Source organism: Asterias rubens, chromosome 19, assembly GCF_902459465.1.
Source record: "Asterias rubens chromosome 19, eAstRub1.3, whole genome shotgun sequence".
NCBI classification, from domain to species: domain Eukaryota; kingdom Metazoa; phylum Echinodermata; class Asteroidea; order Forcipulatida; family Asteriidae; genus Asterias; species Asterias rubens.
Genome location: NC_047080.1, coordinates 3,395,564 through 3,467,652, shown reverse-complemented (window position 1 = coordinate 3,467,652; position 72,089 = coordinate 3,395,564). Strand labels below are relative to the sequence as shown.

At 38.4% G+C, this 72,089-nt stretch overlaps 2 protein-coding genes and 1 long non-coding RNA gene across 5 annotated transcripts; 1 reads left to right on the top strand and 2 right to left on the bottom strand.

Annotated features, from left to right (window-relative positions):
• Positions 1-11,605: 11,605 nt before the first annotated feature.
• On the bottom strand, positions 11,606-65,823 carry LOC117302997 (target of rapamycin complex 2 subunit MAPKAP1-like). 3 transcript variants are annotated; one of them, XM_033787022.1, is made up of 11 exons: positions 65,739-65,823; positions 60,504-61,109; positions 41,008-41,178; positions 35,758-35,912; positions 35,268-35,440; positions 34,799-34,987; positions 27,008-27,117; positions 22,747-22,854; positions 17,804-17,941; positions 17,235-17,378; positions 11,606-13,564 (listed from the first exon to the last, which is right to left on the bottom strand). In XM_033787022.1, exons 2-11 carry the CDS (start codon positions 60,691-60,693, stop codon positions 13,365-13,367), a joined length of 1,578 nt encoding a protein of 525 aa, XP_033642913.1. In that variant the 5' UTR covers positions 60,694-61,109; positions 65,739-65,823; the 3' UTR covers positions 11,606-13,364. The 3 variants fall into 3 exon arrangements, with proteins under 3 accessions (XP_033642913.1, XP_033642911.1, XP_033642912.1); XM_033787020.1 differs by lacking the exon at positions 65,739-65,823 and adding an exon at positions 62,718-62,789; XM_033787021.1 differs by lacking the exon at positions 65,739-65,823 and adding an exon at positions 62,467-62,550.
• LOC117302998 lies at positions 49,000-52,428 on the bottom strand. The gene is made up of 4 exons (XR_004520477.1): positions 52,196-52,428; positions 51,738-51,847; positions 51,328-51,396; positions 49,000-50,172 (listed from the first exon to the last, which is right to left on the bottom strand). It is a non-coding gene; the product is annotated as an uncharacterized LOC117302998 (long non-coding RNA).
• A 259-nt stretch (positions 65,824-66,082) lies between the features above and the next one.
• On the top strand, positions 66,083-67,917 carry LOC117303310 (pre-B-cell leukemia transcription factor 2-like). The gene is made up of 3 exons (XM_033787477.1): positions 66,083-66,405; positions 66,848-66,921; positions 67,862-67,917. Exons 1-3 carry the CDS (start codon positions 66,107-66,109, stop codon positions 67,915-67,917), a joined length of 429 nt encoding a protein of 142 aa, XP_033643368.1. The 5' UTR covers positions 66,083-66,106.
• The last annotated feature ends 4,172 nt before the right edge of the window (positions 67,918-72,089 follow it).

The following is a 72,089-nucleotide window of genomic DNA, read 5'->3' as shown; positions in this document are numbered from 1 at the left end:
TTAACCGGGAAGTAAATGCTTGGCCCTTGACAATGAAGATCTTACATGATGATGTCTTTTTCCAAAAGCGTAGAACAAAGATTTTTGATTTAGAGATTTAAGGCTGCTAAACAGCCCTGTTCTATATCTAACTGGTTTGTTAAATGATATGCTTAAAAATTGATCTCACAATCTCGTTTGTTTTGAATTTTTGAGCTTTTTTTGTGTTCTGTTTTTAAGATTCTGTCCCATAATTCAAATGTAGTCCCACATACCTTGCCGGTAAATATTGTATGTTGAAGTGCCACGAGCGTCATTGAGTGATGGCTATGCTAGCAATACAAGAAGCCGCTATTATTAATACTATTAATATTAATATTATTCAATGTATTGGTGCTAACCTCTGTACTATATATATCCAACATTAAGAAATCACCCCAAAATAAATAAGTTGTAAGATCAGCTTTTTCAAATCTTGCAGATAAGTTAGTAAGAAGTGATTCATTTACCTCTAGAGATCTCGTCATTCTGTGGTGACCAAAAAGCCACAGCTAAACACAGCCACTATTAATACAATTTGCTCAGCTAATGTTACATGTGGGGTCACAGATTGTTGTTTATTATTGTAGTGCATGTTTTAAAATCATTATGCTGACTTAAGGCCAAATTCTAAAGAAAGATACAATTAAAGCTATGTGTGAAAGTTTCAGCTCAATAAAGTTTTTAATTTGCTGAGAAAAAAAAAAAAAATCAAAACTCTCTCAGTATTTTCACAAGAAGTAGAATCCATCCCCATTAATAGCAAGGTTCAGCAGATATAGGCCTACCGACCAAATCTCTGGCCACAGCATTCACAATCCCACACCAACCCATTTCTCAGATTGAAATATTTTTGTGTGAAAAATTATCCATAACTATATTACTTTTAAGTCAAAAAGTGCAAGTCAAAAAGTGAAACATGATTTTGTTGACATTAAAAAAAGAATTTTTTTTATGCAAGTCGCCTGACACACAAGGCTTGAAGGCCACTGTGGGCTACAATTATTTTTTCCAGAGGCCGTTGCCACCTACTCCTAGGGCTGAAACATGGTTACCCCTTTTACAGTCCATACGGATGTGTCTTTGAGACGGACAGTGAGAATGTGTGTCACCAGGATGGCCATTTTGAGTATAGATAATGAGGCATTCACTATTCTTGTTATCTGTATCATTCATGTGATCCAGATGTTCTTTTTTTTTATAATCAATCATTATAAGTATACGTTATGAAGACATCATAACAAAAATTAATTATTAAAATGTGTCAACTTAAAGTAAGACGCACCAATGTTGCAACAGTAGTTTACACATGTTAGCATAGAACCGGCTATTTAGACAATGGTGAAGAAAATGGTCGACCACAGTAGTCAACCGATGGTCCACCAGGCTGCGTTTTGGGCAGAATAGTCAACCTTTAGTTAACCATGGCACACTCGAGCTTGCTCCAAGAGGAGATAAATGCCATTGGCTCAGTGCTCTAAGTAAAGGTCCTATATTTGTTTAAAAAATAGACTTAAATAAAACAAAAACAAAACAACAATCTTCTTCTATTTTGAGTGGTCTCCTCGGTCAATGATGACATATAAATGTTTTCTGAACAAATCTATGTTTATCTTTGCCAAGGAAGATGTTTGTGTGGAAGATAGATCATCAATAAACTTCATGAGATTCACACAAGACCGCAATGGGTGATTGGTAATTGACTCAAATAAGTTTCATTCTGAAATTAAGTTAAAACTTTTCCTGAAGACCATTGTTTGTTGTTTAGCGTAAACACATCGATCCATTGAAATTAATCCCATTAAGTCAGCATATAGCCACACCCACTGCTAAGTAGGTTAACCTCTCCCTTGATCCGTAGGTGCTAAGTCCACCTACGTCATACCCAACCATGATTGAAAACATAGAGGTTGGTTTGGGAGTGGGGGGGGGGGGGGGTATGAGGGAAGGGGGCAAAGAACGAGCACTAAAATGTCAAGGGAAATGCCCCAAGATGGATTACAAGCTCATCGGCTCACTAATCACTTCCTCCATCAATTACAATTAATTAAAGTCTCCCAGTCCTCCAGCTCATCCCATCTTCTTTTTAAGGTTCTTGTGAATCAGACAGACTAGTCCATCATCAGGTAGTTGTCACTCAGTACCCTCCCCCCCTCCTGTCCCTCCCCTCTGTTTCTGGCTCTCTCCCGATACGGATTAAGGAGTCTCAAGGCACGTTCCCATCCTCTAGGCCAGTCAGGGGCGGATATTATTGTCTCATTCATTTTAGAAAATCTCCCGTGAGTTTAAAACAGCAAGACCATTCAAGCAGTGGAGTGGTGCGGCTTGTGTAGCGGGCTGACTTTTTGGGGTATTCTTCACAGTGTGAGCAACGCTGTTCGAAACTTACCTTCCCAAGTATACCAAGTTTAGTTTTCAAAAAACTCTTCAAAATTTCATAACTTATTAGTGGATGTGTTTGGTGCCAGTCATTAGCTTTGCCCCTGTCACATAATTGCTTATTGAAGCTACCGCATTCGAGTGGCCTGTGTGTTGCAGGCTAACTTTGTGTAGACTTTACAGTGTGAGCAAACTTGGCTTCATAAATATACCAAGCCAACATATTTCAGTGAACAATTATATTTTCAGAAAGTTTGAACATTTTTTTCCTGTCACTTTCTCATACAAGCAACAGTTTTTAATTTGAAACACAATGAGTGATGACAGAACAGGGCTTTTTGCTAATCTTTTTGATCACTAAGAAGGGCATTCAAAACGATTGTTTTTACACAAAAATCTGTTTTATCCCTTGTTAATTAAATTTCCTTATTGATTGAGTACATTTTAAATGAATATCATCAAAGATTACTTGTTGCCATTTTTCATTCAAGTAGTTTGATGGGCGGATTTTTTGCACTAGCCAACTTTTAACTAGCCTTCCTGGTTTTGTTAGAGGAATCAAAAAACATTTTAAAGAAATCAGCTGGCAGGTCCACATGTAATAATTTTTTTTATTTTTGTTTATGCGTTATTGTTTTTTCCGGCTTGTCTTTTATATCTGAGTTGCCTGGCTTGGCTGGTGGGTAATACGTATTCCTCCTATGGAGGGTGTGTCTTGTTAATGCTCGTTTTTGTCTCGAACCAAAAGGTCAGCCACTTTGAAAGTGACTTTTTGTTGCTATTGGCTTTCCCTGCCAGGGTTCTTGTCTTTTGTTTCGTCTGTAGTGTTTTGTGTTCCACCCCCACCGGAGGTGTTTCTTACACAATCCTTATATCTGCCAGCGGCCGGGCCTGGTTTCTCAGTAATTTGCTTGTGTTTTTGCGTATTTTTTGCTGTTCTCTTTTTATAACCATTGTAATATCGCTTTTTCTTGTAAATCTTTGATGTGCAATTTTTTAATGCATGTTTGTGTTTTTTCATGTTTGCTGGCAAATAAAATGAAATGAAATGAAATGAAATGAAGATTTTTAACATGTGGCCTTGGTGTTACATCTGCACTTTTCCTAGCATCCAAGAGAGATTTTGAGTTCTGTGATTAGTCCTTTGTCTTGTCAAAGTTAGAGAATTGGAAAGACTGTTTTACAACAAAAAGTACCGCCTGTTATACTTAGCTCATAGAGATTGTATTAATACTATGGGGGGGGGGGTGACCCTTTGTTTTTATTTACACTGGGTTTATTGTTGACACATAGGTCATAATGTCATGGATTCCACAATGCTTTCCAGTTGGGATGTGATGGAAATATAACATGAATCAGTAGTGAAGTCATGACTAATGCCTAGTGCCCTCTATCTGCCCTGAAAATTATATTTGATGGTTCAGTTAAAAAAATAAAATAATTAGATTTGAATGCACTGGACTTGATTGGTTATCGCCAAAAACAAGTAATCTCACTTGGTTTATCCCCAAAAAACCTGTGAAAATTTTGGCTCAATTAAAGTTGCAAGAGATTAATGAAGGAAAAAAAAACACCCTTGTTGCATTACTTTGTGTGCCTTCCGATGCATAATAAAAGGCTTTGCCAGCTGAAGTTTGACTCCTTCTAAAAACTGAATGGGAGAATAGGGATTCTTTCACCAAATGCCATATCCTCCAAATGGGATATTAGGAAATTGAAATAAAAAGAGGAAAAAACAACATGATCTAATTAAGTTATTTGCTGTTCATGCCTAAGCTTTCAAAATAAACATTTGCCTAATTGATCAGTGTGATATATGAGTCTAATTAATTAACCAATATGTGTAATTTTAAATTTGTAAGTAAACATAGTGTCAGACAGACACTTTAATGTTGACCCTGTTATTTGACCTTTTTTTCTTCTTCTGTTTCGTCACGTTTTGTACTAGCATACCTTGGAGCTTAAAGACAGGAAGTTATAATCAGTATTGAATATTTGGGTATTGGTTGGCCTTGGCAGCGGTTCTGGTCCTCCCTTTCTACGTCATTATCTTTTCTATATGTCAAATTTAAGGGGAATTTTAAAAATTTGTTTACCAAGATGGATTTTGTTTTGCGTTGTAAGGCTCACACTAATGACTTTAAATAGATGCATGGCCGATCAACATTCAATTAACTTGTTATAACTTACAAACGTCTATAGCGCACGAATCTACCAACAAGGTACTCAAGGTGCTGAGTAAATACATTTTACAGAAAGTAATGAATTCTGAGACCCAATTAAATAGCACCTTTTTTTTTGCTACGGCGCATTCAGCAGCCACAGCCAGGAACACCGGGGCGAACCCCTTCTCTTTTCAATAAGTGCACTTGGTCCCTTTTTGCGTTACACAGCAAATGTGGAAGTAATTTTGGGGCAAAGTTGTACTATCCCTTTAAGATATAAGTAGTTTGTTGACACCCAGATTAGTCATCCGATATAAACAATGGCCATAAGGTCAGAAAATGTCACTACCATCAGCTGATACTTGCAAAAATAGTACACAAAATTGTGGTTTGGGATACATTGATAAAATGTTGTGCTTTTCACAAACTTTTTCTTCTAAGTGAAAAGAGTTCTTTTTCCCCAAGTGTTGACGTGTATTTGTAAACTGTTTGTAAATACATTATTTGAGATGGGTCCTCATTGCAAAGACACAATCATGGGCCCACATAGATGTGTAACAAGTTTCAGAAGTTAGTTTGTGCACAGTGACATGGAGCAACATGGGAGCATTTTTTTTAGAAGTTAGTTCATGAATATTGATATGTGGAAATGCATATCCTGACTACAATCCATTTTAATATGTCGTGTTGTCTGTAGCTTGACATGTCAAACGGAAAAACTTCTTAGTTTGTTCATTACTTTAATTATCCTTCAGGCAACTTTAAAGAGATGTTTGGGTGAAAATTTGATCAGAATTTTTATCATAACCAAAGTGTTTTTATATGGGATATGAGGCATTGCGTGTTAATATAGCAAAGATTATTTGGTTTGCGGTAACACCATGTTAATTCTACTTGCCAGGTAGAGTTTGTCTTGTTGTATTATACTACCACGGAGTAGATTTTTTTATTTTTCTGGAGACTTCTCAGTTCTGAAAAGAACTGTCCTGCTTTTTAACTACACGGGCGGAAGGTAGAAAATCGGCTTTGACTACAACTTAGCTTATAGGAACGTTAAAACTTGGAGACCTTAGGTTCAAAATACACTCTAGTCAACTTTTCTTTGTTCACAATCTTGTATTCAAAATAAACCCCCATTTTCAGGCCACACCTCTTCACACACTTAAGGCAGACTTTGTTTCTAAGCCCTCTCTAAAGATATTTTCTAGGTGCTCCACTTTGTATACTACCCCCATCAGGAGAGAATAGACCTATGTATCCCGAGCCGTACCATTTTTCATTATTCAGGGTACGATCTTGATAAATGTGAAGAACACAAAAAGCATCCATCAAAATTATGTAAGTCTAGAAAGCTTCCTCTAAGAGAAATAAAAAAAGGATATCAATTTTATTAAAAGCTACAAAATATTTTGAGCCATGAACTTAAAAAAAAGAAGTACTTCCTAAGCTATGAGCCGCTCCTAACTTTGAAGCATTTTATTTTGCCAATGGTGGACATTGCCTTGATAAAGGGAATACTTAAGAGTATATTTCTACACAGTGGTTCTTTATTTTACCATAGCATGTCTCCATTTCCAACCTGAGACACTTAAGCTGAATTAGAAACAGGGATGTTCCCTTGAGTTGAACTACAGTTATTACTCATTGGTTGAATGGGATGAGTAAAAGCCTACAACCCCAGCTGTAGAAAGTTCATATGCATCACATCCCCACTTCTCCTGAAGATGATCAGAGCATATTGATCAAAACGTTGAGTCGTTAACCACCGGTCTTTTCAGAACCAACACTACTCAAAATAGATATACAAACAGTGTTAACCAAAACCTCTGTTGGTATGGTTCCACCATGCAAAGCTTCACTCGCTACATAACACTCCAATCAAGCCTAAAGGGAAGGTACACTATTGGTAACTGTCAAAGACCAGTATTCTCACTTGGTGTATCTCAACATAAGCATAAAATAACAAGCCTGTGAAAATTTGAGCTCAATTGGTCGTCGAAGTTGTGAGAAAATGATGAGAAAAAACACCCTTGTTGGACGGTTTAATTGTGTGCTTTCAGATAGGAATAAAAAACTTTTGGCTAGAAGTCTTTTATTATTTTAGTGAGAAATTACCTCTTTCTCAAAATCTATGCTACTTCAGAGGGAGTCGTTTCTCACAATGTGTTATACTATCCATATGTATCCAATGCTCATTTTTACCAAGTCAGTTTTTAAGTTAATATTTGTTTTTAGTAATTACCAAAAGTGTACCTTCCCTTTGAGGTGAGACCATAACCTAGTCCACATTGAAATGTCTTATTCCTTATCCATGCAGAGAAAGCTTGGCAACACTGATTGCCCCTTCTCCACTAGACTTGATTCAAGTCTCGTGCGAGAGGTCCTTTAGCATTTCGCGCTAACTAGCAAACAATCTGTACAGCAGTGCGTCCTCGCCCTCACTGACAAAACATAGCTATTGTGGTCCCAGGTTTGGGGGGGGGATGTCGGTTGCGCAAACAAGTTTTCCGACATTAGGCGATGGGACTGAAAATAGTCAAGTCAGACTTGAGTCAAGTCTATACTTTTCTCCTCCAATCAAGTACAGTTGACCCCTCTCAGTATCCACGTACAATGATGATGACTCCTGCAATGACTGGGGATGTCTCACATTCCCACAACCGATTCCCTCGTGGCGTTGTCTAATTTTGAATTTCCTTCTTAAATGTTTGCTCTTCATTCTTCCCAGCTGTGTGCACTTTCCATGTACCTTCATCATCGAGTCCCACTTTTCTTTCTCTCTGACCCCACAAAATGTTTGGATAAAACTTGGATGAAGTTAGTTGAAAACATAAATTAGGGCAAGTATTGTTTGAAGCTTTGCATGGTGTGGATAAATAGGAAGATACTATAAATAAATAGTAAACTTGCGAGTACAACCATGTGTAAATCTCTTTTGTGGGAGTGTTGGCTCTGAAAAGAGCTGGTGTGGTCTTGACGTTTCGAACAGTATATTCTGCTCGACTTCAGGAGAAGACGAGACCACACCACCTCTTCTCAGAGCCGACGCTCCCTCAAACTTAAAAACACAGTACAAATGTTGAGTGTAATCGGCCATTTCCTCTTTTTTTTTTCAATTAGAAAGTTACATGTCTGAATAGTATGATTGACTAAATAGCGACTTATGCCCCGTACGGTGTGTAATGAGCTAGTTGTCGTGAAAAGTGTGAGGGAAATTTGTATGGCATTGAGTCAGTTGACCGAGTTTTGGCAATGCCCATCTGTCTGACAGTTCTACTTAGTGAATTTGTTGTATTTGTAAAAGGAAATCAATCTTGATATTGATTCAATTGAAATACATTACTTCTGTCAGTTGAGTCTGAATTCAAGGGCATTCAGTGACATGTTCAAATTATCATCCTTAATTTGCCGTGGAAAATTGATACGTTTTTTTCTTGACTGACAACAAACTTTGCTGCAAGCACTTCCTAAGATGTCATGCTTAATCTTACTAGGGTCTAGGCCTTGGCAGGAGATTCAGTCAAAAACCCAAGTTGTGTCCCCCTGAAGTTTCTAGGTGATTTTGATCGCTTCTCACGGACAAGCTCTAAACATGCAGTTTGTGTCAAATCTGGTTCGGAATCAAAAACTTGGAAATGAACTTCAACGATCGTGACACCACAAGTACTGTTGAAGTTGAGCAGGAAATCAGATCAAGTAGAAACACATGGAGGAATTATAAATTGGAACAGTGCGTCTAATGCCAGCAATTATAAAAGATAGTGTCATCTTCATTAGGGGAAAATTAAGTGGGGAAGAAAAAGCTTTAGCAAGGCAGATTGCGTGAGGTCCTTAGAGTCCCACGGGACATGGATGTGATATTTGTGGCAGAGACTTTCAATCATTGCTGTCCAATACAATGAAGAAAGTTTGACTCAGACATGTTTGAGCAGCAACAGAAGTCTGTAAAAATTAGAACACTACAGTTTTGTAAACAGTGACCAATCAAAAAAACACTCTCAAAAACACATGGAGGGACAGAGAAAAAAAGGAGAAATGTTGAGAACAAAAATGGTTGGGGGTTGTGGGTGACCTTATAGGGCGTTGTCTCATCACATACCCATGTGGAAATCAGCTACAAAAAAACTTGTTTGTAAGTAATTTCTAACATTACAATGCAAAACTAACGCAAGTATGTTCCAAATTTGATGTGGACCATGCCAGATTCATTGATAAATGTCCCCACTTAAATAACAACACGGGAAAACTATAATTTGTTGTCTCCGAAGTTGTAGATCCTGGTGGAACTGCAGAGATAAGATAACAAGGCAACCGATGAAATATGCCAAGAGAGATTAAAAAATATCTCCATTTAAAGGGGCGAGTAGGAATTGATAAACAACCCCCGTTATACATCAAATAAAGCTGTTTTCATTTGTGAATTCCTCTGAGAGGATTTGAACCATATAAAAGAAGAACATGAATGTTGCCTCCCATTTTTTTGATGGGAGACTAATTAAATCTTAAGACGTTTACTCTCTTAGGGGTTTCAGAAGGCAAGTCCCTAAAGGGGTTCAAGATTCTTGAGAGACGACCCATCTTTCGCATCGAGCCAAAAAATCCAGCAAAACAGGTTTTATCTTAATTTGTCGCAAGAATAATCCGCCATGTAATCATTACAATAATTCTAAATGGTACATCTTGTTTAGTGTCTCCTAGTGTAAAGAAACTTAAAAATAGCATGCAGTGCATCTGCGTGTAATTCCTATGTCCGCTCTTCTGACTGAAGTGAAGGGGGTGATATCCCGCCCCCTTCCTGTTTACTACAGACCCCTCAACCAAACACACTAGCAGCCTTCTGTAATTGTACTCTTGATCAGAATGCAAGTTTTTTTTTTGACCTAGTTTTTAATCTGAAGGTTCGAATCCAGGACTACTCATTCTGAAGGCTGGTGTCTCCTGGGGTCGATTTCACAAAGAGTTAGGACTAGTCCTAACTAAGGACTAGTCCTAGGAGATATTAAAAACGTATGGGTAGTCCTAAGTTAGGACGAGTAACTCTTCCCAAGTCGAGATAAGACTAGTCTTAACTCATTGTGAAATCCATATCTGGTGATGTGCATCAGGGCCCAATTTCATGGCTCTGCTTACCGTAAGCACAGAATTGGCACTTACGGAAGCAGGGAATGCTGTGCTTACAGCAAGCCTATTTCACAGGTTAGCGGCAAGGTTTTGCTTCTGCGCGTGCGTACTCCACGTTAATAGGCATTCTACGCAGAAATTTGGCGCTTGCACGTAAGCGGGGAATCGTGGTCGTAAGCGCAGAATTCGGCAGGTAAGCAGAGCCATGAAATTGGGCCCAGTAGTGTTCCCTACAGTTGTAAAGAGTGTTGACCACAGATTATAGAGCACTGAAGGGGAACTTTATGAATTTTGTTTGTTCAGTGTCTAAAATAAAAGTTAAGAACTTCCTTGACTGAAGAAAAATAGCTTTGCAACACTTAAACAAATTATTGTTACCATAAATTGGGCACAAACCAGGCGCTGTATCTAGTTAGTTTCTGTGTAGGATCAGTCTTTTGACCGTTTATGACAAGCTATTGCTTTACAAAATCCCTCTGGAGTTACAGGCGCTCTTAGTAATGACTCGTCCAATTACCAGTTAGTAATTATACAAACTGACCAGCACAACAGAACTACAGATGAGTAATTCACTATAGGAGTAATTCACGGAGCCCAATTTTATAGAGCTGCTTAATCAGAAAATGTTGCTGAACATCTGCTAAGCAGAAATGAGTAGGATACCAGTCGCAAATTGAACATGAAAATTTGGGCTAAAAATGTGTACAATGCCTATAAACCTTGTGTACTGATCAAATTTTGCCTGAAAATGTGTACAAGGCAGACAGTTACTCTACAATTTATTGATACAAAGAACAGGCACCAACACATTGCAAATATCCATTTTTTTTTTTTTAATATCTTGTCATTTTTAATGAACAGGATACCTGTTACCTGTACTTGTTAATATATTCATAAAACTCTTTGATTTGCTTTGTTCCTCTTTAATTGTAATTGAGTAAGTTTGTGTACATTTCAGTTGGAGATCAATCATATCTTGACTTTAAGTTCATGATTCCATAACAATTAAATAAAAGTTATTAAGTAATATTAGTTTGGTAAGGAGCAGAGTTAAAGGCAGTGGACACTATCGGTAATTACTCAAAATAATTATTATCATAAAACCTTTCTTGATTACTAGTAATGGGGAGAGGTTGATAGTTTAAAACATTGTGAGAAACAGCTCCCTCTGAAGTGACAAAGTTTTCGAGAAAGAAGTAATTTTCCATAAATTTGATTTCGCGACCTCAAGTTTAGAATTTGAGGTCTTGAAATCAAGCATCTGAAAGCACACAACTTCGTGTGACCATGCTGCGGACAAGGGTGTTTTTTCTTTCATTAATATCTCGCAACTTTGACGACCTAGTGAGCTCAAATTTTCACAGGTTTGTTATTTTGTGCATATGTTGAGATACACCAAGAGAGAAGACTGGTCTTTGACAATTACCAATAGTGTCCACTGTCTTTAATCTGTTCTTTTTTAATAATGAGTGGTACATATATCTGCCCTGAGTAAATTACAATTCCATGAAAGGACACTCTCCAAACACTGAAGTGTTTTAAACTATATAAAAAACATTGACAAAAATTTGGTCTCCAGATTTAGCAATGGCAAATCAGTTTAGAATAATAAATTCTGATGATTGGCATTTATTGCGTCTCTCTCCCTCTGAAATAACACTCTCTCTATGAAACTAAACATGCAATATTACTTTGATCTTAATTTGGTTTTGCTTTAAGTATAGGTACCATGTATTAAGACAACAAACAAGCAGACATACTGTTTACTACATACATCTGTACACATGTACACTACAAAGTAATTAATTGGGCTTTTTCTCAAACCTGCCGTCGATTTCACAAAAAGCTAAGATTAATCTTATCTCGAGTTAGGATGAGTAACTCGGCCTAACTTAGGATTAATCCTAAGGTCTGCATGCTACAGTGCAGGGCTGGGACTCTTCCTATGTCTTAAGATTTATCCTAAGTTAGGAAGAGTTTTGTGAAATTGACGGCAGGGCTTAGACTCCCGCTAAGGCTCCATCATCAACTTTGGAAAAGTATGGGGTTTCCAACAACAAACAGAGCCTGGAGACAGAGCCTAAACTAAGAGTTAAATAAAAAACTTTGAATGAGGCTAGTGTCCACATAGATATTGTGCCTTTGATCCCAGGGCACCATACCACAGTAATCTTGACTTTGCCATTTTGTACGGGTAATGACTAATAATTAGGCCATGTCCGAATTGGAGACTGTGGTTATCTTTCTCTCACTCTTTATAGTCAACAGAGATCGGAATCAAGTTGAGATTTGGCCATACTTGTCTAACCCCCATTAGGTTGAGTTATGTATTAGGGCAGACTATGGTTCAAGACAATCTAAGGTGGTGATCAAGGCGCAGAAATGATAAAAAAAATGACCATATTTAATGAAAATCAAGTCTACCAACAGATGTTAAAATAACATCAAAATGTCTTATTTCAGTTGTACAGAAGAACTACTTCCAGACATTAAACAATTTTTCTTCTTTATACACCCCACTTTTTAAGTAAGCAAAGCCGACCATAAATATCTCATTTCATTAAACAATAACAAAGTATATACATTTTGGTTTTACTCATATACACCAATGTGTCTTAGCACTGTATACTTAGTACTTTATCGATGTACATGGGTAGAACCAAAATTAACATTTTGTATCCCGATGCAAATTTTCATCTATTAGGTAACACAAAGTACACAAATACGGTCCTAGTTTTGGTCCAGTTTATGCTCTCCATATAAGTCAACAGAAGTTTCTCCTTTGTTTGAATTCACAAGTTGCTTGATATACTCAGACTCGCTACATGTGTAGCCAACACCAACACTAAATGATGTTTATGAATGGCAAATATTGCTGAGTCATGTACCATACAACTATCTGTTACAGAAGCTCTCTTGCCCAAGGGCAAATAACATTATAATTTGTCAATCACAAGTTGGTATTTGATAATGGAAGTTGATTATTCATACATTAGGCTCACCCTAACCCCCTTGTGTCTAAAGTCCCTATCCTCCAAAATCCCCACACTCTATGGTAACTCAATCAGCCATTTCCAAGTAAGATTTGAATAACGTCTGGTACAATGACTTGCTTAGGCACAATGTACCGCTTACATTTGAATTCCTCAGACTGAAGAGACAGTTGCTATATCAAATTGTTCGGTGCAAGCTTTTGTAAAGCAACCTCCAGATGAGCAAACCCTGGCACCATTGTGTCATACACATCCATTCAGAATTGTGTATGGGTGTTCATCGACTTGTCTCCTACCTACCTACATAAGATCATTTGCCACAATTCCACTTTGAAATTCTCAAGTTAAATGGTGAAATGTTGCGGGTGTAGTTCATCATGTACCATAAAGCTGCTTATATTTAGTGCAGAATGAATTAAGATGAGTTGTGTGAAAACAAAGCCCAATTTCATAGAGCTGCTTAAGCACAAAAAGTAGCTAAGCACCAAATATTTGCTTACCAGAATAAGGTTACCACCCAAAATACCATGTGGTATGTACAATGACTGGTATCCTGCTCATTCATGCTAAGCAAGAAATTAATTGTTCAGCAACTTTTTCCTGCAGCTGTATGAAATTTGGCCCAGGTCAAGTTACTGTGATAAATTTTGCTTTCTAACGACGTTCCTCAGGAATTCTGACCAACACTTCACCTATCGTGATGCCGTTTGGTGCTGTGCCTTCTGTCTTTCCATATTGTGTAATCGTTGCGTACAGCGCTGGCTCGAAGCTCCAGGATCTGGTTGATTTTGGAGACGATCTGCTTGGCAGATGAATGGTTCGTCTCGAAGTCTCGATGCTTGAATTCATGACTAATGCTCTTGTAGGTTAAACGGAAAACTGTCTTACCTTCAGAAGGAAATAAATGAAAAAATGATAGGTTTAGAGGGTCTTTCCACTATCTTGTTGATAAAAAGTCAAACGGTTTCATTCTGAAAATGAAAATTTTCGCATGTTTTTTTAATTTCTTGATGGTTGAAACAAATGTATCTCTAAAACTCAAGGAGTACAATCCCATGACAGACGTTCATGAACTGCCAACGCTTTACGTAACGCATCTAGGATTTAATCTTGCATCCCGACCTACATGATCAGAGGTGTGGAACAATATTCTACGTGATAAAAAGTCTCAAGTTTCTTTTAGTTTTAACATCCAACACAGCTTTCAGGCACGCCTGTCATGTAAAAGAAAAACAGTTTGGCTTCAAATAGTGTCATCAATCTCATCAAGAGACAACTTGTCAAACTTTAATTGTGTTTATAACCACTGTTCTAGATTGTATCAAGACAGAGAGAGGAAACAAAAACACCCCGATAACTCCCCCTTCTCCAACCCTCCCAACTCCGCCCCCTGAGGGGAAAGATGATCGCTCAATAAACTGATGTTTTGATAATAAAAGTAATATTTTTCATGTGTTTTTGTAGGTCAGCCAAAACTCATCATTTTCCCCCCCAATTCGGCTGGAAATCATAACATTGCTTGCTGGCAACTGCCTAATTCCTCCGGCCAAATATTTGCTTTGCACTTCAGGTGTACCGGCAGGGCGTAAATGGCAGGCTTCGGAATGCGATACGCCGAAGCGACAGTCGCAGTGTTTGCTATAGGAGTGGCTGTCTACAAAGTATGAGGTGCTGTGTGTCAAAAAGTGAGGATGGCCTCGTAACGGGGCAATGGGAGGGAGGAAATGAAGAAGGTGCCCAGTTAATATTGGACAGAGGAGTTGATGAGTTGTGGGTAAAAGGGGGACGGGATGCCATCAAAACACCTACCAGGAAAAACATGTTTCTCATCACAATTCAACATCGGATTTTCTAAGAAAAGCTACTTCCCAAAGGCAAAACAAATTAACCAGTTTAAGGCATGTGTTATTTATTTCTCTACAGTAAACCTTACACTATGATAAATTAACTAAAACTAATTTAAACAAATTAAATTTAAAAAATATGCATCAATGCACCCAGATGTAGTACCAGTGTTAAAACAAACATGTTAAAAGTGTCTCAAAAACTATCAAGTTACACTTCCTTGAAACCAGACAACCAAAACAATAACTACCAAATTATAAATATTTGTTTCACGTAACACCAAGTGTGTATCTGCTTGCTGGGTAGATTATGTTCAACAAAAATATATAAAGAGTCCTTTTTATCAATAACTTTGAATGTTACTAAAAAATATCTACTGCACTGTGAACATAAAACACAGAGTTGAGACCAACGGTTCTTTTCGGAACCACCCCAGCCTCTTTTTAGAGATTATCATTACATGGTGTTACCGCGTTCCTTTACTACATCGTAGTTCCACATAGCAAAGTTTCATATCCTACTTAATTTTGCTGTTGGGGAATGAATGACATTTTTGCTATAAAAAGACAAAAGAAGAACAGGGAAGTATTTGACTAAGGTTGAACTGTCTCACAGCTCAACCCAGGACACGCTGACTGCCGCTAACGGGAAGTGAGCATTGTTTACACCTGTCATGCTCTGGATCTACTCATTCCCTATACTGTAAATCATTACCGTGCTGATCAAGAACCCGGTATGCCGCTTGATTAGTTTTGAGCGTTTACCAATGACCGGGAGGAGAGTGAAGAAGATGACGCAACTAGTGGGCAACGGCCGAGGGAGTCTTGAAATCAAAAAGTGAACCACAAACGAACGAGGGAAAAGTCTGCAGTACATAAATCAATCAAAGACTCATTCAGTATCAACTTGCTGTTTACTTTTGATCTACAATTTTTTTTTTAGCTCAGTATATGGGACAATGTACTTTCTCTTATTTCCTTTTTTTTTCAATCGTTCAAAACATGTTTTCAAATTCGTTACCTATTTATGTCTTGTTCCTAAATATTTTATGGGAATTGCATGCCCCAAAGCAATGGTGTATTTTTTTTCATTGTGCAGCCCCTAACCCAAATATTAGTAACTTGTATTTATAAGAAAAAAAGTGCTTAAGCGTATTTTACAGGTTAGCAGGAAAATTAGAGGGCACATTCACCACGGATTTGCATTGTAACCTCATCCATTATCAACACAGTAAGCACCAGAAGGTTAGCAAGCCTTTTTGTGTGCTTACGGTTAGCAGCGCTTTGAAAGCACAAAATCAAACGTTAAGCAGCTCCACGAAATTGGGCCCAGAACTCAAATAAGGTAGTAAACCCATTTTCCCAACATCTTTCATTAAAGGCACTGTCTGCATCCATCATTTAAGATGATGTCAAATCAGTATTTACTGGGACCGTTCAGCTTAGTCAGTCAAATATTCCACCCGTGTTTACACTTGTCACTCTAACTCACACCAAGTGCAACTTAATTTGTTTTGATATCTGAATATTTTCTCCGGTGAAGCGTCCTTTAGATTGAGAATCAGAACTTCAATTGGGAGGCTAGACTGCCCTTTCAAGACCCCCCTCAATAACAGACGACACCGTCCTTGTAATTCGAGCTTAAAACAATGTTTACGTTCATTCTGAATCACTGGTGGTTCAATTCTCAGTAAAAAAGAGGGTGCTTCCTTTTTTTTGTATCGTCGACTTCCCCCTACCCATGTAATTTCTGAAATTAAAAAAACTTTCATTTGTGAAGAGGACTGGGACTCGCATGTTTACTTTTGAAGCGTTCAGTTTCACAATCGCAAGCTTATGCACTCTTGAGCAAGACAGAAGAGGTTGCCATTTGATTGCCTTTCATAATAACAGTCCATTTACATTACTGAACCCCACTGTAAACGCCAAGGAATTGTTTACAAACATCGGCCATAGAGCAACTTTGAATAACCAGCTAAATTTCGTATTAATTTTGGTTTTATCCGTAGACACCGATGTGTGTAAGCACTGTATACTCTACGTAAAAACAAGAACCCACAACCTTTGAAATTCTAGAGCAGTGTCTTACCAACTAGACAGCTAAATTTCATATTTCACAAACATTGCCTTTAAACTGGTAATTTATTTAATATTTTTCCCCCCAAATCTAATATTGACCGTCTTAAGCAGTTTGTCCTCCGCAGTTCATAACAGGAAGTCTATTGTATTAAATACTAGACATAACAGATACTTAGACAAATTAATTTTGTCATTTTATTATTTTAGTAGCCAATTATTTTTCAATTTCAATTAGAACTGACCCAATTTTTCCTAGATATCATTGTCACTAGCAAACAAAGTAAGAATTCTAAAACTAAGATTGTATTATCTTGCAACTATCATTTCGAGATAATTTCTTGAACTATGATTAGTTTTCATATTTATTGACAAAATATTGTTATAAACGGACAGTAATTTACAGTAGGCCGCTAGCTTAGGGCCATTTAAATTGCCTGGTTACTCGTCCTAACTCGAGATAGGATTAATCAAAGCGTTTCATGAAAATTGGCTGCAGGACCACGGAAAAACAAACAAAAAAGACCGGTAAACCTGACAGTTACTCCTCCTTCGGACAACCGTACAAATCAAGTTAATTTCCAGCCTTTTAAAAACCAAAAACCACACATCAAACATTTTCCAGTGCAATAACTCACCCGATGGTTTTTCATCCGTGAGGGCACACGCTGCCAACCGATCTGTATCTATGGAAACAGCTTTCTGTTTACTGCTCCAGAACTTGGCTGCGGTCGTTTTGGGCTGGGAGACAGGATCTATCTCAATCTTGTCACCAGACACCCCTGTGATCAAAAGTATAATGAAACATGTTTGAGAAGAGAAAATAGAATTAGCTGTTGTTGCGAACAACTTACTGACCAAAAGGACCGGTGGTATAAATGTACACAAATAGTTCATGTCCTGATGTTTCAACCAAAGCAGATTCTTTCTCAAAAGCAAAATAAAAAGTTTTCTTTTTTTAAAAGTTACACTTTAAGTTGTAAATAATCTGGTTATTCAAAATTATTTAGATAGTACATCATTAAGTCATCTTATTATCAAATCCATTGTTTATTTGAAACAATTAAATATAACTTTTGTGGTAGGTTGATAAGCTGAAGATGGATAATCAATGTTATAGATTGTGTCTGTCACCATAGCACAAGCTCAGAGAGGACTAGTAACAAGTCTATGGACCTCTCCAACCCCAAACTCCCTTTCCACTCACCTAACTGAATCTCAGTAGTTGGTCTCAATCTATGCAGCATGTTGATTCTATAGGATTTATACTGAGTGCTGAGTACCAGTGGTGGTTCAGCCGTGGATACATGCCTTGTTCTCTCTGGTTTGGGATATTCTCGTTTGCCTGCAGGTACAAAAAAAAGAGTAAATTAATGAATTTTTTTATTATTTATTTAAAAGTTACATTTGCATCGGGGACAAAGAATATTAATTTTGCTTTTTATCCATGTTCACCGATTTGTGTAAGCACTGTGTACTCAGTACTTTCCCCGAGTTCTGTGAAAAAAACCTCACAGGCATATGTATTACTCAGGTAGGATACGAACCCAGGACCTTTGCAATTCTATAGCAGTGTCATACCAACTAGACCACTGAGATTGCCTGGTAGCTAGAGTAAAATAAAACAAACATTCCAAGTGCACAGGATAATTTGGGGTCACGACCCTACCTTCAAAATGTGGAAACCTTAGTTCTTTCAGACATTACAGTAAACCTTGAATGATTTCCCTTTTACTGAATTACTCAGACATGCAACTTTCTAATTACAAAAAAGAGGAAATGACCGATCAAACTTAACTTTTTGTACAGTATTTTAAAGTTTTCTATGCCACTGTTTAAAAATATAGAAAGATGGAATCAGTCAATCGGTTGTAAAGTCGCATGTCTGATTACTTCAACTGCCACATCACAAAATCTTGGTAGCGCCATTTTGGAAGTCGATGTCCGTGTGTGTTCTAGGTGAGGAGCCGTCAACACGCTTTGCCACATAATTTGTACGCACAATTTAACTCAAAAAATAGTGAGCGTGGCAGACAAGCCACATGTGATGCTGGTGCAAGGGGGTAATACCATAGCCAGGTTTTTCTGTCCCTCTTTGTTGTACTGTATCTTGTTTTGAACACCCAGATCATGTTTTTTATTTTTTACTTTGTATTCATCCTTCTGTACTCCCATCAATATATAATAATAAAAAATTATTCACCATTTATTTATGAAATTAGAATTATCCTATGCATACTGCCTACCAACCAAATGGACCAATGGAAGAAATAAAAAAATAGCTAATGACCCAACATTTCTCAAGTTAGGACGACCTAACTTCGGATGGGTTCAATGCATCCTAGCATCTATGATTGCGGAACCCAACTCATCTTAAGTCCTAAGATTAATCAGAAGTTAAAAAGATTTTGTGAAATCGTCAGCAGTGCCTTTAAAATACAAGGTGTCTGACAGGAATGATGGGGGAGGTGTTATGACTGTATGTAAGAGAAATGATTGACATCTAAGGGAGGAAGAGGCTAACTCCTTGAGGAAACCTTGGTTATGTAAAGATGGCGTTGGCAATAGCTGTAGGAAAGTAACGCATCGATCATTCTAAGAAGTCGCTTCGTCATGAGAAAACTTTGCGGACAACTTAAGTTTCTGGACAGCTGTTTCCTGTGAAAACAAACTAATCGTGTATGTGTGTAGTTTCGGATGTGTTTCTAATCGAGATAGGTTTGCAGTAACACCATTTTCTGTAGAAGTTTCGATCAGTATGCACTGGTTGTCTTCAGGAGAATACTGGAGATGCAGTATTTCCACCATGCCAAGTTTTTATTCTGATAAACATTTCTGTGATTTTTAAATAATCTTTCAGGTAATTAAACCAAGGAATCCACAAAAAGCAACTATATTGAATCATAGTGATAGTAACTATCACTGTGATTCAAAGGCCTGACGATACATTTGTTGTAAATGTAAGACAATGACTAAATAATCATTTTTTAGTTTTCGATTGGGGGGGGGGGGGACACAATATAAGGAAACCCACACAATCAGGTTGGGGTTGAAAACCAGATCCACATGTACTAAATGTACTAAATCTGAGATGGGATTCAAACCACCATCCATTGAGGCTAAAGGCAGGCAAGAAACTGATACCATAATCAAATTGTTGCACCTTTTTCTTTCCAAACAAATTGAAACAAATGTTTAGTTTAAGCATAGAGAAAGTTGCAGAACGGTTCCCGATTCATTACTACACCTATCGGCTCCACACCTGATTTATTTCAGCACTGCCAAAATGGTCCCTGTTTAGCTTTAACATTTACAGATATCTCATAAAAGAATCCATGAATAATGAAGCACATATGTGTGCTGAAACATTTCAGCAATCTTATTTGCAGAGAGAGTCAGTCAGAGAGAGAGAGTCCCCTGAAATTTTTCTTTCTCATGGTCCGCGGGTTTTCGTGGGTTAATCCCAGTGCATGCGTGTTGGGATCACACCAGAGACAATCATAAATCATTCCACCTGGACCCAAATCTGCCAGGGAATTTTCATACTTAATGACGAGGGTAATCCAAAACCCAGCGAGTCCAGTGTGGTAATTCGTCACGGAACCACGATGCGAAACATTTCCTCTATCCCTCGGGGGAAACTTTTTATTATGGGGGGGCCAATCTGCTGGGAATATAGCAAGACAAAATTGGAAAGGTGGAAATTAAGTAGCGTGGAATCGTGGTTCGTGAGAAAGGTGAATGAACAAGTCTGATTGCCAAAATACCACAAATTTCTGAAGCTCAAATCTTATTACGAAATGCTCTCTACATTGTAAAGAGGAACAAAGTCATATTCAAGAGTGTATTCGTTTCAGTCCCCTGGCCCCTATAGAGCTTATTGTTATGTAAATGAACTCTTCTGCAAACAACCCTTTCGAATCTTGGACTTGAAGAGTAGGCCTAATGGAGATTAGGCCCGAGTAATTGTCACTCCAAAATGAAAACAGTCTTTCCTTCTACACTCTGTCTAAATACAGTCCGATTGTGACAAACTCCAGATAATCTGCTATCCTTTCCCGTTTGGGGATTGGCAACTCTCCCGAGTGCGATGAAAAACACCTCGGACTCGTCTGCCAATCAGCATCCATCACTGAGGGGATGAGCCAATCAATGTTAACCCTTTAGAAATCAGGCATCATCCTCGCACCGCAGCAGACAAGCAGACAGCTAACCTGGTTCAAATCAGACCAACATGATGGATCACACAAGTACACCAACCCACTAAATACCTCCACGCTAAATCATCAAACTCTCTTCTTTTTGTGTCAAGCTCACACAGACACACACTCACTCTCTTTGTCTTTCGACTTTGTTCAACCCCTTTACCCGTCTCTATCATCTGCTCTTCTGCCCAACGAAACAACATCACAGGGCCATATATCACTGCGACTAGTACTGCCTGGGCAACAGCCTCTCTGAGACGTAAAACGAGACGTACAGTAAAGTACACATGGAACTTTTGTCAGTTCCCTTAATTTATTAGCACCTTGTTTCATCAAGAGTAATAAATGATAGATAGATGAAGTGGGCACAGCTAGATTATTCCTGATCATTTTGATTAACAGTCACGCCAAAAATGTCAGAGAAGTAGGCTAGGTAAATTAAAAAGGAGCCTTTTGAGTGTCTTATTTTTTTAATGTGAAGACACATATTGTTGATATAATTCTTTATTGAAGTCAATTTTTTTATCTTACTTTTTCTTCTCCTTTTTTGATTAAGTTTAATGCTATTCATGTTGACATTTAGTTCTTGAATCAAAGCTGATATATTTTCTATTGAAATTATTTCTTAAATATAAAGTCCAACCATTAATTTTAATTCATCTCTCATTCACTACTCCAAAACATTTGTAAAAAACAAGTGTAAAAAAGAAAACTGTAAAATGTTGACAAATAAACCAAAACGTCCATCCTCAATCAACCCTCCAGAAAGGTGGAGAAAAAAACTCTCTCGACGACCGTTAAAAAAAGCCAGTATCCTATGCCACACTCTCTTCGCCCTCAATCCCTTGTCTCTGGGATTACGGACATGGAGAGGTTTGTCCAGGAGCTCGCTTGACATAATCCCATTCCGCTAAAGGGTACTTCACTACCACTTGGCATTTCAAAAAACCTTGACTGGGTCGACGACAACTCTGCGCTGAGTGACAGTTTTCTCTCTCTCTGCTGAGCTAGCCATTACTTCTACTTGATGACCCACTGTTTGGCGAGGGCTTCTTCAGGGAAGACCTCAAAGAATATTGAACGGGAACTTCTAGACTCCTAGATTATAGCTAGGGAAATACTCTCTGAATGTGTTTAGTACTTAAGGTGATCAAACGTCTCTTAAAAAATCTTCACTATTAGACACTTCATAAATAATGTAATCCATTTAAAAATGATTGTAATTTAGTGCTGATGTTTAAACAAAATTCAAGGCGCACGGTGCGATGTGAACGTAAAAATAATCCAGAAATACTAATACTTTGATTCAAATTTACCCAGTCAGTTACCCTTGTGGTATACTTCTTGATCCATGAATTGAAAGTTGCAGAAATACTTTTATGAAGGTTAAAAAAAAATATACAAAAAATGTAAAGGTATAATAATATTCTTTATCTCTGATGCAAATTTAACATCTCTAATATCGTTTCGGTACCTGCTGCCAAAACAAAGGATTCGAACTGCCTCTAGTTACCGGGCAACCTCGGTAGTCTAGTTGGTAAGACACTGCTCTAGAATTGCAAGGGTCGTGGGTTCGAATCCCACCCGCGTAACATGCCTGTGATATTTTTTCACAGGACTCGGGAATGTACTGAGTAGGCTATACAGTGCTAACACACATTGGTGTAAGGGTACAAACAAATAATAATAATATTCTTTATCCCCGATGCAAATTTAACATCTTTAAATTAAGGTAATCAGAAAAAGTGGTCCATGCATAAACAATCTACATCAGACACAAAATGTGTAGTGTAGTTCTTCATCAAAATCCACAACTAAAAAACAACATTCCATTAAAATTTGCCCTCTAATAATAATAATTTAAAATGGTTTTGCACCATAGAGCGTTTGCCTCAAGTTTGTATACATTGTGTGAAACTCTAGACAAATAAATATGGGTACTCACTGTGTTCCCGCACCATGACGAGGTCAAACGAGGTCATGTCACATAGCCTGGTGTCCAGATCCAGTGCTACACCTGGTTGGTTATCTCTCTCTAATATGTAGTCAGGTCCTGAACAAAAATGAAATGACAAGGAAAGAAGGGTCATTGGTTTGACAATAGTTCAGGGATGTTGAAAAAAAACCTGAACTATGATGTATGAATAAGGAACTAGCTGGTCTGGGTACTATCATATTTACTACTGTCTTTGTGTATGAATAAGGAACTTGGTGTATGAATAAGGAACTAAGAGAGGTTTGTGGTAACACCATGTGAACATCCCTTTTGAGTAGTGTTGGTTTTGAAAATAACTGGTGGTTAACGACTCAATTGTTTTCCCTGACTGATCGAAACGTTGAGTCGTTAACCAACGATTCTTTGCAGAACCAACACTACTCAAAAGAGATAATCACATGGTGTTACCGCAAACCTCTCTTACATGTAGTTATACTTCCACCATGCAAAGTTTCAAATCCTAGGAACCAGCTGGGCCCAATTTCATAGAGCTGCTAAGCACCAAAATTTGCTTAGCATGAAATGTCTGCCTCGATAAAAACAGGATTACCAACCAAATTTCCACATGATTTTCAGGATGAGCAAACATCAGCTGAATACCAGTAACACGTAATATGCAACAAAAGGAAATTTTGCTGGTAATCACGTTTTTATCAAAGAACAAATTTCATGCTAAGCACATTTTTGTGCTTAGCAGCGCTATGAAATTGGGCCCTGGTCTAGGTACTGTCATGTTTATGGTTTATGAATAAGGAACTAGCTGGTCTGGTCAGTGTAATGATTTGACTGAGATGGATGTATACTGTGTGGAAAGTCTCACATTCATCTTATTCTTCGGATACATACTTCAAACCACAGGTCCCTTGTGCACGAATGTATTAGTAAAAGAAACCAATACACATTGTGGAAAACAGAAAGAGTAATAATAAGTTTCTGCAAACTGGATATTATTCCACTCGTTAAATAGCAACTCATGTTTCTTATTTAAATAAAAATATTTAAAAAACATTTTGAAGAAAAAACAAAATTCATAAGACATTTGTTTGAGATTAAATTGTTTTCCTGGGGCGAACTCTTTGATGTTCCTCTTCAATTTGAAACAGTAAACCACATACTAAAAAATAATTCCTCCACTTATGAAAACACTGTGGCCGTGACTTTTGGGCAAGTCCTCAGAAAAAGGAATCTCCACTGTTAAGTTAAAATTCAACTCGCACCTTACACACTCCAAAATTTCATTACAATTATGTTTTTCTCATTTATAATAATTACCAATTAATCTTGGTAATGAGAAATTCGTGGCTTTTCTCTCCCTATAAACAAATACACGACATGATGTCAAAAAAAAGAATGATTAAATTGATGTTATTATTACATTTTCAGCAACTACTTGAGATTTAATTTCTGACTGATTAAGTTGCAGGCACGACACTTGGGTTGACTTTAAGCCATAGGGTACAAAGATCACTGCTAATTCTTCCCTTGTCCCTTTGTACTGCACCATCTCCGAATATCAAATAATATCAAGCATGAAGAAAAAGAACCACTAAAGTGCAATCGTACTATTCAAGAAAAACACTGATGACATTTGAACAACCACCAAAGCCAACATATTGTGTACATAAATATTACATTGAAACTAATGGTTTTGTTGTGATGTAATAATTGAGTTTCTTGTTGCAGCTTGGATGTAACATGATAAAGTTTTAATGTTATTATCCTGTGTTAATCAACGAAAATAAAGTCCAGTCAACCCTTCCCTTTGGCAGTTGCACTGGGCCTTATTTCTTTGAATCATAAAGCAGAAGACAAAGCTTCTTCTAAATGTTAAGCAATGCAAATTAAACTTAAAAGGGTCTGTGCACGGACGGTAGTGACTCTGAAAATTATTGCCAATAAAAACTTACTTGGTAAGAAGTAAATCAGCTTTGGATAATATAATACATTTTGAGAAACTTTTCACTTCGAAGTACTTTGGTTATGGAAAAAGATATCACTTGTTATCCCCAAACTTTGAATTTGAGAAGTGTTTAAATGCAGTAACATTTCTCATGTTGTGTATTCCAATTGCAGATTATTCTTCCTGTGTGGACATAAACCGCTCCAGATTTTCTGCAACATCTCAAAAACGCTACCACCTTTTTCACAGGTTGAAGGTATGTTTGAATCCTCTTTTGTATATAGAGACATCAACTTATTAATTTGTTGTTTCAACTTAAACTGACTGCATTATCAACCACCCAAAACAACACTATAGTTGGTGGCAAGGAAACAATATCATCTGCTTTGTCTGCCATTTTAAAAACCACTCACCAACACCTCAGAAGTACAATCGCCTATATAGTTGCTAACATTTGCTAAACTGTTTGGCGAACGTGCGGTAATATTGGGCAACATTTGCGCACGTGGAACACACCCTGATAGCTCAAGAAATACTTGACACTATCGACCATAAAAAAAAACCAATCTTGAGATCTGCATATTGGTGTGTGTAATACAAATATTGTCTGTAGTTGTTTCTGCGTTGATGATGATTTGGCATCTATCATGAGAGTATATAGGAGACCGTGTAGAGAGACTTGGGTAGTCTCGTTCTATCAGACTCAAGATGGATGTAGTCTAGAGTTAGTGATGATGATGATGATGATGATGATGATGTAAAGTCATAGTCATACACATTCCCTACACTTTACATCAGCCGAACCCCCCCCCCCCTCCCCAATACTGACATATCATAAACAAACACAAACTAGAAGCAGTGTGTCGCCTGGACTAATCCCGATTGAAACAGGCTTGCATTTCTCTGCAGACAGGGTGCACTTTACCATGGCCTACGCTAGTATTTACACGTAGTTACCAAACTATACAGTTTGAATATTATCGGTATTTTATATACACACCGGCCCCCTGTTGGGAGTTTTCATTGATTTCCAGTGTAATAATTCACCAGATTCGGTCAACCAGGGATGACATAAGTAGACTTAACAAACAACTTTGTCAAATTGAACACACACACACACACATACAAGAAATCCAAGTCATGTTTCACCACTAACCTTACCACTAGACCACTATCACCACAGTATATCAAGAAAACAGAGAGAGGGAGAAGAGAGTGGGGGGGAAAGAAAAGCTTTGGGTTGTGACACATTGATTGATCACGACTAGTCATTTAGATGCCATAACGGTGTTTGCGTCGCACTAATTGCACACACTATTGATTGCGGACGGCTCCACGCTTACCGTTTGCCTTTCTCTTCAGCGCTCATGTTAGGATGATTGCCTTGCGAGTTTATGATGTCAGAAAATTTTCAGACTTTTGGACAGGATGCGGCGACGACAAGAGTGGGTAAAGTTGAAACGCGATAATTGGAATCACAACTCATTGCTCTTTCGGTGGGGTTCAACATTTGGCATTTTGTTGAAAATGTCACTTAGTGCATTTTGTAGTTCAGAGGAAAAAGAATACCCATTGAAACCAATCTGCCATTGCAAGCCCAAAGTTTTATGGGTGCTAAAAATATCAAAAGGATAAAAAATAACTAGGGAAAGTGTCAAAACAAGTGGTTTAGTTCTGTCAACATTGAAATAATTGACTCAAACAATGGTGTGTAATAGAGTATATCGGGTGTTTAGTGAGTTTGAGCACTCAGTGTCTAGGCCTTATTTCTCAGAACTGCATACACTGCATACAAGTGTTTTCATAAAAGTTTTCCTGAAGAAAGACTGTTGTCCTCTTTTGTTAAAGGTCCGCGGTTGAACTCACACCCACCCTGACTTACGTATCCGGTATGATTGTGGGGTCCTGCTATTATTTTTCCAGTATTCCCTTTTCTAAAGAAATTCTCTGTAGGGTATCACTAAAACACAGAAAACCTTGTGGGTAGCATTGTTCTATTATTAAAAGTACCCCGTAAGATTAGCTGTGTAAGGGCACACCTCCCGATTCTAATAGACCACTGACACATCATAGTTTAACCAAAATGCATCCTCATTTTTCAATATCATCTTCATATGATGACCTCTTTCTCCCATGCACCTCACTGATACACATCTCACTCTCACCCCAACTCTTACAACACTCCAGTAATTTTAACCCAACCCCTAATTGCTCCGGGCTTCCACCACAAACTACGAACACACAAAACAAAAAGATCATTTGGATGCACGGTAATCAGGACTATCAGTCACACAAATCAGAGAGGCTTACCTGCAGTCGGTATTACGCCTTTTCGTTTGCGTAATGCGCGCACCAGGATCTCCCGTAACGTGGTGTTAAGGTTGTCAACGGCCACTTTGGATTCACCGTCGGAGGATTTTCTGTTGAGGAGGGGGAAAACAAGGCAGAGGTGGGGATTAGTAGGAGATGGCGACAGACAGCTGGACAAAAAATACCAAATCGGAATATTATACTTCTGGGTTTTTTTTCCTGTAAGAGCATAGAATCTTCAGTGTTGAACTTGAGGAGGTACCTTTTTTTTCTTTTTTTAAAATAAATATTCTATAGGTGTGCACAACAATTTGAGCAAGTTTGGCAACAATACCAAATCAGATTATTAGAGTTTCTGTTTTTTTGCCATTCTGAGTTGTAGCTATGATTCAGGAGAGCATATAATCTCCAATATTGATATTGAGCAGATACCTACACAGTGGTGAACAAGTTTTTTTAATTATACATCTATAGGTGCGCATGATAATTAGAGAAAGGCTCAATAGTATTTTGTTATACCACATTGCGGAAAGACATCACTAAGCTGAGGGGTGGTAACACTTGGTACTAAGTTGAGGGTTGGTTCTTAGTCTTAAGTTGATGCCTGGTAAGACTTAGTCCTAAGTTGAGGGTTGGTAAGATTAATTCTTAAGTTGAGGGATCGTAAGACTTAGTCTTAAGTTGATGCCTGGTAAGACTTAGTCCTAAGTTGAGGGTTGGTAAGATTTAGTCCTAAGAAGAGAGATGGTAAGACGTAGTCCTAAGCTAGAAAGATTGTCAGACTAAGTCTTAAGTTGATTGATTATAAGACTTGGTCTCAACCTGAAGGATGATAATACTTAGTTCTTATAAGTAAAGGATGCTGAGACTTAGTCCTGGTCTATAACAGAAGTTCTTATTATAATCCATGCTTAGACTTGGTCCTAAGTTTAGGGATTGTAAGACTTAGTTCTCCGCTTAGGGGATGAAAAGGTCCTAAGCTCAGAGATTGCAAGAATTGATCATAAACTCAAGGGTGGTGAGACTCGGTGATAAACCAAGGGACAGTAAAAACCTCATCATAACCTAGGTTAGTAACAGCCCAAGAAGTTATTACATCTGACAACTCATCATATTTGAGGAAATGTGAAATGTGTGTGTATTCCTAAACAGATTATTAGTTGATGATCAATTTCCATGTTAAAAAATCATGGCATCAAACTGCATTTCCATTTTCCCAAGTTGAGGCCACACCAAAACGTCTCTCTGCTATTTTCAGCTATTGGGCAAAAAATAGATATTGCGTTTCCTTTAATTTGTGTCATGCCTGAAGCATATTTAGTTTAAAAGGCAGTGGACACTATTGGTAATTGTCAAAGACCAGTCTTCTCACTAGGTGTATCTCAACATATGCATAAAATAACCAACCTGTGGAAATTTGAGCTCAATCGATCGTCGAAGTTGCGAGATAATAATGAAAGAAAAAAACACCCTTGTCACACGAAGTTGTGTGCGTTTAGATGGTTGATTTCGAGACCTCAAGTTCTAAATCTGAGGTCTCGAAATCAAATTCGTGGAAAATTACTTCTTTCTCGAAAACTATGGCACTTCAGAGGGAGCCGTTTCTCACAAAGTTTTTTTACCATCGACCTCTCCCCATTACTCGTGACCAAGTAAGTTTTTATGCTGATAATTATTTTGAGTAATTACCAATAGTGTCCACTGCCTTTAACAAACATTGCAATACCGTGACTTTGTGTCACTATAAAAAGTCTCTCAATTCCCTTCTGTTTGACTGGTACATGTATGTGCAAACTGCAACAATAATAATAAAATCAAACACTTATTAAGGTCACCTCAGACAAATTTCCAACATAAGAATCTTTTACTTTGGATTCAATTACATGAATCAAAGTATATGGTATTGAATTTTTAATAGTTATCCTACAGTGGAAGGTGCTTAGTAACTAAGTAGGCCAAGGGTATGAATGTAGTTGAGGAGCCAAGGTGATACATTGCAATGACACCAACAAGGAGTTCATAATGTGTTCTGTTCAAACAGAAGTGATTACAAAAAATATTCATGACACAACGTCTCTGGGTCAAATGAGGACACGAGACAAAGAGGTCAAATCCCAGTATGTTACTTTGATTAACCCCATTGTTCCAGTCTCCATTACACCTGTTGCATCTCATTAATTCCAAATAAACACAAGTTCTTGAAAAATTCAGTAGAATCTACCTAGACTGCTGACGGCAATGAGGACACTGCCTCCAGCACCACCACTACAAACATGACCTGTGCATGTTTGTACCAAACTAGAACTCTCAATCAGAACGAAAAGAAAACACAAAAATAAGGTCGTAAGACGATTCTTTAACTTCTCCTCAACTCCAAATGCACACAAGTTCCCTTCAAAGAAAGTCCGCAGATTCTATCCCGACTGCGGAACACCAACCACTACAAACCTGACCTGTGCAGGTTTGTACCAAACCAAAGTCCCCAATCAGACCAAAATGAAAACACAAAATCAAGGTCGTTAGACAATTCTTTAACTTCTCCTTTACTCCAAATACACACAAGTTCCCTTCAAAAAAAGTCCGCAGATTCTATCCCGACTGCGGAACACCAACCACTACAAACCTGACCTATGCATGTTTGTACCAAACCAGAACCCCCCAATCAGACCAAAAAGAAAACACAAAAATAAGGTCGTAAGACAAAGATTTTTTCCCGGCAAGGCAAGAGACCCTTGTCCGTTAATTAAAACAGAGAGAGGTCAATCTATGGTGGGCTGTACTATGAGAATTCAGGTCAGGATATATATGATTCAGTGTGTTTTGTTTCCCCCCTCCGGTGAATCACCCATCAGTGGGCGGAGCTTGGAAGGAGGGAGCGCTCTGTGTCAATAACCTTTATGGTTGTCCCACTCATGGTTAAAACATTCTGTGTCCTGCAAACATTTGCCGATGAATGCATTGTAAGAATTACATGCTCACGGATTGAATTCATGGACGGAGAGTTACAAAGGTTGTTTCTAAATTAATATAATGGATGTATGTGGAGGCACAGGAATAGCCCAGACCAATCTAAAAAAGATTACTTCAGAGTGTATAGCAAGCCTTCAACATTCCTTGTAAACTTTTAATCCTACTTGTCCTGTTTAAGGGGCAGGTAAAAACTGTTTCCATTTTGGGCCCAACTCCTTGAGCGTGAGATTCAAAATCAAGTACATGTACATGTGTAAGGACAAGTACTAGGTAAAAGTTCAAAACCAAGAAAGGGTCAAGAACCAGGTATAAGTTCCAAATGATGATATAGAGTGCAAGTTGAGTATGAAAGTTCACTCAGTCATGTACTCTTAAAGAGTGCATAGACACACGATTCGAAATAGACAATAACAAATGTATTTTTACATGATGACTAAACAATGCCCTTCCTACATCATTGGTGAGGTATGAAAAGACATTGAGATCGGAAAGAGGAACAAGTTTATTGTTCCATCCCTTGCGGCAAGACGTGATGGGTAGTCTTTCCATCCGGCAATGCCTTCCTGCCAACATCTCCCACCGCCTCAGCTATCCATGCCAAGGAACTATCGCTTCCAACTCATCAAACAATTACAAATTGTTTTTGTACATGGTCCTATTAGAAACCACGGCTGTGGCTTCTGCTTGGGCTCTGTCGTGTCTCTCTGTTTGAACCCCCGTACCGAAGGCACACATTTTCAAACCAAATGACATAGCCTAAAGAAATCTCCAGCCCAGAGCCTAAGTCAGAGCCTATGCTGAAGCATAAGCCAGATCTCTGGGCTAGTTAGTGAGATTCTGGGCTTTATAAAGAACCTGATTCCTGAAGTTGTGTTTAACTCAAACCTTCTTCCTCCTTCAGACTACTGAACCAATTTGGTAACAAACTTTTATCTCAAAATGTCTCGAATGCGCGAGGGACAGAACCTGTAAGCTCGAAAAGTTCACATTTTCTTTGAAAGAACTAAAGGAAAGCGAGAGATGCCATATTTCTGAAAGTGTTAGATATGTGTTTTACATTACTTGTATAGCATATGAGCATGGGGTGTATTTTTATAGCAGTATTTGATTTGATTATTGGGTGCAAGGACCTCTGAGACCTCTACGTTAACATGAATCCTATGTTTTGAGTGTTGCTTCACAGTAAACTAAAATCGGCTACAGTTTTTTTTCTGGCAAAAAAAAAGTCCCCGCTGGAAGGGGGATGGCCTAGATTACCTCCCATTCATCACCCGACCTTTAAATAATAAGAGCGCAATGCACTGATACAACCTTTCAACTTCCATGACACGTCCGCTCCGGCTTGTGATCGTAGGATGAAGTAGTTAGGAGCCAGCGCCGGAGGGTAGGGAAGGAGAGGGCATATATACCCCCGGGCTACCGTTGAGGGACCCCCCGAGTGAGAACAGGTTAGGTGGCGTACTGGAAGCAGGGAGGTGGTGTGGGCCAGGAAACACAGCCACATCTCAAGCTGTATATAGCCGGAGCGTGGCCGCAGGGAAAGGATACTAGTTTCTATCGGGGAAGGGATCTGGAGGGGGAGATTAAGAAGCTGTTGAAAGAGAGTCCGGTTGGTTGAAGGAAAAAAAAAGTGCAACAAGCTTCAAGTTCATCAGCAGAAGGGGGTGGATTTCTCTCTCTACTTTTGCCACGGGGCAATGGGTTGTAAATTTAGTGACAAAAGTGGCGGCATGAAATTGAGGCTTGAGTATAGAGTAGATACACAAGGGATACTTAGCTATTACCATTATATTCAGCTGCTTTTGTTTTAATTCATACAGCCCTAAGATGCAGGTATTGGTTCTTTTTTTCCAAAGTTTGTTGATAACTATAGCAAAGGATTTTTCTCTGTGTTTGATGTAGACATACATGGACAAACAGGTCCATAGAAAGAGTGACTTCTAAAGTTCCAACTATCCTTAAAAAAACCCAACTCAAATCTAACAAATATAGCAAGGAGGAGCAACAGCTGAATGTTACACTACAAGTACATTCCCTTTAACTTGCTGTTTGACTTCCCAATAGTGAACCCTTAACAATCCAGACAAATCAGCCCTTTGCACATGTATGGTGGTGTGTCCAAAGAGATAAAGACAATTCAGTAATGAGACTCGGAACTGGCCTGGATAAAGAATGAGAAAAAAGGGTTTTTCAGATTTATGGCACATCTTCAGACGTGCGAAAGTGGAGGAGTATACGTTCATACATGTCTCTGATTAGGAACCCCCCCCCCCCCACCCTGTTCTTGTCTTGAACCCCACAACAGGTGATGTCCTCCCCTCAGTGCCAATCACAACTAGGGTGTAAATAGAGTGGGACACTCTAATACCATGCCAAGACTTGAGGTAATTAAACGGCGCTTCAAGCTCATCACAAGAACAAAATAAATATCGGCATCGGAAGGGGGGAGGGCTAGCCTCGGACAAACTAGGATTTGTGTGCAACCGCTAAACCCCCGCGCTCGAAGCTCTCTCTTTTTTTCTTTCTTCCCTCCCTCCTTCTAAGTAGGTGGTCATAAGATATCTAGCAAAGAAGGCTTTTCCTTTTTTTGTTTTTTAAGGGAAGGGATATCTGACCAAACGAAACAGACTTATTCATGGCATGACAAAGTTGTCACAAGAAATTAATCAGTAGGTGTTCGGCTGATGCAGCCGGGAGCATTCCTTTGCGCCACTTTGCTCTGGAAATCTGAAGATGAATTTATGTTACTTGACACTTTAATGGACACGCATGTATTAAGGGCAGTTCTTTTTATCCCATAGTTTACGTAGGTGGGAAATAAAGGTATTAAGAAATTATACCGCTCCATTATTTGTCCTCAAAATAGATATTCACGTTAGTAGTTCTTGGGAATAATTGTTCAGCATGGCGCTCGACTTGATGATAATAAAAAAAAATAAAGTAAGCACGTTGTGTATTTAAAGGCACTTTGTAACCAGGGTTTAATTTCATTTTTTTAACAAAAAAAAGGTAGCGAAGAACAACAAAACTATGTTTACCAAAATAAGGTTAACACCATGTCATGTGTACTTGAGGAAGTATGTTGAAATGCTGGCATTTCAACCTTTTTGTAGCACCGGGAGTTCTAGATTACACATTACTAGATTATGCAGACAGCAAAACTTTGAAATTCAGACAAAAGTCTGAAGCTTCTCATTCAATTCAATTCACTTTATTTCCAAATCCAAACAAATAAACAAAACAATTAGCAGTGAATAAAGAACTATGTTTAGTTTATAACCAAAATAATGTTACCAGCTTACACACCATGTCATGTGTACTTGAGGAAGTATGTTGAAATGCTGGCATGTCAACCTTTTCGTAGCACCAGGAGTTCTAGTTTACAGATTACTAGATTATGCAGACAGAAAAACTTTGAAATTCAGACAAAAAGTCTGAAGCTTCTCATTCCTCTTTGATGACAGAGCAATCTCAGTATAAGAGAACATTATGTATGTATGTATTTGTTTTTGACACTGGCCGAATAAATAATAATAATAATAATAATAACAACAGTTCCCACAAACTGGATCATGAAATAAATAATAAATCAACTCCTCATTACGCAAAAAGTATCAGCATTAAATGTAACACCAGAAGCAATTACATGTAAAACAGACTCATTTCAAAAATTCAATACATCTTCAGGGAAATCTCTTCTGGCACTTTTGAAAAAAATCCTGCAAATCTTGTGAAATCTGATCCCATGCACAGTGCATACACAAAATAACCTTATAGTTGGCAATCATTACTTTAAAACTGAAATTTTGTATTCAGTGTTTTTTGTTTTATGTAGATGACTGAGAGACAAAAGTTCAATTAAATCAGTTGACTCCATAAAAACCTCAGACAGTTTCGCCACCCCTACTATGGAAAGTATGTCACGTGAAGGTGTTTAAATTTGTGATATAAACTAGGCTATAGAAGTACTAATTTTGCTTCATCCCATGTACACCAAGTGTGTTAGCACTTAGTACTTTACCAAGCTCAGTGGAGAAAAAAATAATAGTACAAAAATCCTGATGCAAATTTACACCTATTAAAACAACTAGAAGTCTTTAAACATAGGCTAGGCGCAAAAGCTTTAGTCATGGCTTTAGTTTACAGGTAATACAATAAGTATACCGCTTTGTACACCTATAAGTGCGAAATGGAGCATGAGACCATAACAAGAACTTAAAACTTAAAACATACTTTGAGTAGATTCACCAAAAATTGTTACGCTTCTTTATTTCTGTATTTATGAATGGGAATAAAAGTGGTGACTCGGTATTGTGTGTTCGTTTAAAACCTTGCACTTCACCTTCAGCTCGGAACTTTATATTCAACGGCCACGACCCGGCTGGTTGAATGACAGCTTAGCTAGCTATCTCTTTATCTTTCTTATCTAATCCTTAAATTTGTTCGCTCTGTGAAAATGTTCTTTGGGGATGTGTCCTATATTTCCATCTGTCCATCAGAAAAATGTCCTTTAAAAGCAGGAATGTGGGCTAAATAAACCTTCTAAATAATTTAGAATTTTTTAATTTATGTTTATGGGGGGGGGGGGGTAAACAAATTGACTAAAGCAGGAATTGAACCTGAAACCTCTGGATTAGCGTCCCGGCACTCTACCAACTGCCAATCTAATGCTCAATGGTGACGATCTTCCTATTTTGTCAATATCTTTGTTTGGGGTGCTAGTCAGAAGCCATCCAACCTGTACCGGTAACTGTCGTATATAGCAGAATTAACAAATGAAAAGAAATGAAATACTAGCATTTAATATAGTCTGGTACTCACATATTGATGACACATCCCTCTGGCTTGGATTCCTCACTGTTGTCATCCTCGGGCATGTCTAAGGGTACCAGAGCCAGCGTATTGAAACCAAACTTAGAGAAGGCTTCCCTGTTATCCAGAGCTGGAAAGTCTGTATCTACTTCACCATCTTCCTCTGCGATCATCAGGCAATATGATTCCACGTTCTCTCTGCAATACAATATTTATAATAATAATAATAATAATAATAATAATAATAATAATAATAATAATAATAATAATAATAATAATAATAATAATAATACTTTTAACACTTAAAGGCAATTTACACGTTTAGTAATTACTAAAAATAATTATTAGCATCAAAACTTACTTGGTAACAAGTAACGGAGAGCTGTTGATAATATCACACATTGTGAAAAATGACTCCCTCTGAACTTGAAGTAATGTAGTTGTTGAGAAATTTGTCGAGCAAAGAGGCGGTACTTACCTTAGCTTTGGCTGGTACCCATCGTTGGTGTAGTGCCAGCATATCAGACCAATGAGGTCCAGCACCTTGGCATTACCCATAATGTAAATAGTCAGTGGAAACTCACGGGCGTCCCCTTCACACATTGCTAAGTAGATATCAATCTTCTTAATATTTGAGCCTCCAGAATGAGCCTGGAAGTTGAGAAATTTTGAAAAAAGAAAAGGTTTGCTTTCAGCCTTTGTATGTGCCATCATAGACCACTGATGTTCTGTTTTGTGGATAGAAATGGCATTGTGAATGTAGTACTACACGCAGGCCTGATACTTCATGGGGGCAGGGAAGGCTCTGGGCATTGCCTTGGTGCCCTTGAAATGCTCCAGTAGAAATTTACAATTTCCTCTCCCCTTATCAAGGAGAAAATGCATTGGTGCCCTCGCCCTTTTTCGCATTTTGGAAAAGAAAGCATTCTTCCCCTGTGGGAGTAGCTTAAAGTTTAACAATTCCTCACCTTGCCATCAAACTTTGAATACTCAGAAAAGGGATTGTTGGCTTGATTTGGATTCTGCTCCAGCTGTGCCGACAGAATCGATCGACGCCGATCAGAGAGGTCTACCCTCTTCCTCAGGAATTTCTTTTTGGAGAACAACTCGTCAAGGTCTTCCTCTGTAACCCAGGAACGAGAAATAAAAAAACATTAAAGATAGATATTCAAAATGTTTACTAGCCAGAATTGTTCTAATAACACCAGCACAGTTTAAAGGCAGTGTACACTACTCAATTGTTATCATAAAACCGTTCTTGATTTCGAGTAATGGGGAGAGGTTGATAGTATAATACATTGTGAGAAATGGCTCCCTCTGAAGTGGAGTAGTTTTCGAAAAGAAGTTATGTTCCACCAATTTGATTTCGAGACCTCAAGGTTAGAATTTGAGGTCTCGAAATCATGCATCTGAAAGCACACAACTTCGTGTGACAAGTTTTTTCTTTTCTATCATAGTTATCTCGCTACACCGGCGACCAACACAAGTTTGATTGAAAGTTCTGAATAAGCCTTTTTGAGTTACACTTGAAGGTTGTCTGGTACCTTGCCTTGTTGGGTCACAAACTAATGTTCCATTCAAATAATACTAGTCTTTTCTGGAGTAAACAGGAGTTACCGTTCTAAGCTTAAAAGTTTTTAAGTTTTTAGTGACTCAAAAAGAGTCTTAGGACTAGTCCTAAGCTTGGACTATCTTTGTGAATTTGACCCCAGACTAGGTAATCAATGGTGATGTTTTGTGAACAGACAAGGGGCTTTTCAAAATAATTGGCTTTGTCTGCGGCTTTAGGCTCCGTTTGATGTTGGAAACACAGTGCAAAATGTCACTGCTCCAAAATTGATGACAGAGCCCAAGCCAGAGCCGCAGCCCAAGCCGAGCATTGCAAGTGGCCCAGCTAGCTGACACAGGTGGTCCGTATGCAACAGAGTTCTTCTTGATTAAATGGCAAGGATAAATATTCTTTAATGAGAACAGATATTCCTGAGATTAAGCCGAGAAGAGAAAGATAGATAGAGACAGACAGACAGAGCGAGAGAGAGAAATTAGCTGTATTAGAGATTACAACTGCCCTAAGTAGTCAGAGAGTTATCAAGGGAAAAGAGGAGACAATTACAGGTGGGAGGAACGGAGAAAATTAATCAGATACTTATAGGGCCTTGAGACTCTGATGACATCTTGAAGATGCCCTGAATCATGGTCCTTGGTAGATGAGACAGACATTGTTCAAATCAGATGTGATTCTTATTATTGTGTTGTATGAAAAGAATGAATTAATATCAATGGGCTCAGGAAATGTGAGGTGATAAATGCTCAATCAAGATGATTAAATCGCAGGATTGTAACCATGATTATGAAAAGAAACAAATTTACCAACAATGGAGGGAAATATGGAGGTGATAAAAGTACAATCAAGATTATTAAAATCTCGGGATTGCAACAAGATTATGAAAAGAATGAATAAACACAAATGGAGGGAAATATGGAGGTGATAAAAGTACAACCAAGATGATTAAAGCTAAGGATTGTAACACGATTATGACAAGTCTAGTCACACAAGCTTGGGATATTGCTGCTGTATTCCAATGATAATATTGAAAGTAATACTTTAATTGGGAAGTGAGAAGCTTCTTGTAGGCAGATGAAAAAGCTTGCTGACCAGTTGAAAACATCGAGACTAGTAAAACAAATGGGCGAATGAATATAGGCTTGTGTAGATCAGCGAAAAGGCTCAAACTTCTGATAAAAAAGTTTTAAAGATCTTGCAGACCAGTGAAAAAGCTTGCTGACCAGTTAAAAACATACAGACTTGTAAAACAAATTCAAATTGATCAGTGAATAGACTTGTAGATCAGTGTAAAGGCTCAAAAATCTTGAAGTCTAGTTGAAATTCTTGCAGACTTGCAGACCAGTGAATCTTGCAGACCAGTGAAAAATCTAGCAGACCAGTGAAAATCTTGCAGACCAGTGAAAAATCTTGTAGACCAGTTAAAAACATACAGACTTGTAAAACAAATTGACCAGTGAATTACATAAGGCTTGCAGATCAGTGAAAAGGCTCAAAAATCTTTCAGACTAGTGGAAAATCTTGCAGACCAGTAAAAAATCTTGCAGACCAGTGAACAATCTTGTAGACCAGTTAAAAACATATGGACTTGTAAAACAAATTGACCAGTGAATAGGCTTGCAGATCAGTGCAAAGGCTAAAAAATCTTGCAGACCAGTGAAAAATCTTGCAAACCAGTAAAAAATCTTGCAGACTAGTGAAACAGGAAGTTAACTGTTCTAATCTCACTGTATAATTAAATGAAACACCCAACACAAATTGACTGAACATAAGGGGGGAAATGCAAAGATATAGTAACGTGTGAAGAGGAGACTGATACATCTGAAAAGTCTAATAAAATTACTTCGCAAAAAACATACCCTTCTTGATTATGAAACTCAGAAATATCATAAATGCTATTTCACAGGTGCAACACCACTTGAAGGCATAATTTCTAACCCACCCTTTCCAAAACAACTTTTCTACTCGATACTACGTGAGTTTGCCCACAAAGCCTTGGCAAGGCGTGACTCGGAGTCTCATTAAAGACCCGTACACCTGCTGATCGGGCTAATTAGCAGCCGTGCCAATCAGCAGGAAATGGATAAAAACAATAGCGGTCTGGAGGTCGGCAGTCACAACTACAAAATGGTTCACCCTCGGTAATTGGCACCTACTTCTGTTACGGGTGAGGGCCTTTATACACAAAAACACTGTCAACAATAGTACCTCACTTTGTCAGTCACTTCACAAACCAGCAAAACTGAATGTGGGGACAAATTTATGTTGTTATGTTATTCTAATTTCAGTTAAAAGTTTAAATTTGACAAAGTTATAAGCTTGGCCGAGTTACAAATTATATTTTATTATTTATATGCACTACGTAATCACTACGAAATTTCCACAGAGCGCCCTCTTTAGTTTTCACCTGTATTGTTCTTGTAATCTTACTTGTTATACGTGTAAGATGCATCCCTCTGCAGCCACTTAAGATTACACAGAGTCTATTCTGTCTTAGTTATAAATGTTGTACATACTCTCACTATATCTGTAAATGTTCATGTTAGTCCATTTGTGTTTTTTTTTGTCTGGGTATACCTACCACAAGCTTTGGCTTATCTGATAATGCCCCCATTTCCAATTCTCCTCAATGTTCTTTGTTGTAATAAGTTGTTTATTTTGAGTCTCTGTTGGAATGGAAATAAATGTCCTGAAATGGAAATGAAATGATCTCATAATCGCATGACAGGTTGTGGTTTTCTCAACCCACGTCTCTCAACTGTTTGGTCCTCACTCAAGCTGAAACAGTCATTGCTAATAAATTAGTTGTACTCGTCGGCATTCTTACATACTAGATGTTGGTCATGGTTCGGGACGACTGTATTCTATAGAGTATAATCTAGTTAATTTTGACATCAGTAAACCATGTCTGGTATGGTCGATTAACTGATTAAGAATTCAGCAGGGAAATCATTGATGAACTTGATTGCGATGTAGAAACTCTACACAGCCTGATGCCTATTCAGACTTGTTAACACCTCTATGTTATAACTACACACTGCCAAAACAGTCTCAAACGGCCCAAAATAGAGAGGTTTTTCAGACCTGGAATTACACACAAACCCCAGAGGCCTTGGACTAAACACCATACACTCAGTTGCACCTGGTCTTGGCCTAGGTGCCCCAAAATTTCCTGTTGACTTCAAGATTTTCTAAGATTGTAAAATGACAATGGCCTTGCCCTTTCAACAGTGAAAATTCATGCCTGTTTTCCCCCCTCTAATTTAAAGAGTTAATGTAGCAGCCAAATTTCATAAAGCTGCCCTGAAGTAAAGCTTTATCAAGTTTGTATCTGGTCAATATATAATGGGGTGTTGGTGGGGTTCCAAACCCTACAGGAATTTTGTGGGATTCTACATCCTTTGAATCGGCTCAGTAGGATGAAAAGTGCTGTAGCGTAACTTCATTCCTCCCCAACTTTTTGCTTAGCAAGTACACATTCTACTTGGCAGCTTTATCAAGTTTTTTCCTGGTCAGCGACGATAAGAATCTTGAGTAAGGGCACATAATCCTTGGCTTATGGTCTGTCACCCTGACACCCACAGCTTGTGCTTAATGTCTCAAGTTGTACCTCCTTAACTTGAATTATTAACGACACATAGAATGACTATAGCCTTCATTTAACCTTGCCCCACATTGCATGAGCCGACTTGCACGAAACATCAATGTTTTGATGGATTGAAATATGCATTGGGAAACAGAATATTAATTTTGGTTGTACCCATAATACACACCAATGTGTTTTATAGCACTGTATGCTCAGTACTTTCCAGAGCTCTGTGGCATATCAATTACTCGGGTGGGATTTGAACCCACGACCTTTGAAAATCTAGAGCAGTGTCTTACCAACTATTGTTCTTACTCAAACAATGTTTTGGTCATCATTTACTTTTAACTTAATAATCACATCAGGGTTTTTACGATAGGAGTAGGTTCAGACCATGCCACCGTGATTACAAATTCAGTGAGCTTGTACTTGTGCTAAAATGTTGTTAGCATAATATCTCACTAACTAATAAGCCCAGAGCAAAACAAATCAATTTTCAAGGGTTCGATACGATCCCTGAAGTTTAAAAAAAAAAAAATCTGAGAGGTCAAAGGAAATTCTTGTTTGGTTTGACATGGAATGACCCACATTCAAAGACATTTTCTTGTGGGCAAGATGTTTCAAGACCTGATCAAGATCATATGAGAAATTCAGAACACTTGTCTCCCAATTCCCCCCAAAAAAAAGAACTTTCATGTGGGATTGTATAAAATCGCATACTCAATTCAGACTGCGACGTAGTCACAATAAATGGAAGGAATTGCACAAGCTATCCGAGTTTCCATTGTTTTTGGTTTGCGAGTGTTGGGATCAGGCATACATGACATGTTTGTATTATGTACAATCTGTACACAAATAAACTTTTTTTGACCTGCTTTTGGCTAAATAATCAGTTCACGTTGGTCACTATGTTCATTGACTGTTTCCCACTTGATTTTAGCTTTTAAACAGTGTCATATCTCTGAATTGTTTTATTAGAGAGTTATAATTCCATTTATTTTCAAGGTGAAAAAATCTGGTGATGTTCCTTCTGATCTAGAAATTTTAAAGTAAAAATAAAAAACTCACCGGGAAACTCCATATATGCTTCTCCCTTCCACTGAATACGTTTGCATTTCTTCTGCGCCATGCGGTCGCTGCGTAGTTTCTCCAAGCGGACGGCCGTGTTGGATCGCTGACGGAATCCATACTCCGAACTTGCCTCGATCTCATAAGATTCACCAAAAATGTCCAGATCTTCTGTTATGGGCCAAGAGTATAGAAACAAAGACAGAGATTTCATTTAAAAGTAGTGACAAGAATAACAGCGCTGGACATTATGGCCAGTATTTGCCATATTTGTTACTCATGACATAGTGACAGTGAGCTTACTAAGTAGTACTTACATGTAGGTTATTCCTTAAAGGCAGTGGACACTATTGGTAATTAATCAAAAAAATTGGTCCCATAACAACTGACTTGGTAACAAACAATGAAGAGCTGTCTCAACCAAATAGTAGAAGACATCTGACCTGAAGCCTTTTATATTCTCTTGCAACTTTGATGACCAATTGAGCATCAAAGTGTCATAACTGGGATTAGAGCCCACACTCTGCTGCTGACAACACCAGAGCTTGGGTCCAGTGGACTAGCCCGCTTGGCCACGACATGCCACAAATGGTGTTAAGGCGCCTTGAAGAGGCCTACTTTGGGTGGCTGAAAAAGTGCATAATAAATCAATAATATTGTTACTACAGTCGTATACAGTAACATTAAAATTTGACAAGTCTTTTTCTTCCGACAGGACAGAAAACACGTTGAGTGTGGCACTTCAGTCTGATTTCACGGACTATAAATAGTTCCATGTTATCAAGTATTCATAGACATTGGTGCCAGTTCCCAAAATATTGTCTTTGAGTCGATAACTCACACTTGATGTCCCATTTTCTGGTAACGGACCTTTCATGTTCAGACGAATTCAACATTGGCTTTAATGGTGTCTAGATAGTGGCATTTAATGATGCAGTACAAATACATAGAAAATGTTGTAATCTGTGAGTATGATATATGGCACATTAAGCTAGAGACTTTCTGTCAAATGTGGGATTGAATGCTGTATGTTCCTGTTATGTGTGCAATGTTAAAGAGCAGGCGCATTGAAAATATAACTGTTTCATAGACAAAGTATCAAGAAAAGAACAGTTGATTAGATTTTAAGGTGAAAGCTCAATGATTATAAAGTTTAGGCCACTAACAATCCTTCGGAGAAATATCATTTGCTACACGTATTCACCATTGCCTATTTGGATTGCCGACTGTTTCTTTAACATTGTGCTGCACAAGTGGTTAATACTTGTGTTATATACATCCACATTTATATGTTTGAAACAATTGTATGATTTCAAGAACCAAAGGTACATGTACGCTTTGCCTACAAAAACTTGTTTTGTAGTTTTATTTTCACTGTAAATATCTTGTAAAATTCCCTTTAAAAATAAGAAACCCATAGCTGAACCACATATGAAGCTGGCTGAACATAAACATCCAGTAATAGTTAATCTGCAAAAGCTTCATTCTAAAAGTCCCAACATAATTTTTTTTTTTTAGAGGACACATCAAAACCATAAAGGCAGTAATACTGTTAGTTTGCTTTTTTTCCCTTCTTCTTGTTTAGTGTGTGTATACATTGCAAAACCGAACCAATAGCACAAAGAAAATAAATCCTCTGGAGAAACCAATTTTCTCTCCGGCCCCGTGGATTTTCCTCGTGGGAGGAATAAAAATACACAAACTGATCGGATGGGAGAAAGCTAACACTGTCAGGGACACGTGCACTTCACGCGGACGGGCACGAGCAATTTGCCAAACGAAGACGTTATTATTAAGACAAAGAAAATTGTCTCTGCTGGAAACACACGCTCCCTTGCAAGCAGTTCATTTCCCATTGTGTAAACAGACTTTCACCTCCGTAGCTTACCAATCAGGCTGATTTCCTCCGCAAATTAACACCGCCATCCAAACAAACCAGGGACACTGACGTTTTTTTTTTTTTTATCGTCTTCTTCTCTCCTTCACTTCTCCCTTTTTTTTATACATCTAAACCTTAGGATGAGTTCCCTCCCAAGATTGCACGGCCATGGCCCGGGCAGGTTCCAGAGTACACAAAGCCAGCGATCTGCCCAGCCAAATCATTTTGTCGCGCAAACATTTGGCCAGGCCTATCGATTACCTCTATCTCTGGTGAGACATCGCCATGTCTCCGTTTGTGTAATGAGGAGTCATCTACAAACAAATTTTCTATGACCCGGCTCAGGTGTAATTCGTCTCACTTGATGTGTCACCCATGTCGCACTGCTAATGCATATTGCACCAAATTGCACCCCCGATCAGAACCGCTAGAATGCCAAAGAGACATCATAAGTTTCAAGAAGGGGGAAATTAAACAGTTGCCTCTCTGGGATGGGTTGGGGAAGACGTGCAAGAGGGGGTAGGGGGTCAAGCATTCTCATCTTCTATGGTATTTTTTATCTTACAACTTCACACAAACATTCATTGACAAATATCCCCCCTCAAAAAGGCTTCCAAACAAAAATCAATTGGGAAGCCTCCAGGACTAATCCTGAAAATTTATAAGCTCAAATTTTGAGAAAAGAAACAAAACATTTTCACAACAAATGCAAAGAAGGCCAGAGAAATGTCCAGACTTCTAGACAGAAATCATGCCCTTCATGCAGCTTTATGGACTTTGTGTCCTTAGTGTCAAGAGCTTTTGGTTTATTTGGTATAAACCGTTTCACCTAAAGGTTTGATCTCTTTCCCGCTTTCCTCGCACATGTACTTCCCCCACCATCACATATTCTAACACACTTTTTGACTCTAGTGATGGAGAGGGATGTTTCTATTAATTATTTATGCCAGGAATTTGATTTGCACTCTCTGAAAAAAAAGTTCCCCTAGCCTCACCCAGCTAAGTGGTTACAATTTTGAAAACATGCAGTGCGGGATGACCTGAAAATAAGTTAGGACCGTCGGATGGTGGGCCAAATTATGTAAGACAAGACCCCAAATCAGATTTCAATACTATGACTGATGAGAGGGCCGCTTAAGGGCAAGCTGCAGGAAATGAAAGAGAATGAGAGTGATGGAATAAAACGCCAGATAAAGCCCCTTAAGATACTATAAAAGAGGCTGAAATAGCGATTTGATTAATAAACCCTGCTAGATGAACCAACCGGCACACTCTACATCCTGTGAAAATCATATTAAATACCATAATTTGGCTGAATTCGCTGCGTGCCCTACAGATTTTTTTGGGGGAGGTAAAATTTTCCACTTCCTCCGGTAAACACGGACAGTCCAAGGTACAGCGGTGTTTCACTATGTAATCCATTAGCATAGTTTGGATGCGTGTTTGTATTAAGAAAAGAAGGGACCCAGTTTTTGTTGTGTGTGGGATTTTCTTGGAGAGAAGAAACTTGGGTGTCGTCGCTTACAGCTTATCCATCATGGGGCAGAAGCCGCACGAGCGAAAGTTGTTCATTAATTAATGGCACCAGTTGCCGGCTGTTTTGCCCTGATGATGTTTGCCGATTGATCTCTGCATTCTCATAGAGCCGAGGGGGTAAAGTACTTCTCTTAAGGTCCAGTCAATAATCTTGGAGACAAGAAATTGGATAACTCATTCAAGGGGCGAGTGGTGAAAGATTCTAGTGAGTAGTGACCGTCGAGAATCAAGTGAGATTTAATGCCGCTCAAGCGAGGTAACCCCAATTTTTTATTCTGGATCTGGATATGTATTCTCAACGCTCTTGTTAGAGCCAAACGGGAAGAGAAGAAACTTCAGTTTGGAAGGAAAAACCAACGCAGTCAAGTAAGGACTGAAAAACCAATCCGCACAGGGGTCCCAGAGGTGGAAAGCGAGGCAAGACACCATTACACCAATCTGACCGCATTCAAAACTGGAGATGAGCTGTGATTGGTTACCTCAATACCTGAACTCATCTATCTATTGGCCGATGGCTTCACACAACCCATTGAGCTCACCAAAGGGATCTTCATTCAATGGTTGATCTCTGGTGTTAAGCCCACTTCATACTTCCTGCTAATGCGAATGGGATACACAAATTTGCAACAAATAATTCGCAGCAGTTGAGTTCGGTTCAATTTCTGCGGAACATTTGCTGCGAGGGCAGCCCTGTGATCGCATTTGCATTCACAGGAAGTATGGACCGGGCTTAAGACACTGACAACAAGTCTAAGAGGGGTGTCGTATTACTGGGCTAGTACAATGACACTTAAAAGGTGGTCGCAGCCCTTTTGGGCAATTTGAATCCCTCTTTATATAAACGAGAATGATTCTTTAAAATGTGCGGGAAAAACATATCTCTTCTTTATCTTGACTCGCGTAGAACATTTACAGAAACTCTTCAGAAATGTCAGACTTTGTCCTTTGTTTTGAACATCACTCGATCAGTAAAAATTTATTGTGACCCAGATATATTGTCCTTCTTTATACCCAGTGGATTGCCACCCCTCGGAATTAATTACTCTCCATGCAGGTGGTGCTACTATGGGGATTCTATCACAAGTTACACACACCACCAGCCATTCTCATCCATCCCATGCCACACAGAAAAATGGTTTCACTCAAATTGTATATGGAGTCCACTCCCTTCCCACTCAAACGATTGTCCGTATCGAAAGTCACACGAATCAGAGCCCTGGAACAGCGCTTGATCCAACACGGTTCAAGCCGGCCTGGTGAAATTCACACCACGGCAGGCAAACAGCTGTAACGGGAGACACCCGACATGTGCGCTGCGGCCGTTGTTTGGCCCAGGAGAGAGGCCTATCATAAGCCTTGTTCCTTGCTCTTCTTTCTGTGAGGCTAATTTGTAAGGTGATCCCATGGCTGATCTTGCCCGTGTTCACCCTATCTCATCAGACGTGCTGCAACTTCTTGTCATGCTCATCAACGATGATGAGAATTTTTTTCCTTTTTTCGCTCTTGCAACAAATTAAAAAAAAGGGGGGTTGGAGAAGCTGACACATTTGGGGGGAGCGCCAAGAGCACTGACAAAACTGCAAAGTGAAAAAGAGGTGTGAGGCAACGAGAAAATAAAGTAATTTGGGGTTTGTCACCGGCCCACATAATTTAACAGTGATAATTAGTCTCTTCCATGACTCTGCATCTTGCGCATTTTTATCAAATTTCAAGAAACTTTCAAGAAACAGTGTCAAAGTAATATTTACAAAAACTAGTTAATTGCCCGACGTTCCGACCCTGGCAGAGTCTTTCTCTAAACTCCTATAATAACTTTAAGGAATGAACTAATGTGGCTTCAGTTTTAAGTTCGAAGTCTCTCAAGCTGTTGTTTGATTTTTTTCAGTTCACCCAGAAACCACAACAAATTGGCCGTACTTTTTGTACACAAATCCATCATATTTGATGAAGTACAAGCCTGTATACATTCGTCAGACAAAACGTGTGTAAAGAAAAGCGTAATAAGATGGATAAAGGGTGTAATCATACTCAAGAGAATTGGGAAGGTTGTAACCATTGCATGACCAAATATTTTTCTGATTTCACAGTCCCCCGACCTTGAATCTCCAGGACCTACACACTGTTACAATTTACGCTAAGGAAATGAAGAAATGAGGTTGGCATGGGCTTCACCAAATCGCGTTAGTGCACGGCACCCAGAGATGAGTCAAACTGGGACTTGGCTATCCGTGATTTTTTATTATACAGACCAGATGATCGCGCAGAGCCGTGCGACAACGCTCTGTTCTCGCTACCTGAGTTCGTATGTGGATCATGCTTGACCTATATTACAGTCCAGGGACAAGTTTCATTGAGCTGCTTAAGCATGAAAAGCAGTTCAGCACAAACAAAACTATGCTTACCAGAATTAGGTTACCAGCGAGACTACTACGTCACATGTACCATCTTTGATTGGTACCCTGCTTAGTTTTGCTAAGCACAATTTTCTGCTTAAGCAGCCCTATGAAATTCGGCCGAGGGGAGTTTGGGGGATTGGTGAGGAAACTCTGCACTGAATCTTTACAGATCAAAAGTGTGGCGAAGGGGAAAAGGGGAGGCTTTAGAGAAATCTTATCAAGGTGATAAACTTTAATGTAACATCAGGCGAGTGAGAAGAGAAGTGCAAGAGTGCTTTACACAGTGAAGTGATTTTAGGACCAAGGAACATATGGTTTGGATACTGGTGGATTACATAGGAACTTCATTCTTTGCAAAGCTTCGTAGTCCAACCAGAAGTAGAAATACAGAGTAGTTGCATTTGATTGAATCAGATTCGTACTTCCTGAATTGGTCTACGAGGGCGTGTATAAAAAAAGTGTAGAAGCCAGTAAGGGGTATACCCGTGTATCATGTGGAGCTACGTTTTGAAGTATGAGACCTATTCCTATAAAGCACCATGTAATGGTTTACAAGGTGATCTTGTGCAATATGCTACCAAAAACAATCCAACCAGGAACACATAGGCGAAACCCTTCTCTTTTCGATAAGTGCACTGCCGTCGATTTCACAAAACTCTTCCTAACTTAAGACTAATCTTAGGACTTAGGACGAGTCCCAACCCTGCACTGTAGTATGCGGACCTTAAGATTAATCCTAAGTTAAGACGAGTCCTAACTCTTTGTGAAATCGACCCCTGGGTTCTTTTACATGCGTTACACAGTGGGACCACTGGCTTTAAAGGCCGGGTACAGGTCTGGTTTTTACTAACAAAACAGTTGCTGGCAGTGTAAGCACTTAATGTAAGCCACCATATACATAAACTGACAAACCTGTAGAAGTTTGAGATCGATCAGCCATCTGGGTCCCGAGAAAATAGTGAAAAACCGATTACACATTTTGCATGAAATCATTGAATAGCCACGCACGGTCCAGGCTTGCAAATTTCCCTGTATAGATTTTTGAATATCGCCCTCATGCGTCTCAGCGCCGTTGGTACACTCATTCCCATTCAGGCTTTAGGGCGGAGGTGGCCGGCCGTTTGCGGTCGTCTACTGAAAGGCCACTGAAGGGTCATCCGCATATATAATGAGCTCTTTCACGTACGGCCATGCAACTGCACGTCGTGTGTGTGTGGAAATGTGTATGTATTGCAAACTGCGTGTAGGTGTACGTGTATAGACCATGTTACCCTTGTACAGTCAGTCGGATGCATGACCGTTATCAATAAATAATAAGCTTGGAGAACATGTTTTCAAAAATTCATTTCGGGAAAATAAAACACTGTAACGAAAAAAAAACATCACACAACGAAGCGATAATGTTTTATTGTACCTAGAAAATTAATAACACGATTTTTTGTGCTAAAAATACAGAAATATGAGACCAAAAGCATCACGGATTTTGAGAAGAAATAAGGGTCTCCGTAAAAGTCATTTTCATAATATTTAACTAAGTTGGGCAGAATAATTTTCCTTAATGAGTGTTAGATACACTATTCATCTAGTATTTTACTATGTTCGTTTTTCCTAAGGAAACCCAAAACAGTCAAAAACCTTTACAGAATATGTCTTCGTCAGCGTAATCGTTTGAATCAAAATGTCCAGCATGGCTAAAAAATGAGAGCCCGATTGTGATTGGTCAGACTGTACTACGTTGCCTTCTTGACTAATCAGCTGCTGCGTAAGAAAACGCTAGGCAAGTTGATTGTGTGCGGCTTCCTACTTACTACGAGAAATCTGAAAGCTGTGTTTGGTAAACAGTGAGGTACCAGACTATTTAGCGTCTCGTGGTTTCGTTGTGAAGAAAAACTTGTACCCCATTGCCAGTCAGCTACTTTGTTTTTCTTACATTTGGTCTCACAAACTTTTCACTTTAACTTTTCACTCAACAAATAACAATTTTAAAGCATTTTTCAGATGCTAAAAAAATCTCATTGGTTTATACTCTTATTTCAGATGCACTATTTTCTTGTAAGGCATCACCGTCACGAGCCCAATCCCACATATTCATTTATTTGTTTATTTATTTGCACCTCTTGTGGGGGTTCAGTAGTCAAATTAATAGTTTTTAATACCAACAAAATGAAAACTCTGTCACACTTTTTCCTGTTTTATGGAAACATTTATTTGTTTTCGGTTTCTTCTTTCAGCAGCATGAATGTCTCACACAGTTACCAACATTTCCATGTACACACAATTATATAAAACAGAAAAAATACAATTATATAAAAGATTTACACACAAGTATTGTGGCAGTACAATTAAAAGTAATTGCAGGGACACCCAAGTAATTAGGAGACCTGTTAATTACCCAAGTTAAAATACTTTCCACTTGATACTTATTTTCTTGCTTTTTGTAGTATCACATCCAACTTGTAATACAACTGTTAGGACATTTTGGAATGTTTAGTATTGCATAAAATAAGTTAAATATTAATAATGAAAACCCTGTAAAGCAATCATATGAACATTGCTTTTTACCTTCAAGGTACATTTTTGTATTACACAGAATCGGTAAGGATACAAAAATGTTGCTTTATTTCAGTTTTGACAATGAAATTCATACCAGAGACATTCTTTTCTGTGAAAAACTTCCCTCTGAAATTAAGTCATGTTCGACAAAACTGAATCTGAAAACCTCAAGAAAAAAGAAAAAAGGCATTAGCTGATCCCATCACATTCACTACTACTATTTTGTCAGCTCTACCAATCCTGTATAGTACCTTAAACACAAAAATCAGACACCTAAGTCCATGTACCTTGCTATAATAAATAACAAATAACATTAAGGGACACAGATTGGTTTTTGTCTATGTGACAGCCAAACCAAATTTTAAAAAATATCACCATAATATGTTCACATAAACATCGAGTTCATCAATGTTTAGCGCTACCAACCACATATCTGGCAACAGCGGAACGATTCATACATGAATCAAATTGTTTCTCAGCTTCACATATTTTCTGATGACCAATTGTCCAAACCATATCATTTCGAAAATAATCTTTTCTCAAAACTATCAACAGCTGCAGTGTTTCCTACAAAGTATCAAGTAACTTTTTTATGGTCATTATTTGTTGAAGTATTTACATATCTATGACACTACATTTCAAGGAAAATTTTTCCGATTTTGCAAGAAATATGTTGCTCCTGGCTGGGTTACAACATCAGGAAGAAACCAGTCACTGTTTAAGTTCCTCGGCAAGTACCTCGTGAAGGAATCGCCCAATACTTTAACTTGAAAAAACGGTAGGTCATCAAGAGTGCTAGGCCTGAAATTGGAGGGAAATAGAAACAATAAGATAAATTTTCATTTTACTAAACTGTTGTTTTAACCAAGCCACATTAGAAAAAAGAAAAAACTAACCTTTTCTCCCCAACCAAACTTACCATGATTCAATTTTCTTCAAACAAATTTACAATACAAAATAAGCATGACCGGGGCCTAATTTCATGGCTCTGCTTACCGCAGTATTTTGTGCTTGCGATCACCATTACTTCACTTACTGTGCAAGCGCAGAATTTTTGCGCTAGCGGTGTAAGCGAATAATGACTAGTATTTTAGTAACGTCGAGTACACGCGTGCACATGCAAAAATTCACTGTTAACCTGTTAAATACGCTTGACATACGCGCAGAATTCCCTGCTTAAGTAAGCGCTGACTCTTTGCTTACGTTACGGTAAGCAGAGCCATGAAATTGGGCCCAGATACGAGCCAAAAATTTCATAAAATCTAAGTAAACTACTGTCTGATCTGATAAAACTGAACGCTGAAATTTACTTGCATTTTTACACATCAATTTCAATAAAAAAGAAAACAAAGAAGGCTTAATCAGATTGGAGTACCTCGAGGTGAATTACTGAAACAAACTCTGACTAAAAAGGCTTTAAGTAGTGACATCTTTCATCATAAGACTGCGGCAAAACAAAACAAAAATCAGTTACATGTATGTTTTCTTTTTTATTTATTTGTTTTCACCTAAAAAAGCTACTTTCAACATGCATAAATTGTTTAAAGTGCACAAAACATTGTTCTACCTAAAGTATTGTAAAGCCCGGTTCATACTTCCTGGGAATGCGAATGCGAAGCGAATGTTGACGTCACAAATTCGCAACAAATATTCGCGGAAGTTGGCCTGTGCTCGACTCTTGCAAATATTCGCAGCGAAAACGGAGTTGTGACGTCAAATTCACGCCATAGTCGCTTCGCTTTCGCATTCGTAGGAAGTTTAACGTACTCTAGCACTAGCAGGATGGCTGTTAGAAAAAGGTCAAGATTAATTTCAACTGAAAAATGTCAGCCATTTTTTGTTTTTAGGTGGCCACTTTAGGAAGAAATAAAACTATTTTAAAAATTGCAAAGATTAATTTATTAGTCAATTTTATTATCTTTGCAATGCAAAAACAGAGAAGCATACTGAACTTACAATCCAGAGGAAATCGAGTCACTGTCTTCAAAGAATTCATCTTAACCGTTGGTAGTTCCCACAGGGTTGCTGAAAAAGAGAAAGCCACACCAATAAATTTCTTTAAAAAACTTTTTTTATAGTCTCGTCTTGTCATGTTAGATGCCTTGCAAATAAACTGCATTTACTCTGCCACATAACTATCTTTTGTTTTCCTTTTGTGATTGAGCTTTCACCTCAACCATCACATAACCTTTTAAAATAAATCAACACCTTTGAGTTTGACTTGTGTTTGATGAACCACCCTCGATAACCAATTAAAAAACATTCCTGGTTTCATCCATTTGATAGAGAAAATGTTTATCACAACTTGTTTTTTTGATACAAACATTACTTATCTTGGAAAGTCTAACACAAATCTGATAACTTACATTTTAATTAAAACAGAGGGAAGGGTTTGTTGTTCATGGAACTCCTTATCCACAGGTGTTGAAACAGCATGGTAGAGTAGGCCTATCTAGATGCACTGCCACCACTAGGACTAAAATGTAGGAATAAAAAAATAGCTTATTTTCAGTGACTGACTGAACAAATTCACAGAGACAGAGGCCAGTCTCAGTTTTTGTCTGGCTTTTTTTTCAAGGCCCTAAAATTTTAACAAGGTGAAAGAGAAATAATTTCGTAAAACTGTCAAAATCATGAGTTCACAGAGATTTCAGAGTGCTTTTGACGTAGCTAAACTGTGACCAACGATACTATATTATTAGTGGTATCGTTGGAATGCCACACGAAGATTTGACGGTGAAGATTTTCTTATTGAAAAAAAAAAAAAAAAATCAGATGATGAAATGACAAGTTTGTTGGATTCTAAATTAAACAAAATACTCACTTCATTGGGCTTGAACTGGCCATAGTGCTGGTCTCAGGCATGACTTAGCTTACGTGTGTGTGTTCGTGCGTGTGTCTAGAGCAGCAACGTGGCCAACTCATCGACGTGAATAACACTACAACCTCATATGCTTGGCTCATCTCCACGGAGGGTTAATTTGGTGCGCTTTGCGCGGCGAGATCGATCATCCTTGAGAACGACGTTTGCTGCGAACCAGTAACCGACCGTTCGCGAATTATTTACGCGTGCCGAATTGAGAAAACAACATAACTATTATTGGTCGTGTGAGGGCAGTATCTACGAAATTGATTCAAAAAATTAATAAAACGCTACCGGAGCGATAAAGTCCGATCGGAAAATTACTTTTCTTTCTTTCTCATCAAATATGGCATTATGGACGGAAATATTTCAAGGGATGTTTTCTACTATCATTATCATTAGACCGTGTAAGTATTATGTAAATCTGTGATCTTAGGAATTTTTTACGAGGTTTTTTCTTACCAATTCTGTACCCCCCCTTTAAGTCCCATCCGAAGGATGAAGCAACGGAAAGTGGCTTCCTTATGGACACAAGTGTCTTGACTGGGACTCAAACCCACACTTTGCTGAACAGAAACACCAGAGTTTGAGTTCGGTGCTCTTAACCACTCGGCCATGACGCTATCACAAGGGGAGGGGGTACATTGCGTGTGGTCTTGTGTACTTCCAGGACCTGCCCACTCATTACACAGTAATTAACCTTTAATAGGTTATGATGATACAGCAAAAACTATGAACACCTGTAAGACACTAGAGACACAGGTGCAAAAAAACGAGTCTTCATCAACATCCAACAATATTATATTAACTCCAGAACAAAACCACAATCTTACTGTAAATTGAAGGTAGTTAAGAATTCTGAAGTGGAACGTTGCGGCGGGAAGGCCAGACTAAATGGAAAACATTATACCTCTTTAGCTGCCGCTAATTTATTTTCAGTGTCTAGATGATAGTTTTATTTAATTGAGTGCTAAGCAATTTGGCCTTTTAATGAAATTTGCCGAGCGGCCTTCGGACACAAAGCATTTACATCATCAGTATAGAAAGACGAGTTACAAAAGGGCAACTTTCTGTAAATTGTTACTTCTTGAAGTAACAAGTAACAGATCAATTCTATGGATACTCGCGGAACATTGACTACACCAATCAGAATCCATGGGGTTTCTTATTATCAGATGTGACAATTTAAGATATATTTTTATAACAAACCTTTTCTACATAAAATCACTTCAATTATTCAGGAACAAATTTTTGAATTCTTGCAGTTGAGTCTTCAAAGACTTCATGCCTGAAGCCCCTGTTTAGGCATCTGCAAGCACAAAAATTGGTGCAAAATTGTAGTTTTTCTTTCATTATTCTCTCTAGTCTTTGACATTTTACCAAAGGTGTCCAGTGATTTTAATGTGTACAATGTAAGTATCACACAAAAAAAACCATTTGATACCATTAGACTTGAGAAGTCCCTCCTCCTCTTAATACGGTCCAGATATTTAAATACTGTGTCATGACCACAGACACATCATGCCCTTCATATTAATATTAGCTCCCTTGACATTGTATGCACTGTAATGCGCAAAATCTTTCTAAAATCCCCGACGCAAAAAAAAAAGGTGGCTATTTATGTGTGTAACTGTTACACTTGATCACCGTGTAGCCTGGCACTAGACATTGTCAAGCCCCAAGCAAGTTAAGACCCAAAGCAGATGTTATGTTGTATACGGATTTCTAGGCTATTTTTCTTTCATCCCGAGAGGACTTGTGTAACTCTTTGGTGAATGAGCATAAACTCCAATATCTTTGTTAACGGAGTCAGAGTTTTTTTCTTTCTTTTTGGCAGCCCCCTTTGGGGTGATCCTCATAATGTGTAATGTGTGCCTTACTATTATTCTTAATTTCCAACAGCTTGCTAAATTGGATTCGAGTGTTGATCCAAACCTCCACGGTCCATATGCCATCTGCCAGCTAAATACATAATGTGTTTCAGTAGCAAGTCCCTGTGCACATTATTTGTCAGCCGTTTTATAAGCATACTCCATTGCAGCGTTTCTTTTTTTTGGTCAGTGTTTTTTCCTCTTCTTCTCTCCTCTGTTTTGAATTGGGTAGGCGTGATCCATCTTAACTGTCTTGTCATTTTGGTAAATATACATCAACAACGTCTCTCTTTTTCTCTAGCTGTCCCTACATGTCTCCTCCATCTTCCACCCCTCCCACTTAAGCTTCTGTTGAAATGTGGTATCGTTTTAACGCAACCATCTGCAGCTTGAGCAAATTTGACTTTCCCTTGTTCTGACTGATTGATGCCAACCTCTCCATCGCTAATATCCAAACAAAGTCATTTTATTGGACTTTAAAGATGACATCCTTGTTTTCATTGGGCCCAGATTTGAACCACTGAAGCAATACTCGGTGGGAAAAATCAGAAACATGTCCCGTCATCGAGCTGACAGTGGGATCGCTCACTTTCTCAGCAGTCTAACAACTGAGATTGGTTCTTCATTTTAAAATAAAAAACAGTGTTTGGTCATCTATCCTTAGTACCCCACTTACTGTGTTTGTACTCTGAGCCGCCTAAATGGATCAAAACACAGGATGGAGGAATTAAACATAGCGATAACAATCCAGAGAAATGAAGTGTTTTTTTCCGACCTCTTACGGTTCGTAATAAATTATTCATTATCTCGTGAAGACAAGTGACCACAAACAAACTGGCATGGCTTCTTAGCACTCTCTTTCTCTCTCTTAAGTCCATAAGGGCGTCTGCCTTCCAATGTTGGTCTATTAAATGAACTCCCTTTAAGCTTCCTTGTCCAGTGTGCTCGTCGTCAGCTAATACAGACTACTTATTCAAAGTGCACGATTGTTGTCAATCCACCTACAATCCTGGCCAAAATGCTTGGGCAACCCATTCGCAACACGACTATAAACATTCTCTCCCCCGACCCTCCCACTCAATGTTGAGGGAGTGCAGATCGTGAAATGAGAACCAACATTAAAAGGGGGTACTGGGCCTTGGTGCAGCCCCAATGAGGTGTTCGATTCCTGGTCATGGCATGTGTGTCTGCAATTCACACTACATGTATCCACTAGCACACCAGCTTTTGCATGGGGCAGATAAGCCACACTCCAGAATAACTTAAAGGCAGTTGACACTATTGGTAACTACTCAAAATAATTATCAGCATAAAACCTCAATTGATAACGAGTAATGGGGAGAGGTTGATAGTATAAAACATTGTGAGAAATGGCTCCCTCTGAAATGACGTAGTTTTTGAGAAAGAAGTATTTTTCCACGAATTTGATTTCGAGACCTCAAGTTTAGAACTTGAGGTCTCGAAATCAACCATCTAAACGCACACAACTTCGTGTGACAAGGGTGTTTTTTTTCTTCATTATTATCTTGCAACTTGACCAATTGAGCTCAAATTTTCACAGGTTTGTTATTTTATGCATATGTTGAGATACACCAACTGTGAAGGCTAGTCTTTGAAAATTACCAATAGTGTCCACTGTCTTTAAAAACTTTGAGCTGAACAAGAACAGTCCGGGCATGTTTACTGACTCTTCATCATAACCCGCTGATATCTAATCAACCCACCCAGATATCAGTTTGGGAATTGCTCATCTGGACTCGGCTCGAAATCCAAATTCATAAACTTATGTATTGTCGTATGAAAAAAAGAGCATATTTGCCATGAGATGTAGTGACGAAAAGAGTGTGAAATTTTGTTTGTAATGAAATGATTGACAAGTGTATTTGACGAACAAGTTCATTGGGCGATATGAAGTACAATTCTTAACAGCTAATCAATTTTTTCGAGAACAATCTCTGTGAGACATTATTATCTCTGGTTTTTGAGTAAATATCTTGACTGAAAACCTTTTCCGTTGAAGTGAGTTCTCCGAGGAGAGTACAGATTAACTGCAACCCATGTTTGTTTCCTTTTCCATCGGAAAAAATTGGGAATTATCTTCTCCCGTTTCTTGAGAGAAGAAAATGTCATGCCCTGAAGCAAGACAAATAATCAGACATCCATCCATGGGCACAAATATTAAAAGCGAGCTATTGTTCAACAAATATGCACCAATGGCGACACAGAGTGATAGAAGGTCATAGATGACTGCTTCAATAAATGTTTCATGCTAAGCTATGATATCAAACCTATATTAAAAAGCATAAGCGTAAACTTTTAGACACTGCTTGCTACCAATATCACCAACAACTATAGGAAAAAAAACATGACATCCATCAAATATCTATAACCACTATCACCAACACTCACATCACCACACATAAATACCACTGTCACCTTCAACAGTAACCATAACCATATTATTTGGTTTTACCCTTACACCAATGTGTGTGAGCACAGTTTTGAGACAAGTTTTTCTACCTAATGCCTTTTCTTAGAGGGGCTCAACTTGTCAAAATTTTGGTATTAGTCTTCGAGTAAAGCCAGGTTCATACTTCCTGCGAATGCGAATGCGAATGCGATTCAACTTTGCAGTTCAACTTTGCTCAACTCACTTGCGAATATCGTTGCGAAAGGAGAGTTGTGACGTCCCATTTACGTCAAATTCGCTTCGCATTCGCAGAAAGTATGAACCGGTCTTAAGACTCTGCTAGGGTTGAAACATCAGGCCATTTACAATTTTTTTGCATTTATACCACAGGTCGTTTTGGTTGGTAAGCAGTTTGCAACAGCTAATTCTATTTTCTCAATTATCGTATTGTCCAAAGAATTAAAAGAATTCAAATACAACAGCGTAATTACCAAAAAAAAAAAAAAAAAAAAAACACATTTCTACCGCCAACATCAGCAATAATTATTACCACCATTAAAAACAGCCTGAGAGTCATTTGAGATTCATGACAAGAACTCCAGTTACAACTCCAGTGTCATAGTTGTACTTAATATCAACACCCAGACATTTCTCAAATTACATTCTCTAAAACAAAAACCTAATTCAAATTAATTGTTTGTGATATCAAATTTTAAGACATGTACTTGAAATAAAAAAATATACACATAAATATTTACTGCTTACAATATCATATTATTGTTTTTGCTCTAATATAACACATGTATTTATGGCTTTTTCATTTACTCATTGTTATTCCCACAACAAGTATTAAGAGAAAAACATATAGAATGCTCCATGTTGCACAGTGTGGCTTTTAAAACCAAGAAGATGAACACCAAGAAGGCAATATTCTGCTTTGGCCAGACATCCACAAATTTGGATCCAGAATGCCTCCCGGTTTTGAAAAATCATGGAGGGAACCCTGTTTGCAGAAACATATTTTCTCAAAATATTTATTAGCATAAAACCTTACTTGGTAATGAGTAATGGGGAGAGGTTGATAGTATAAAACATTGTGAGAAACGGCTCCCTCTGAATTAACGTAGTTTTCGAGAAAGAAGTAATTTTCATAGAATTTGATTTTGAAACCTCAGAATTAGATTTTGAGGTCTCGAAATCAAGCATCTGAAGGCACACAACTTCGTGTGACAAGGGTGTTTTTTCTTTCATTATTATCTCCCAACTTCGATGACCAATTGAGTTCAAATTTTCACAGGTTTGTTATTTTATACATATATTGTTGAGTTACACCAGATGAGAAGAATGGTCTTTGACAATTTTAGTGTCCAGTGTCTGTTAGGTTGATTTTTTACCAATTAATCCATATTATATTCTGTGAGAGGCAGAAAGGACCACTGCACTGGTAGTTCGGCTGGTAACCTTATTTTGGTAAGCATAATTTTGTTGTGCTTAGCTCCTTTTTTGTGCTTAAGCAGCTCTCTGAAATTGGGTTAATAATTGGACAGCAATGAAGCAGTGTGTCATGGAATCAGCATTTCCCTTTAATGGCGCTTCACCAACAAACATCTCTCTACATTCATCCTTTCTGTGAACATGAGGCCCTCAAGCGGTTAATTGCAAACTGGAGTCCAAGCTTGGCATAAATAAGCTCCCCAGGAATACCTCATATCAAATTGGAAACTGGCAAACTTCAGTGTTAAAACTTACACTAGTTTATAATTTTTTCAATACCAAAGGGAGCTAATTTAGACTGTCCACTCAATTTAACCATGTTAGATTTGTTTAAAATTATACCTCGTACTTGTACATAATTCAATTTTCTAAAATTTTCTCTGGTTCATTTTCAGCAGCATTGAGCTCGGGAAATTCAGCATTGCCAAATGTATACCATAACTTTTCAGACAAAGTAGGACAATTGTTCAGGAGTTTACTAAACCGGATCACATCTGATCAATTGATTTTTGCAAGGCAAAAATGGGCAGTTCCCAATCGGCAACTCTATGAGGAAAATAAAAGTTTGTACCTCAACCTTTACAAAGGGCAACAAGACAATGACCAGGGGCGGGAAGACAATGACCAGGGGCGGGGAGGCAATTGCCCACATTGCCTCTGTGAAGGATCAGTCCTAATTACACAGAATCTTACATTGACATTTGAAGAAAGGTTGTATTCATTTATGATCTCGTAAAAAAAATCTTGTTTTGTTTACACTGGTTGCTGAGGCCCTTACATTTAACTTGCAGCGAAACTGCGAGTGTAGAATGTGAAACTTGACATTTAGGAACACAGTGAACAATAAGCCGGGTATAGCATTAGGAGTTCATAGGTCTGGGTGTTGAGTCGGGTATCGGACTGGGTTAGATTTAGAAAGATCCTTTGTAAACATCCCCGGAGGGTTAAAGGGAGTGTCCACTGTTGGAGAAATGCATCCAGTTTTTAACCACGGCAAGGCAGAAATGTAACTGGCTATTGAAGAAAGCATATAAAAAAAGCTTAAAACGCTTAAATACTTTTAAAACATTTGGAAAAGAGATTTTTGGTGGGTCAGAAAAAAGTTATAATTTGAGAAGTAAAAATGAAACATTTTGGGTTCTGATTTGAAGTGGAAAAGTTGCATACTTTGCTCAAGGAATCCTAGTTGTCAAAATACCTAAATGTGCAATACGGGTGAATGTACCATTCCGCTAGTACCCATTGATTCAGACCATGTCACTTTGTTTACAAAAATGAGTGACCATACATTTTTGCCATTTTCTGTTAGAAAAAAAACTACACTGGTCATTTGATAAACTTTAAATTTGTATCCCAATTTATACAATTGTAAAAAAAAAAACCTAAAAAAAAAAAACCAGCTGAACAATTTTTGAGATGTGCCCTCTTTCTTCTAATCAAATTGTTGATAAAATTGTGCAGAGCAGTTTTCCTTAAATGACAGTCTTCATGTTGTTTTTCCAAAGAGCTGTATACAAATCAATGACAGCTGGATGTCCAGGCTCTGTGGCTCTTTTGTGGACACATGACGTCACCGGATGGTAAATATATATTACTATGTTTTGCTGTTACAAATTAATTAGTTTTGTAAGGCAATCGTGCACAGCAGGAATGTATACACATGTGGAATTGTTTTTTCAAGATAAGTAGATGTTTAACCCTCGTAATACAACGGCCTTTTGCGAGACCAGTTTGCAGACATCTAGATTGCGCCGGGTAGTAGGCCTTGGCGACTAGTGAAGCTTAATACTTGACTAGTCATGCCTCAAATAGTTGCGACTTTTACACTAGTCGCGACTAACTTTTAACTCCCAAGGTTCATTGTGGCATATTGTTTGCTGCAGGCGCAATAGTAAAATTCACGCTGAAAGGAATGAAGGATTGTTTCACTGCTGTCTAATTGTGTTTCATAAGTAAATTATGTTGTCATGAACAGTCGTGTGCGACACAATTGGTGCGCCAAACAGGAAGTCCAACTATTTTTGTAGTAGTCGTGGTGACTACCGAGTAGTTGAAAAACAGTAGTCACGACTCGATTAAGCAATCAAATGTCCCGACTTCGACCCTAGTTGCTCAGGCTTACTTGGTAGGTCTTCAATGGTTTAAAGGCCAGTTTCTTGCATAGTTCATGCACCTTAAAGCGGAGACTTAGGCTGCCAGTCTAGGTAGGCTTACAGCGCGGAGCTTTTCCATTATGGACTTTTTAACGGCCCTATAATCTATTATTTAATTACAGGGACTGCGTGAAACTCTTCCGCGAAATCTTTCGGCCGCCACATGTAAGTTTAACATCATGGTCGAGGTAAGTTGACAGGGAGGTCAGTTTACCACGCGTCCCCATTGGATCTAATTGTTGTGGTACTTTAACCCCTAAACAAGTCCAAAGGGAACACAGTTTTATTAAAGTAAACCATTAGTAAGAGAAGTATTGAACACAGTTTTGCAAGCTACATACCTTGGTCAGGGTCTGCGCTGTAATACTGTGACCAGGGTTTCTTCCTCCGTTCTAGGGCTTCCTGTTTCCGCTCCTTCCAGTCCAAGTCCTCATTCATGATGGCCATCTCACACATTCCTGTGTCATCGCTAGTGATGAATGAATGACGGAGGTGCGAGATAATAAACGCTGGATCGTCAAGAAGAGCCATCTTGATAAATGATGGCAGGCAGGAACAACTTCCTTCTTTTAAAACAGCATGAGTGAATTTTCCCCCTCGGTAATCGTGTCACTCTTTTTGTTGACGCCCTTATGCTCTAGAAAGAGTTGGTCAAGATTATGCGAAATTCTTTTGACACATCAGAGGGCATGAAAGGCATTGGAAGTTGTCTTCAGTTTTCGTGTCTTGTTTTAATGCTGAGTAACAATACCAAGTGTGCCTGTGATTGTAAAGTTGCTGTTTTAGTAGTCAATAACAACTAGATGGTTTCCAAACTCCTCAGGAATCAATCTTGAGGGAAGTGGAGAGAGTTGATATGAACCCGGTACCCTACCTCCACAGATACCATTACACCTTATACTGAATGGAAATGATGAGCGAAGAGTCACTTTGTTCAAAGATGAAATCTGAAGAAGAAAAAAAAGACATCCATTTTATTATTATTTGTTTTTCAATTCAACATGTGGAAAATTTGAACTCAATTCAGAGCATGAGGTTTTGAAATGTGTAGAATTTAATAAGTAATTTTCTCCTGAAAACAACAGAGTATTGTTTGAAACGTCAAGACCACACCAGCTCTTTTCAGAGCTAACACTCCCACAAAAGAGATTTGAACATGGTGGTTCCCGCATGTTTACTATTTATTTATAGTTTCCTTCTAATTTTGTATTTAATTGAGGGTTTTCAAATTCTGCAGGGGAAAAAATCAATCCAGTATAAAACACAATGAAATCATGAACAGGTGTTCTTTTCTTATTCCCCCCAAAAATATAATGAGGTTACAGTTGAATTGTGAAACATTTAATGACAACCTTTTCCCCCCTTAGGGCATTTTCATTTCTTTTGTAATCGCACATGAGAATGCTGGTACAGATCTTTAAACCGCAATAGGCACGATATTAAATTCAGTAGTTTAAAATAATTCATTGTGTGATTCAGAGTGCAATGATTTATAACTAAAAAAGAGATTCTAAAAGTGATGTAACTGGTTAAACTTTGCTACCATAGACCTTAGCGTAAAGACTTGCGCTTTAGGCGTGGAATGAGGTTCCAGCATATACCTACCGGTAATTCAACAGTTAGTGCTTGCGCAATGGCTTTTAGCGAAAAGGTCTATGGGCAGTGTCATATCGACATCTCTCGTGACAAACCCTTACTACATTTAGGAGCACTGAAAACCACCACTGATTGGCTCACAAAAAAGCACTTGTCGGGCGCGTGCACATTTGTAAAAATGCATGTATTTCGATACAAAACACTTTTGAAAATATGAGGTTTTAGGCCTATGTGGTCACTCTAACGGAACTGCATACGTGTAAACATAAACCGACCAAGCAATTACTAAAAAGTTAAACGTACCTAGCTAGCCACACAAAATACCCTGGACTCCCTCGCCAGCTTGTCCAGCGCATTTGGCAAAATGTACCCTACTTTCATTCAACAAATTTCAGCAATATTTCCCTTTGGTCTTCAGCTAAACTCATTTACCAAATTCACAATATATCACTCAGTCTCAAACTCTAGAGTAATCAGTAAAAGCAATTGAACATTTTAATCAATAAACAAGTAAATGCTTCTTCTTTTGACTTTCTTTTTTAAATTTTTTATTTTATTATTTTAGTCATATTATAAGAGGAGTTGTGCTGCTTATAGTTATTAATATTTTGATTTTGACATTAGTCAGTTTTTCTGGTGAAAATATCCTTGAGAATCGGAACTGGTTTGCTCTTCCAGCAAATTATAGCATTTAATTTGTTTACATACTTTGCTTTGCATCATCAACATTGAACATGGTCATCGATGATGGGTGGGCTTGCCGAGAAAATTCAGAAAGAAAATCCCCGATCCAGTCTATCCACGATCGTCAACAAAGAGTAGCAGTAAAAATGCATCTAACGTAACTCTTGTGTTTACCAAATCACATTAAATCATTCAGCTATTAAGTGTGTTAACGACAACACAATAATACGATTATTGTAAATAAATTTTAGCGAAACAATGTTTTCATGACCTACCGTAAGCTGCCATTTTGCATCCCAGCATGCACCATCTAATTAATAATGCAGAAGAGCTAGTCCATTTAATGCTGGGGGGATTTTATTTTTACTCTGTCGGTGATGCGCTCGTATGACCATCGTACCACCTTCCATGGCCGTTCAGTGGTTGTGCCTGCTCTAGCCAGGACGGTGGGAACTTTATGAAAAATATTCCTATCGAGAAAATATGTTTTGACTTATGCCTTCGAAGCGACAAGTTGGTAAAAAGCCAACTGGATCGATGAAGCGCAACTGTTTCCTTAAAGAGAAAACTCAGTTGTCTCCGAAATATGTGATAACTTCGTTTGTAAACATTCTTAAATGTTATTGAGTTGGAACTTGTACCTTTAACATTTTGATAACTTGTGTACTTATTCTTTTCCAGATTCAAGTTGGGTCTGGATGCATTATTAAGCGTTCAAACAAGAACTTTGATATAAAACTTTGATATAAAACTCAACAGCGTTTGGAACAAGATTAAATTTTGTGGGATTTTTCTTGCAACCAACTTGGGTGAAACAATCTACTGCAGGTGGATCAGTCGGAATAAACTAAGAGTTGATCATGTCACTTGTCATATAATTTCGTTATATTTAATTAATCGAACCATTCATAGGTTTGTGCATTTTTGTCGGCCTAATTTGCGGAGGAGGAGGGGCGTGGTAACTGGGCGGGGCCCCATCCCTCTCCATGGTTACGCTATACCAGGGACAGGTGAGCGAGTGTCTACTATTGATACCCCATCCGAAGAGGAAGTAGTTGTCCAAAGTAACCTGTGTTGTGAAATTTTTTTAATAAAAAAAATTGTTTAATTTTACCCCCTCCTCCATCCCCTCCCGATCACGCGCACTCTGTATTTCTTAGAGTTGACAATATTGCTAGTCATTGCTTTTTCCCGGCTGGCTTCGGCGCCTTGTAGTGTTCATAATAATAGTGCATGAAAACTGTCACCCAACCACAAAACAACGATGGAAAGTGAGTCTCACAGACCGCCTAACAACACCTAATCTAAGGATTTCATTTTAGTCTATATTTGTATATTTTACTAAGTCTTTTCTTCCCCCTTCTTCTAAACCTCAAAGCCGTACATTACGTGCTGTAGGTCTAATACCTATGATTCCTGCCCACGTAGGAAGAGACGGATCATGTACTATGTTTGACTCGACAGTTCGAAGGAGACCTACCTTCCGGCAAAGATGCACACAGTGCTCCGGTACAGCTTACACCATCTTACATTAACTAATTATAACTAACATGCTCGTGCTCACATGAACAGAGAACAAACAATACAAACTAAAGTAAGAAGTGAGAGAAAAACGAAAACTAAAAAAAACTGACTTTTCGAATTTCAATTATTGACACAATATTACATCGTCTCACAAAAACATATTTGTGCTCACATGGAGCAGAGAAGAAATCAAAACAGTAGTAACACGTGAGACAACTAACGAAACAAAAACCCACACAAAACACTGGCTGTTTTCAATTATTGACACATGTTTTGCTGTTATTTTCCTAAATTATGTAGACCTCACGACTTTGTCCATTTTGTGAACAAGTCAATAACTAAAAACAGCATTAACGGATATTTTGCATTGCGGTTGCGAAGAAAAAGGGATACCACATCACACTGGATGTATTAGTTTCACGCCAATGTACTCACGGTTCCGAATTCAGGAGAAAATTTGTCAGTAAATATCTCAAACTTGAGCTCTGAAGAACAAAATTGCTCACACCAAATATTTAGGCTTTATTTGTATCCGAATTTACGCAAAGGGAAGTCTGCTGTGTAATGATCTGTTAATTGTTACGGAGATTTCTAAAGTCATGATAATACATCAATGTATGCCGGGTTAAACTAAACTTAGAAATCATTGGTGGAGATGCAATGTAAGGGCCTACTTAATGCCATTGGACACTTTCGGTAAACAGTATTAACCAAGGCCCACACTTCGTGTATCACAACTTACATATAAAATAACAAACCTGTGAAAAATTTAGGCTCAATCGGTCTTCGGAGTCGGGAGAACATAGCGGGAAACCCACCCTTATTTTCGCACGTTTCGCCGTGTCATGACATGTGTTTAAAATAAATCCGTAATTCTCGATATCGGGAATTGATAATTGTTTTAATGTTTTCTCAAAAAGTAAAACATTTCATGGAATAATATTTCAAGAGAAGTCTTTCACCATTACCTTCTGTAAACCCTGTAAGTTATTTGTAAATCTGTGAACTTTAAAAAAAAATTCTGTTCCGAAAGTGTCCAATGGCTTTGATAGTAATTTTGACGTTGCATTTAATAGATGGAAATTTGCATCGGGGATAAAGAATATTAGTTTCGGTGTTACCCAATTTACACTAGTGTGTGTTAGCACAGTATATTCAGTACTTTCCCGAGCTCTGTGAACAAAATCACAGGCATTTTATTTTGGGTGGGATTTGAACCCACAATTAACCGACCCTTTTAAAAATGAACTTAATTCAAAGAAACATTTCTTTCAACTTCAAGCACCGAGGGAACAACTTCCTTATAATTATCAAATGTGGTTGTAGTTTTTTGCTATTGAAACACAAAATATTCGCGGCTTGAATTCAATTGCTTTAATGTCTCATTGAATGTTATTCCGATGGCACTGAATTTAATTGAACGGTGGGACCTAACGGTACAGACAAATGATTTTCCAGTCATATCTATTAATTAGCCATTACTAATTTTTATCTTATAGGCAAATCAGGGTCCCGTGAATCCACATTATGCAGGATGGACGTCTCAACTTTGTAATAGGGGTGTTGCTATGTCACGCAACGGGGTGGTGAGTTTGTTTAATTTCATGCAGCGTTACTCTAATTATGTTGTACATTTCCTGACTGATGCAGCACAATGATAAGTTCCCATATCAAACCTAACTTTGTGATCCTGAGGACAGTTGTTGGTGTTTTAAAGGACAAAATATTCTGCGACTTCATCCCTCCGCGAAGCGAGTGGCAATTGACTTTACCTCCTACAGAATAGAGCTTCACGTGGTCGTCAGTGGCAACCGTCATTTACGTATTAGGGCGGGGCATGACGGCTTGGGTTTTGACACGTCTGCAGATTTGAGTGGCATTTGTGGCCGTCAAGCCGTGTTCATCCCACCTCCACACATCACAGCAGAATAAAAACATTTCATCAGCTCCTTTCTTTACTAGGTTTACGTCCGTACATTGTGAATCCCCTGTTCATCCACGTGCTTGAGCTGTCAACCTAAAGAATCCACAAAATCTCGGCGCTGAAACCGATTGAGCAAGACGGGTCCGACGTGAGTCGTGTATGGTGCTACGATTCGTAACGTAGCCAGTGTTTTCCCTTCTCGTTCTTTTTTGGGACATGGACGATCAACAAAGGTCCCTAATGCAACACCAGGGAGCCCTAGTGCCTAGTATGCACTCCGTATCGGCGGGCCATGTGGTTCATTCGCCCCATCACCAACAATCCATGGCGAGCTTGGCGAACCTCCACCATGGCATGCAACCGCCACCCGTAACCAGCCACGGCACGGTGGACCAACAGCAGGGCCAACATGCCGAGCACTCGCACTCTCAGGAGGCGAGAAAGCAGGAAATCGGAGATATTCTACAGCAAATCATGACCATAACTGATCAGAGTTTAGACGAAGCCCAGGCAAGGTGAGTGTCATTTTACAATACCATGTAAACGAGAATCCATTGCACTGGGTTTGTGTGTCCATAATGAATGTTGTCGTTTTGGTTGTGTATTCTTTCGTGTGTCGTGTAGTTGCTGTGCGTGTTACATGTCGCAGTTGACAACTCAAGTTCAAGGGAGATCATGTAACCTTAGCCGGTGCAACTTGAGGAGCAGAAAGCAGTCCCGATTCCCATGTTTTTCTGTGTCTTCTCCCACCACCATGGATACCCACAATGTCCCAGCGATCATGAAGCGAGCTGAGCGAGCAATGTTGTGGTTGTGCACGGCACACCATGTCGCGGTGTGTAGACTTCCAGTCTTCGCTCCGCTAAACCCCCCTGTCGTCCTTCCGGATTTCTCGCTGGCCTACGATGATTTATCCTCCTCCTAACTCGCCATGTCACCTCTCTCATTCACCCACAGAAAACACGCACTCAACTGTCATCGGATGAAGCCTGCTTTATTCAGCGTGCTTTGCGAAATCAAGGAAAAGACAGGTAAGTTTGTCTACGGACTAAGTTTATTCCCCGTCCATGACTGGTATTTTTGTACCATCATATCACCGTAGGCCGTGCGACCCCGCACCAGCTTTGGCCGCCGATGGCCGGTCACTTTGGCTTGATCACGCGGGCCAAACTTCAGTTTTAAACGCATAGTCAACCCTTCCTATCAAATGTTTTTAACAGTCGACATAACAGAAATACTACAGATTTGTTGTCATGTGTGCCATTAATGATACAGGATTGTCGTCAATCCATCAGTTTTGCACGTTGTCAGTTTTCTTGTTGTTGAGATTGATAACTGTATGGTTTTACTTGTCACTTTTGAAAACGCGCGCTTCGTGAACGGGAACACGTACGGACATTCCCGCGGTTAAATTTTTTGTTTTGAGTTCTTCTTTTTGAGTTCTTCATTTTCATTGCATATTATTTACTATCAACTCGAAATATTTTTGTGGTTACTTATTACTTTTAAAATTAAAGTGAGAATATAGATTTTTTGTTTGTTTTTCTTCTTCTTTTTCCAATCGTTTGCAGCCCATGATAATTTATTGTCCGTACGCAATTTTCTCCCTCCAAGTTCCAGTAACTATTTGGGGTGCGATATAACTCTTGTTTGATAATTTACACTTCAATGGCTTTGATGATGATCTGTTACACGATCTATTACCAATAGTAAAGCCAATGTAATATGCATCAGTTCCTATTGTCTTGAGCATTTAGCTGGTTTTATTGTGATAAGATTTTGCGCTTGAACGGCCATTTTGCGGTTTCGCGAAGGGGAACAATGCCCTTATAAAACCTCATCATTAAGTCAAGTTTAACAAAAGGCTGAAATTTATTCAGTAGCTAGCTCCATTAAAACGTCTAGATAGAATTCTCTCTTTTTTTCCTGAGTGACATAAGCCCTTTTTGTTTTGTTGTTGTAATTTTCCAGGAAACACGTTCGGAAATAGAAGTATTACTTTGAAATATAATTTTGATACAATGTAGCAATAACTTCGAAACAATGTATCAAAATGTGAGTTTGGGCTGCTACTGTGCACTGCTTTTGACGCTCTCTAGTGTGGTATTTTTAAAAACTCATCATGTAAATAATAGTAAACAAAGCCCTAAAAATAAAACTTTCTGTCCTTTCAAATCCTACTTCTCTGTCCTTTATTTTATTTGTAGAAACATTTAGAAGATAAATGAGGGAATGAAATGTGTGTGTGATGTTGGTTGTTGTTTTACAATGCCTTCCAATAAATATTTTTTTTGAAGAAAGGGTCAATTTGAACGAGTTTATAAAACTTTTGCATTTTCAAAAGGTAAAATTTCAACAAAAACGTAAGATTTTAGCTAAAATTAACAGCATTATTGGGGAAGCTTACAGTAGTGTATCAAATGAACGGGACAATCTGAAACAGGAAACAAATTGTAGAAACCTAATGTTCAAAACTGTTCCAACTCAAACGGTGTTGGTGTGTGCATGGTGTGTGGAAAACGTCAGTGAAATATTATAGTAATACAAGTGTTGTGTTTCAATAGTACCAAATAGATCACCAATATTCATATTGAGTATTGTTTCTTAACAGTATTTTACCAAATTATTACTACTCAACACCACGACTTGATAATCGTCAAATGCTGACGAAGTGCTAAAAGATGCCAGCCTAGTCCTCGTGGTGTAATTTTATCGACAGCCACTCATACTGTGAATGCTATGTGATTCATACTCCCCATACTGGAGTGCCAGTACTTGTTAACGTTTCTACCGTTTGTGCATATATCTGTCTGCTATTCAGGGCACACACACACTCAGGCAAGTCACACACAACAAAATGTATCCATAGTATTGTATTGGTGAGCACTTCAGTGCTATATTATGCCCATTGAGTGTCGGCTTTGTACATAAAAAATCATGCCCACATGGCTACAGATTTTCACAGCAGCAAAGTTGAAAATCACGAGAGGCATTAAGGCAAAAGCACAGACCGAGCGAGCTCTGCCGACAACCATTATGGCCTGAGCACTACTGACGGCCTCACCGCCTCCATGTCGGGTCAAATGAGGACAGTGTTTGCACAGCAAACCGATATAATTTTAAGGCGGTCTGTATTTATGCAGACTTCATCCTGACATAATACATACATGTGGAAGCGTACACATTGATTGTGACCGTTCGGCCAGCATCTGTTGCCAGGCATTGCTTGATGTAACAGATTAACTTCACCGGCTCTGTACTTGTGCTACCGATAACAAAACAAAAATCTACCCTTTTTCTTTATCTATTTAGATGGGCTTGACTCAATCGGTTGTATTTTGATCCCAGTTTGGGCTGTGTAAGACACACACAAGAGGCCTTTGAGTGCATACCAAACAAGGCTTGCTTTTTTTTGAAAGAATGTTCCGATTTTTATCTTGTTCTATGGTTGCAGGGCACGGAGTATTGTTGTCGAAACCGTTGAATTGTACAATGGAATGAATAGGCATGGCCCAATCGGTAGTTAACCATTTGAAAAATGAAGAGGGAAACGTTGTTGATCATTTTCAGTTTAGATTCAACATAAAAAAGGAAGATTACAAAATATAACTTAACAAAACTTGATTCGGTTTTTTTGAAAATATCTTCCAAAATAAGTTGTATTCACTTGAACATTTAAAAACAAAATTTGCAAAACATTGTTTTTTTTTGTTTTTATTTTTTTTTTATTTTTATATTATATGTACTGAGAGTGGGACTGCCAACTTCTTGTGATGCACAATGGTCTGTTAATAGGTTTTTGTGGAAGCAAGTTTTTTTTATTCATACTTCAGAATTGATGTCCTTTTACTGGTGAAATTTGTTCATTCTAGTTCCACCACATTGGTTCATCACGTACATATTATAACAGGAAGCCTCTCCATCCTTAATCCATAAATAATCTGGGGATTAGACAGAATGGATTAAGCAACAGTTAATCCTGAACTGGGTAGTGTTGAGCATTTTCTTTGTGAAAGGATTGCAATAATGATGATCACTTTGCTAATACATCCTGTTACATGTGTGAAATGAAGTTCCATTTTATCTGTACATTTTTTATCAACCTTCATCATACTGATTCAAAGCTGTTTTTTGGCAGAAAGTTACGTTTAAAAATATTGGTTCAAATTATTGCTTGTGACCTGTGAGATCAGCAATAGATGTTTGTTGCGTATGCAACAAAAAAGGCTAATATTTTCTGGAAAAGGGTGTACCCCCTTTAATTTGACTTGTAACTTAAGATCTTTATTTGTTCAACTTCTTAGTAAAAAATTAGAACCATAACTCTAAAACCTTTGAAAGCTGCAACTTTGAGGGATTGAACCACGTTTTGTAGTAATCTTAGGCCGTGTCCGAATCGGCGACTTCGGCTACAGCTACGTCTAGATCAGCGCGTCTACCAGTGTTGAAGAATAGGCAGACGCGCGCGATCTAGCCGTAGCTGTAGCCGAAGTCGCCGTTTCGGACACGGCCTTAGTCTCTGTTATAAAGTGCTTTTTAAAATTGCTCAAAGATCATCAACTTAATAGTAAACTCAATTGTGACTTTTGGTCACTGAGTGACTTTATTGTGGCCGTGAATATTTTGTTTCCGTGATTGTAGAGTCACCACAACGTGTGATCCAGCATTTGTGACCTGCATAACTTCCCATTTTCTTTTTCGAGATTGAAACGTATTAAACTTTAACTTCATTGGGAATTTATGATGCAAAACATGTGCAGGGAGCGCTCTCTTGCCATCAGGCGGGTGCTGCTACTCAAAAACATGCAGTTCCAATCTGTTCACAATGCAAGAGATGTCCTGGTCCTAATTATGTTCACAAGCTCAACCTGAGGGGGGAGAAGGGGCCAAACATTCAATTCCTGCCAGGATTGGCTGTGATTTGGATTGGTAGTAATCCCCTTGAAGTGCAAATGGAACGGGGTCAGGCGGAGGAAAATAATTTTTGTCACAAATTGCTCTCTGTTCGTCTCTTGTTTGTTTTTTCACTGGATACTTGAAAACAGTTCATGGATGTATGCTTACTTTTATGTTCGTTTTATCGTTTTTGGGGAGTTACATTTGAACGAATTCTTGCACATTGCAGAAAATGTTTCCCTCTCTCCCTAACGTTTTTATAAAGAAGAAGTAATTTACAGTTTGCAAAAGGTTCCTGTCTGTAAAACATATGTATCAGGTTTCTATTCAAGCTCAAATTGTAACAAATACTGAACAACTTGAACCTTTTCAGACCAAGTTTTAAACCAAACAGTTTTTGTCTTTTTCAACCGCATGTTTTTTGGGGTGTGTGTACACACTGCATCGACCTAATTGTTAACAATATGATTCAGAGCAATTTTTGTAAATTGTTTGCTATCAAGCCAGAAGCCTTGCAATAAATACATGCAAGTGCCTATTAAGAAACCGTTTTTGTGTACAAAGTACAGATAATGATTTATGAAGCTTTTTTTCTAAAGCTTGACGCCATGCCAGTCAATTGTAACATGAAGATAACATTACCACAAAAAATACCCTGTTTGGTTTGTTTCTTTCATCAAAGTGTACTTTTTGATCTATCAAACTTTGAACCCCCGACCTTTGAACCATGCTTGTGCCGAAGTTTACCTCCATTGGAAACAACAGTGCATTGTGTAGTAGTTGTGTTCATAAACTGACATGTACTTTTTGTCTTAGTTATTTTGTTGTCTATAAACGTGCATGTTATATTAAATTCGACCTGGCACTGTTTTTACACGCTGTTTATTATCATGAAATCAGCTGCAGCGACAGCCAGGGCGGACATTTTCCCATATATCAAGTTTGGGGTTACCACTATGCCATTACACACAATGCACAATTCCTGAACCCACATATAAATCATCTTGGTCCCACAGTAAACTCATAACTAGTGCCTGTCATACCTTGGGGCACTTTGAACTGTGGAGGCACCACTTAAAGGGGCGGTTACATTATTGGTATTTCGACTTTTACCAGTTAAAAAAAAGAGAGAATAATTTTCAGAACTTTTGAAGATATCTAACAAGTAATTTTTTAATGAGAAACAAAAGGAAAGGCAGGAGTTTTCATAAACAAGTTTGATGTAAGCTTTTTTGTTCAAAACTTACTGGCGACTGGTTTTCAGAAGTCAGACAGCTTAGAGCAATACCAAAAAAAGAACTGT

What these genes read in the sequence shown, in the direction of transcription:
- LOC117302997 (XM_033787022.1), bottom strand. Translation starts at nt 60,693, where the DNA reads ATGGCTCTTCTTGACGATCCAGCGTTTATTATCTCGCACCTCCGTCAT. An exon ending in GAGGGATGTGTCATCAATAT is followed by an intron (nt 27,118 to 34,798) that starts GTGAGTACCAGA and finishes CCTCCTCAACAG; the next exon opens with AAAATCCTCCGACGGTGAAT. An exon ending in CGTCATGGTGCGGGAACACA is followed by an intron (nt 17,942 to 22,746) that starts GTGAGTACCCAT and finishes TTGTACCTGCAG; the next exon opens with GCAAACGAGAATATCCCAAA.
- LOC117303310 (XM_033787477.1), top strand. Translation starts at nt 66,107, where the DNA reads ATGGACGATCAACAAAGGTCCCTAATGCAACACCAGGGAGCCCTAGTG. An exon ending in TTAGACGAAGCCCAGGCAAG is followed by an intron (nt 66,406 to 66,847) that starts GTGAGTGTCATT and finishes ATTCACCCACAG; the next exon opens with AAAACACGCACTCAACTGTC. An exon ending in CGAAATCAAGGAAAAGACAG is followed by an intron (nt 66,922 to 67,861) that starts GTAAGTTTGTCT and finishes GTAATTTTCCAG; the next exon opens with GAAACACGTTCGGAAATAGA.